This window comes from Megascapheus bottae, chromosome X (genome assembly GCF_031878675.1).
Source record: "Megascapheus bottae isolate mThoBot1 chromosome X, mThoBot2.hap1, whole genome shotgun sequence".
NCBI lineage: Eukaryota > Metazoa > Chordata > Mammalia > Rodentia > Geomyidae > Megascapheus > Megascapheus bottae.
Window position 1 is genome coordinate 90,188,370 of NC_143547.1, and position 72,089 is coordinate 90,260,458.

At 36.9% G+C, this 72,089-nt stretch overlaps 1 protein-coding gene across 3 annotated transcripts; it reads right to left on the bottom strand.

Moving 5' to 3' along the window:
- Positions 1–9,947: 9,947 nt before the first annotated feature.
- Mbnl3 (muscleblind like splicing regulator 3) lies at positions 9,948–48,336 on the bottom strand. Of its 3 annotated transcripts, XM_090326390.1 has the most exons (9): positions 48,294–48,336; positions 39,491–39,655; positions 24,375–24,566; positions 22,690–22,926; positions 19,029–19,179; positions 16,336–16,371; positions 13,643–13,737; positions 12,646–12,719; positions 9,948–10,698 (listed from the first exon to the last, which is right to left on the bottom strand). In XM_090326390.1, the coding sequence occupies exons 2-8, from the start codon at positions 39,542–39,544 to the stop codon at positions 12,663–12,665; spliced, it is 822 nt and encodes a 273-aa protein (XP_090182516.1). In that variant the 5' UTR covers positions 39,545–39,655; positions 48,294–48,336; the 3' UTR covers positions 9,948–10,698; positions 12,646–12,662. The 3 variants fall into 3 exon arrangements, with proteins under 3 accessions (XP_090182516.1, XP_090182514.1, XP_090182515.1); XM_090326388.1 differs by lacking the exons at positions 16,336–16,371; positions 48,294–48,336 and having other exon boundaries at positions 39,491–39,643; XM_090326389.1 differs by lacking the exons at positions 12,646–12,719; positions 48,294–48,336 and having other exon boundaries at positions 39,491–39,643.
- Positions 48,337–72,089: the final 23,753 nt, after the last annotated feature.

The window sequence follows — 72,089 nt, forward strand, 5'->3', positions numbered from 1 at the left end:
TGAGAGCTTCATTGATCCATGATGGGTTTGAGCATCTTCTGCAGTATGCCAGTTGCTCACACTCCTCACATTCCTTCTGCATTCCCTCAAGTTTGGTTATTCATGAACACATCACTGCTTTAGCAGGCAGTATCACCCAATTACTCTATGTGTTTGCACTTAACTCTCTTTGCATTTGTACATGAGTGCAGTACATCATGTCACTTTTGGTATGATACGTCACTTCCTCTAATCAGGGAAGTCTGCCATGTCTCTCCCTTTCTCTCCACTACCCTCTCCCACTCTTGTGTGCCTGTTCTGGGGCTTGAACTCAGGGCCTGAGTGTTGTCCCTTAGATTATTTTCTTCATGGCTGGTTCTCTACCACTTGAGCTCACCTTCACTTCCAGCTTCTTTTGGGTATTTTATTGGAAATAAGAGTCTCATGGACTTTCCTGGCCAAGCTAGTGTCAACTCTCAGTCCTCACATCTCTGTCTCATGAGTAGCTAGATTACAAGTATGAATCAATGGTCCCTGGCAGAATGTCTTTTCTATACTAATTTCTGCACCTATTGTACTTTTGCCTTGGGCATTTGTCTACTTGGATAAGAATCCACCTTTCAGTATCTCTTACAATCCTTGCCCTATGTCCTGTGGCTGTCCCTTCCTGTGGCTGTCCCTTCTGTCTTAAGTACCCTACACAGGAGCGTTCAGCTTTATCCCCCCCATATACCTACTGCATATAAGAAGTATAAATTTAGTACTAAAAGGGAAATCTGGACTGTCTCAGTTTTTCAGGATTTCTAGGGCAGGAAAGAGCTAAGTAAAGAAAAAAAAAGAAGAATATGTGTGTTCAGCTGTTGAATATTAACTAGTATTAAATACTAGATTACCACAGAAATATAATTACACTTCAGGCTTGTCAGTGTGTGAAGCTCTTTATAGATGGTCACTCCCTGGGATTGTATATTAGCAGTATATATACTAGTCAGCATATTAGCTTCACCACTATGTCAGAACTATCTTAACAACTACAACAGTACATGCATTTTTGCATTTTGGTTTTGTTGAGGTGGTAAAATGACCACAACACTGCTGTGCTATAATTTGATGGTTGCTTCTAAACGCTGAAATCCAAGGGCTAAAATGTGATTCAGTGTATCTCCTTTGTCTATGCAAGTGGAGGTTTGATCCCAGGCCAATGGAGTGTCAAGTCTTTTTTTAAATAGAAACATTTCCAGGAGATATTGAGCATATTCAGGACTACCATTCTTCTACACTAATGCATAATTTTTCTCTTAGATGTCAGTTATGACACTCTTATCTATATCTGGAGATGCTCAACAGAGACCTTCTAAAGAGGAACATTCCAGATCTATCTGAGGATGCATGTCTGATAAGTTGTTGCCATGGGGCTCTAAGAAGTCTGGAAATCACCATGAAGAATGAAGGCCTTCGAAAGGCAATGATTAAATAAACTGAAAAGTACCCAAGGAAAACTTGATTGACATCTAGTTTTGTGTGGGGGTCAACTTCCTTCTGATTGATGAAAACATCAACGCTTCATTTTGGTCAGAGTTAGGAATACGTGACCTGAATTATTACCTAACATGCAACTGCTTCAAAGAGAAAGAATAAACTGGATTCTGACCTCTGGTCAATATACTGAATTGGTTTTAGTGTTGGGATTAACAGACTCACAAAACACATACAACACATCAAAGGGCTTAAAGTTGGCTTATCAAGAAAAGCCAAAGTGGGAATCGTCTTAGAAATACTAAGGTAGGGCACAAAAAGCTAGGGAGATTTCCATGGTACAGCTGATACCAAAGAGGAACCTCCATTACACACATGTGAATAATACTTTGTCACATAACTTCTTTGTCAAACTTGGTGCATCTCAGTTTTCTATCAGCTTATGTATGAAAGGATGATCAAAGTCAACAAGGTCCAGTTTGTTGTTTTTGTGGTGTTCAGAAATCTGGCAGAATAAAGTTTTATTAAGTCATTTGTTTTCTTAGTGAACAAAAAGGTTTCCCAGCTTAGCACTGGTGCCTCATGCATGTAATCCTAGCTACTAAGAAGGCTGAGATCAGAGTGAGGATCCCAGTTCAAAGCCTGAGAGGGCAGGGAAGTGTGAGACTCTTATCTACAATTAATCACCAGAAAATCAGAAGTGGTGCTATGGCTGAAAGGGGTATAGCACTAGCTTTGAGCACAAAGAGGCTCAAGGACAGGGCCCAGGTCCTGAGTTCAAGCCCCACAACCAGGGAGGCATGGGATGGGGGGAGGGAAATGATCCACTTCATTCCTGTGCTACTTTTGGAGATAAGCAAGTTTGAGTGACAGAAAGCATTCAACTGGGAAAATCCATACACTTCATTGTCTTGAAACCACTTATGTCCATCTAAAGAAAGAAATGAATAGCTCCAGTTTCATGAATTATACTAAAGGTACAGGATGGAAATGGAAATGAATAACTGGCACAAACTTCTAAAAATTTGTCCCTGACTACACCTTAGGGTTTCTTAGGCTTGAAGAGCAAGCATGATCTTAAAAACTTTCCTTTCCATTTGCTATGTGTCTTTCTTGTGTTGGTCACTCCAATCTTACAGGACTAATATAGCTAAGACAAAGGATATGTTATCTGTAGAATTCAGAATACTGAAGATACTTGGAAATAAATTTCCTCTGTGTATGAAATGTGGCATTGAGCCAAATCACAAATTTAAATTTTATATTAGCATTATCATTAGAACAGATAATCTAGAACATAAATAGATGCTCTCTGAAATGTCTGTGTGAATATGGAGTCATAAAAAATAAGACATTGGGTGGGGGGGAGGGAAATGGGGACCAAGACATGAGAAAGGGCATCAATGTATGTGAATTAATTCACCTTCTATCTGGTGAATATAATGTAACCCTTCTATTAATTACAATAAAAATATATGAAAAAATAAGACATAACCAAGGAATTTTCATGCTTTATTTAAAAGAACAAAAAATAAAAGAAGTAGCATACTAAAATGGATTACAGGATGCACATTTCTAAACATAAACAAGCAAGATAGTACTACAACAGCAAAAAACAAAAAGGCAATGATCTGTAGTTGAGGGAATGAGCTATTACATTTTGAAGGCAAAATACTATAAGCATAGTTTTTATTCATAAGTATTTTGATTCTTCAAATATATATTGTAACAGGGTAATCGTTTTCTAACTTTAGGTATTTTTTCATGGTTATTACTGGTTTTATATTAAACTTTAGATATTTTCCTTTGTCCTTTTTTTTCTTTCACTGAGAATTGGAACTCAGGACTTCACACATACTAGCAGGTACTCTACCATTGAGCCACTCTTCCAGACCAATTTTAGGTATTTTTCAATTACCATTTTCTACCCATTTTCCATTTTCTATATTCAAAATTGTTGTAAACTGATTTCACAAAGTTAACCCTTTAAAAATGTACACACAGATGTAATCTTTTTAATTAAAAATAATTTACTACATGGTTTATACCAACATGTACCACTTACTTGAGGTGAGAGGATTAGATTGTTTGAGCCCATGAGTTCAAGTCCATCCTGGGGAATACAAAAAGACACTTCCTCCAAACAAAACATGCCTAAATTCTCCAAAACCTACTTTGTTGAAATGACTATAATTTGACACGCTCTTAAGTACTGGCTCATTTTCTAATAATTAAATCAGCAACCATAATAAGAAAAGGAAACAGAAATGATGTGATGGTGGATTTTCATTCTCTCAAATGCTAGACACAAAAGACACAGCAGCAAAATAATTTGGTTTCTATCAACAAATAGCATTTACATAAAGAATAAAGCTTCAAAACCATGCAGTTCTATTACAGATACATTTTTAGACTGTGTGTTTGGGAGGAAAATCTACTTAGTAGTAGGCTTTTTATGTCTTATTACAGAGGTATTTTTAAAATAGTATGATGTAAGTGACTAGTGAGAATTCTTTCAGTATCTACAAAGAGTAGTAACTAACTTTGGAGTGGTATATATTTTTTCTTTTTAGTTATAACAAAATTGAGGATGGTTTCTACATACACATAAAAGTTCTCAGGGAGAATCCACTTGTTGAGTATTAATGACCAATTTTCTCATAGGCCCGAACAAATAGAGAGGCTGGAAACAGAAATAATCAACCTACATTCTAATAAATGTTTCTTGTGGCCTCAGCTAAACACATTGTTTACATTTCATTAGGCAACTTGTTTTGCTTATTGAAACATAGTTGCTGCATTTTATCTCTAAAGAGTATGCCACAGTGGTGTCAGCATGGACATCAATGCCACAAATTCCTTGAAGTTCTTTTGTGATGCTTTGGGGTCTTCTCTAATGTTTTACAAACGATTCTTTCTGACTTGAACTCTATCTCAGTGGTAGAGTGTATGTCTACCAAATGCAAGGACCTAGGTTCCATCCCTGATACCAATCACATATACACATGCAAAAAAGTCTCATCTCTCTCTCTCTATTGACCTTATGAAAATTTTATGTGGCTTACAGAGTCACGAGGAAATGGCAACACAAAATTAGGTCAATGATAAGGCTGAAGATGGTAGCTTCTCACTACAAATACATATATGCTGTGTGTGTGTGTGTGTGTGTGTGTGTGTGTGTGTGTGTGTGTGTGTGTGTGTGTGTTTGTGATACTGAGGTCTGAACTCTGGGTCTTGCCAGGCAAGTGCTCTATTACTTGAACCACACCCGCACCCCACTTCTATTTTATGTCAATGGAACAGCTAGTCAGCTTGTCAGAATGAGTCTAAATGATTATGAACTAAAGGGAGAACAAAATTTCTAGCCCATTGGTCCTGAGCTATTGGAAAACTATAAGGCTTGAATTGCATTCTAGCTTTGGCTTATTTTTCTGTTTCTTTTCTTGTTTTGGTACTAGGGCTGAAACCCAGGTTCTTGTGAGGGAGAGCTGCAGGCCCAGTTTTCTGACTCTGGAGGGAAAGCTAACAAAACTGTGTAGCAATGTCTCATTACCACGTCCCCTAGTCCCAGCATGGGTTTCTACAGGGCCAGAGCGACTGATATGAATGACTCAAAGTACCAACAGTGATCCACTGTTAATGTTTCTAACTTACACTTTTCCTAGGTCTCATTGTCTGGGAATGAAAAGAAAGTTCTATGGCTATCAGTTGGTGGACTGAAGCTAAAACTGGCTAAGATGGTCAGACTGAAGTATTTGCTTCTAGCTCCTTTGTTATCAAGATGTTGGCTGGTTCTGCTTCCTTCATACAAAACACTGGGAGGCTGAAGTGGCACAATGAAGAGCTTTGTAATCTGTTAAAGGTAGGTTAGAAAGGTATAATGTACATAATGCCATTTTAAGATTATGTGAGGAGTATTATTTCTTTGTAGAAGGGGATAAACTACCCTGGACTGGCCATACTAAATGGTAAGTGAAATCTTCCAATACATGCTAATTGACATTCCTTATGAGTTGATGCATATAGTACTACATTTTTTTGAAAGGGGAAATGTGATTGATTTTAATGAGAACTAGTATCTTGCAATTTGAATGATATTTCACTAGTTTGTAATCATTAATACAAAGCCTTTGCCAAAAATCTACAAGTTGTGTGTGTGTGTGTGTGTGTGTGTGTGTGTGTTGTATGTGTGTTTATATAGTAGGGATTAATTGTCAAAACAAACAATCTTTGCTAGTGGTCTTGCTAAAAGTCATGTACTCTTATTCCATGTTGTTACCTGATGGTGATCTGTCTCCTGTTCCCAGACTTTTGGTGAGCTACAGCCAACAGGAAACCATTCATAATAGCAATGCAACTCCATGCTTCAGTTAAGTCTTGGGTAAAATTGCCTCCTTTTCTTAATCCTTAGAAATCATTCTCTCATTTACTTTTCCACTATTATCACAGAGTTCTTATGTTTAAAAACAAGCTCCAAGGATTGCTTACATGGACTATGTACATAAGTGCAAAAAAGGTGTGTCTCACACATTCGCACCCTAACTGAGACAATCAGGTAACTGCAGCATATGTCTCATAAACACTGTTAAGGGATAATTCCACAGTATCCATGTGTGGTTTCACAAATACAAGAGATCATTTTAGAACATTTTAGTCATATGTTGATCCTTACTTACATTTGTGGGTGTAATTATACAAAATATACTTTTACAACTGTACATACACCATCGGAATAGGTAATTTTGAACAAAGTTATGAGAAAAGGGTCAGGTAATATCTATGCTACAGGTGTGTTCAAAATACTGTGGAACATCCCGGTTTAAACAACAAATTCTATAAACTATAAGGCCTGACTTTATAATCCATACAATATAAAAATTTTGACCAAAAAGTCACATTAGGACACAAATTTAGCTTTCATATGAGGCCTTGCAATCTATTCTTTTAAATCACTGTATTTGTTTTCTGAGTTTTGAGCTGTTTCTTCTACATTTTCATACTGTCACAAACCATATATACAGTTTACAGATAAAAATTTCACACAGACACACAAATATCTAAAGGTAGCCATGTTGTGATTTTGTTGCCAAAGCAACAGCTAAATATAATTACTTGACAATTATTATTTGTATAACATTAAATGTGCTCTTAAACTATGAGTTTTAGATAGTAGTTATGAACTATAACCTGTATGATGCATGCTTTAGTGTCTAAGTGATCTGAAAACATGTAGTAGAACTAAAATTTCTGTAAATCTACTTCAGACTTAAATCCACTGGTTAGCGATATAAAATTAATAAAACAAAATCTTAAAACTAACAAGAAAAAGGAACATATGACATCAAATAAGCTGGTGCTCAGAGTTTATATTTCATAATATTTACAGTTTGATTAGGCTATCAATTAAACTTGCAGGGGAAAAAGCAACTATACTCTTCTATATGATATATATTCTATTACTGCCAACAGGCACTGATCAAATTAGGCCACTATCTCATGGTATCTATTAGTCAGAAATTGGAAAGCAGAGTTCCCTCATAATTGTATTTATTTCTGTTTCACTGTATGTGAAATGTCTGAGAAAAAGGAGAAAGCAGTTTCTAATGATTGTGTGCACCAGAGCCTATCCTCTAAGCTCTCAGAAAAGCTTTGTCTGAGCTTTACCTAAGAGCATCATTAAAGATACTCTCCCAAGAGGGAAGAAAAGAAGCAAATAGCATTCTAAGTAGTTATTGAGCCTTCTCTTTTATTTCATCAGATGTAATGTAAATTTTGTTTCTTATCCAGACATCATTTTGCTTACTGGTCATGACATAAAAATGTTGCTTCTACTTGTAAAAATTAACTTCATTTGGTTACTGCTGATAGCAGAGAGGTGGTAGTGACTTTCTCCTAAACCAGAAAACAGGTAAACTGAGGCTTTCCATTAGCAGATACAGCTTAGTGATATAGGACAAGACTGAATGACATGTTCAGAAACAGATGAAGATGGATGGAGGACAGAGAAAATGGATTCCATCATTAACTACAAATTAAAGAATAATCTAGAAAAGTGAAATGAAATACAACAGCTGGTTGTAGAATCATTTTCCAATTGCAAAACTAAATACTGTATTTAAATAGAAATTTTACGAATTCGTTTGTTTCAAATGAAATCCCTCTTTAAAATATACTTATGTTAGGGTTATATAAGTGTTTTTGTAAAAAATTGAAACTACTAAATTCTTCTTAAAAGATATCGCTCAGTTATTTTTTTACTGTATAACTAGCTTTGTCAAAATTTTAACTCTTTCATATTTTTGCAAAATGCTGAAATAAATGGATAACCACAATAATTTTTGGTTACTGAAAACAGAGGCCCTAGTAAAATATAAAGATTATAAAGTATTAACTAAGAATCACAAGTGATTAGAATTTTAATATATACAGTTCATTAAGTATATTTTAATTTAGAGTCACTGATTAGATTGGTGACTTGTCTTTTTAACTGGAATTTTATAGTCTAATGACTTATTGGTCTTGTCTTTTCTTGAATAAAGGTGACTTGAACAAGTCATTGCACAACTAGTTTAAAGAGTGCTATTTTAGAATTATATTTTCCTCAAAATTCTTGAATTCAGTCAAAACTTTAGGGCTTTGAGCTTGCTGTTTCTTTATATTCATCTACACAACAACTTTCCAAATGTCAACAATCTATAAAATTGTGGCACCTAAATTACAACTACCCTGAATGTCCCTCAGAGAATCTCTCCCTAAAAATAAGTCATTATCAATGTGTTCCAGTGCTTAGAGCACTAAGGTATACTCTTGGTTTATCATCTATCTACATCTTTGCCAAAGGTTTACAAAGTTAAATGAGATAGTACGTTGCTTCAAAATATCATTTGCACCAAAAAACCCATCCCCATCTCTAGTAAGGAATGGATCCAGACTAGTTCACGTAAATCCCCCTTGGACTCACATGATCAAATCTGCCCTTCTGGAAAGGCAGTGGCACAGATTACGCAAAACTCAGTTCCATACACAAGGCATGTTTAAAAGGCATACTCTACTTCTCTAGAAATGTTAAGATTATAGGAAACAGAAAAGAAGTGGTTCAAGAAGTCTACAGGAACAAGGATAACTCCTTAATGCCAGGAAACACTGAACCCACTGAGGACAGTGTGGCTCAATACAAACAAGACTGTTCACAAATCATTGATAGAGCAAGACTTACTTTGATAGTTAAGATCAGTAGGATACCAACCATCAGAGGGAATTCTGCTCTTTTGTATTCTAAGCCAGACTGATCTATATTCATCAGCACAGTACAGTCCCTCAATGGCTACTGGAGCCTTCCAGGTCTCAGGTTTATCAGTGAAAAATCTTTGCCAACACCACTGTTCATAAATTCAAACCTGCCAGTTGGCTTAAGGTATCCTAAAGATTTTCTCTGATCATTTTTTATGAATAAGAAAATCAACTCTTCATACATGTTCATATGCAGGTGTACATATATACATATATCTCCATGAATCTCAATTTTGATGATTATATACTTTCCAGTGGGAGAATACATTTTTAGAAGACAATATTACATTGATCTAACTTGGTGCAAACTAAAGGCTTCTTACCGCTGTAATAATAATTTTAATAACTGAGTAGACTGGAGGAGGTATGCTATATGCTATAGAAATTGTTTGCTGTTTAACACAGGAAAGATTATTTCATAAGAATTAGTCATAAGAATTAAGCTCACCTTGGTGGTGAAACTGTTTATATAAAGACAAATGAATCCAAACAAAAAATATGAGGCTTTTAGAAGCCTGTGGACATTAGAGTCTGTGCAGGGAGGCACCTGCTCCATCACTGATGTGCATAACAAAATTGGAAACTCAGGTAAACTAAAGCTAAAGACAACTGCAGGAATTTCTTCTAGTTCTTTTCCATAAATCAAAGAGGAATTTTAAATGCATCCCTGCCCCCCTCAGCCCTACCATTTCTCAAACCCATGTTCAGACTCCCTCAGTGATCAACAGAGAAGATTGTCCATTTGCAGTGGAAGGGCCTTATTTGGAATCAATTCTCTTTCACCTGGACTGACTTTTGCTAGATTGCATCTTACTTATGATTCAAAAGAGTATTCTAAAGAGCATGAGCCATTCACATTTGGAAAATGTCACTTGTACAGAAGGTTACATTGCAATGATTTTACACACTTTAAAAACGATCTCTATGTCCCCATCTCTCTGTTTGATTTTTTAACCTGTAATTAGCATACCTTTAAGTTACCAACTGCCAGTTTTTCAGCTGAAGATGACAAATGGCTTGATTTTAGACACTCAACTTAGGAAATAGGATTCTTGGGACATACAAAAAGGGTAACAAGTATATAATTTTTAGTAAAAACAGAGAAATTCATTAAAAAGTGGATATTCAATTTTCAAGTTATCTAAGAAGGGTAATTAGAGGTTATTGTTTTAATAAGTTTCCTACTTTCTATAGGTAATCATTTCTCCCTTACCAAACATTTAGTAACTTTATGGAACTCTGTAAAGTTAGATCTGAGAGTACAATTATTCACACAAATGTTCATGCACACTCAAAATGAAGCCTTTTAAATGTATGTCCCAAGTAACCTACAGAAATATTCTAAAAAAAGTATATTAACATGAACCTGCCATGTTTTTCAGGCACATATACTCCTTTCTTTACTAGTAACATTTTAGTTGAATTCAAACACTACAATATACAGTAAAACACTATGATATGTAAAAACTAAACACATTCCAAGCCAATACATTGCAATAATAAAGAAAATGGTACTGATATATTTGTTATTTCTAGATCAACCCAATAGACTATGCTGTAAACAAAATACTAAGATAACACTTCAAAAACAGCCATCACGAATATACAGTAAGCCTACTGTGGAAATTCTCTTAGCATAATGGTAATTGGAAAATCACAAAATTTTAGGATTGAATTCTATCTGCTAATTCAAATATGATAGCTAATTCAGATAAGAGAACTCATAGTTACTGAGTTTGTATTGGTATTTTGTTATAATATCTCCATTGATTGTTAATGATTTCTTTTTATATGAAATTTTTTGGCTGGCTGGGATGTTTCTTTAATATATTGACTGCACCATGTTTATTGTATTGGTGGAAGAAGACATATGAGAATATATATAGAAAGGCCATATGGATGTTCTCATGGAAAGATTCCGATACTCCATAACTCTGCTGTTCAGAATTTCAACTGAAAGGGAAAAAAGAAAGAATGAGTGAAACATAAATTTAAGGGTTTTTGAACTAAGTGGCAGGAGAGTGATACTTATTCCACTTCTGTGAGTGAACTATGCCAAGGTATTTTCCACTCTGAATTTCTGATTCTACATCTGTGAAAACTGAGCTGTTGTAAATAATCTCTCGAGCCACATAGCTGCTGACGGTAGGAAGGAAATTCTCATTGAGGGCTAATGTGGAGAAGTACTCTATGGTGACAGAGATGCCCTTCACCGTTAATGGCATTATCATAATACTTCAACTTCCTCCAGAGCATCCAACATCATGACAGTATCAAATATAACATAATGGCAGTATCACACATAACATAGTGGCAGTATCATAATACTTCAACTTTCTCCAGAGCACCCAACATCAATGTTCATCTTCTTCAACAGACATATATTGAGAACATGTGTTTGATACCAAACAGTTTGAAAAATGCCAGTGTTAAATAAATATTACACTCTTTTTTCTTTGTGGGTCGTGGGGTTTGATCTCTGGGCCTGAGCGCTGTCTCTGAGCCCTTTAGCTCAAGGCTAGCACTTTACCACTTGAGCCCTAACACCACTGGTTTGCTGGTAGTTAATTCAAGAATCTCAGACTTTCATGCGTGGGCTGGTTTTGAACCCGGATCCTCAGATCACAGCCCCCTGAGTAGCTAGGATTACAGGCATGAGCCACCAGCACCCGACTGTTACACTTTTATTTTTTTTCTATTGCTTTACAGTCATGTTTAAGTGGCCCAAATAAGGTATAGAGAATTGTACAAAAATCACGTCTTTTGACCTTCTGAGAAATTTCCAATGCCTGTTACATATCAGTAACATATACTCTGCCAAACATTACCCAAACATGCTTTGCAGAAAAGTTAATTATATTTGATTTTTGTTTACCTTGATATGTAGCAGCCTATGTTTGGTACATTTTCCCAAGATGCCACTAGCCCAAATACCACCACTAAACATGATTATATAATTTCAGTTATTCTGTGTCCTCGAAAGAAATTCCTTATGATAGAGTGTGGGCCTATTTATTTACTGTACAGTCAAAGGGCTTTCTTGAAAAGTTAGTGGTCCAGGACTGGACATCCTGACAGCTTACGAAGATGGAGCTGGGAATTGGGGAACTAGTCCAGTAGAGAGCATGCTTGGTCAACCAAATGACACTACAGGTGAGAGAACTTCAACATTTCCAAGATAAATGAACAACTGCAATGCAGAGCTGGTATGCTTGCTAAGTCCCTACGATCCCAAAAGCTAGGATTCTTAAGTGCCTTCCAAAATCAAGTTCCAAGTGAATAGTTGTTAAAAGTGTATGCTATTATGAGCTAAAAGGAGATTGAGGGTAAAAGAGGGTGGGGAGGGGAATCCATGAACAACACAAATTAAAAAAAAACAGGATTGAAAGGAAAAATAATGATACAATTACTAAATGATGTTGCTCAAAATCCAAAACTGCTGGAGCAATTCTTGGTTTTCATGGGAAGCATAGTATAATTCTATAATGTTATAGGAGAAGCACACTACAAACTGTCATTAAGATAATCATGTTACTCAAATGCTGACAACATTTCTTTGTTTTCCTGCAACAATAGCAAGAAGAACAACAAAATGAAGCTAGGAAAGAATGTTAGAGAATTCAAACAAAAGTGACCTGTGCCTTTGGCTAACAAATCCGATCCCTTGAAAACCAGGAAAACATTTCTGGGTTTGTAACCTCATTGGGAAAATACAGTACCAGCTGTCATTTCCATATTAAGAAATTTTCATATTTATTTTCACTTGAAAATGTTGGAATGTTTAGCTCTGAGGTCTTTTAATGACAATATTTACTGAAAGCTTTAGCAAATGCAATTCTGGATTTAAATAAAAGATTTAACCTACAAATACTACTTATATTAATACTTAAAGAAACTTACTGTTCTACTGGTAACTTCTACATCTGTGAAACAAACATGCTGCTATTCAGTTCATCTAGTGATAATTGGGGCATCTATAGTAGTAAAAAAGATTTTAGATTAACATACTTTCTTGAAAAAATTCTTCAATTCCGTTTCCTGCTTGGGCACAGGAACCAATAACTGTTATCAATTTCACAGAAAATTTTAGGTATCTTAACTATTGTCACCAATAGCTAATTTTTAAGGCACAGATTAGAATATGGTTTGCAGCCCAATGAATGAATGGTATGTGTTACACTGTTATCTTGGTTATAGTTTATAATTTAAATAGCAGCTGAACGTACATTCTATGGACATAGTTAGTGCTGTAATAAGGCAGAACTCTCATAATATTATCCAATAACTATTGTGTGTATTGCCTTACAATATCAAGCCTCATTCCTGACTTATAATTTACCAGTCACTCTTGCCTGATAAGCAACATAAACACATCTTATGTCTGCATGTGAAGAAATATCTGATGTAATAATCACTGTGCCTTTGAAAGAAATCTGATATCTTTGCTTTCATTTTAGGGGATCTGAAAGAAAAATGATGATTGCACTAAGTTACAAGTTCAAACATAATAATTGAAGATGGTAAGCCAAAAAAAGAAACAACCATAAACAAATTGTCTTAACCGATGAGAAAACATTTAAGAAATCTTTTGTATAATACATACATTTGAGGATTGGTGTGGTAGCAAATAATTGGATAGAGAATAACAGGAGGGAACATAATAGTCACCAAATAAAAAATTGCTACAATGCCACTGATTACAGTGTCAGATTGAACAACAAAGCACATAGAGTACTCTGTGTATATGTGCACAAAAGGAAATTTGCAATATAATGACTGCTTATAAAATATGTAAGTATATGAACCACTGTTTTCCATCAATCCACAAAGTATATATCATGCCTGATTAATGGGTTGTAGCTCTCTAGGTCTGAACAGGTGAAATAAATGAGCAAACCTGATTGCCTGTAGTTGTTGCAACGTAGGGCACGTTGGTGGCAGATGATGTTGCTGCAGACACAGTGGTAGGTGTAGCACTGTGCATCATGGGCACTTCAGGAGGAAACCATGGAAGCAACACACAGGCGGGTGTTCGTGCATTTACACAACCATGACACGTAGGATGGAATGGGACGTGGTAGGTATCAAGCCACAAGCCAAGAGACATCATGATGGATACATCGGAGCGCAACATGCAATCAGAGTCATCACCAAGCAACCCAGCATGGAATGGGGAGAAAAGGGGAAATTGCATTATAGTTGTCATTAAGGAAAAGGGAGCCATTGTTAATATTTTGCTATATTTTTAAACAGAATCACACCATTGACTCAAAAGGCCAGGTTTTTACAAGGGTCTGTAAAGAGTGCACATAACAATTTTTTTGCTTTACCAGTGCTATTATTTTTTCTAAATAAGATAAATGGACAATTAATTGGGGTGCACATTTGGATAGGCAATAGGGAACTGTGAATTGGTGTTTGGGGTCTCTGACTTATGGGTATGAGTGCTGTCAGTACATTTGCAGGTGTAAAAGGGCAAGTTCTATATAGACTTACCTCAACTGCATGCAAAAGAATGGTTGGTTCTTTGGTGGGTTTGGGGCAGGGCAACAGTTAGGAAGATTATGGATAGGACTACATGAATGGATTTTGGAGTATACCTGTAGTAAGCTTCTTGGAAACTTTGGCTCTTACCAAACAAATATATGAGGTACTGCATGGATAATCTAGTCTTCACAGCCACCATTACAGCTACAATGACTAGTATCTGCAAAATCTCTTTGAGGTCTTTTAACTTTACTACTTTCTATCTCATTTTCAAGACTTTGGATACTGTCCAGCCTACTAGAGAATTCATGTGGGGATGGCAAATATATGCATACATATATTACATATGTATATATCTATACACACAATATATATATAATATATAGGTATATACATATACTTATTTATCCAGTCTGTATCAAGTAACTTCATATTGTCTGAAAGTCTACTGAGAAAGAAAGGAAGCCAAAGGGAAGAATATAAAAATAGACAAATTCATAGAAATAAAAAAATACATCCCAAAGGGGGATGAAGAGAAATTCAATAGTTACCCTTTCTTCACATCTCTGGTTACCTATTATCTATAGTTATTCCTTATTGCCTCATGTGCCAATTTCCAAACCACTTGTTTCCCCCTTTGAGAGTACAGCAACTGTGCAAGAAGCAATGCTAAAGCATGCAATTGCATTCCTAAGCAAAGGAAAAGGACATTGGAAGCATCTCCAAGAAAACAAGTCACAGAATGTGAACACAGAGACATGTTTCTCAAGCTTGAAGAAGTCTGTTCTCCTAATTATATACATAAAATGTTCTTACTGGTATCAACAGAAATGCTGTTCATTCCTACAGGGGACAGCTAATCCCTCAGAAACAGAGGTCAGAGTTCAGATCTTGTTGTGCTTAGGAGTACTGCTTGTGTTTTGATATTTCGGGGCTTGTTTTTTGTTTTTCGATAAGCCTGTCAGTGTCTTTTGGCTCTGTAACTACTCTAATCCACCAGGGGAGTGGAGGTCAAGGTGTTGCATGGCCTCAAAAGGATATGGAAATAACTGGATTGATGTGATATGGTAGGGTAGTATAGTATGATATTACCTCTCTCTATAATGAGCAAAGCTATCTTCTCCTGATCTGTTCCTGATGCCCAAGAGGACTACAGGAATTATGGATACCTCTGGTTACCATCTCGTCCTCTTCAGTATCAGTGATGTAAATAATGGTTTATGGGTGGCTACCATATTGTATTGGTGGCCAATTATAAGATATGTATATAATTAGTGGTTAGAATCTATATAACCATCAGTCATTTTGAAATAACCTTGTTGCCTCAGATGCTGCTTTATCCAAGAACATTACAGAATTCATTCCAGAACACTGCAGAATGCTATAGTTCTTACTTCAGTCATCTATGTACTTAATGGTTTAGATCATAAAGTTAATTTTGGGGCCACATGCTGGTGTATAATACCTGTAATCATACTTTACTTAGGAAGATAAACTCTAAGGATTATAGTTTTTTAGCCAGCCTCTGCATTAATGTCTGTAAGACTGTTATCTCCAACTAACTTCCAAAAACCGGAATTGAAGCTGTGGCTCACGTGGTAGGGCACTAACCTTCACCAAAAAAAGCTCAGGGACAGTGTCTAGGTTCTGAGTTCAAGCCCCAGTACCAGCATAAAAAAAGATAATTTTGGAGCGGGGATTATTTCACTGTACTATATAAGTTGTACATTTGATATACATTACCTAGACAATAAAATAAAATAAAAAGTGTACATTTGAAATGTTTCTGCTTGAAAAATTATATATTTTACAAAACTGCCCAGTTTTATTATATAAAGAAAAATTTAAACATGTTAACTGCTAATTTGGGGTAACAGAATTGACAGAGTTAGTATTTGTTCACAGTGGCAACCAACTAGGATTTGAGAGAGTTGGACTATTTTGTTTCCACAAAGACATAGAACATAAGACACCATATTAAACCTTAAATACATAGCAAATGCCCAGTCACATCATTCAGTCATTCATCTCTTTCATAGTCACAGCAGGAAAACACATTTTTTTAGATTAGAAAAAAGTTAAGAATTTTTGTAGAAAACCTACCAAAACTTGAAGCGGGTGCCATGCACAGTATTGGCCCTGTACACCATGCAGAAAAGCGTGGAAGGTAAAGAAAAGAAAGATTTCATTATTAAGGCTTTACAGACAGAAGTTAATTTTAACTAGATAGATTTTTTTGCAATATCAATTAATTAGCACATGCGATCCCAGTAATCTCTCATGATAATTACAGATGAGTTTTGAGATCATAGGCTGAGGTAATCAAAGTAATTCTTGGATTCTTAGGCACAGAAAAGATAAACTTCAATCTTTAAAAGAATTGCTTCACTTAGATCACTATTTATTCTGGAAAAAGAAATACATTATCAATAATTCTTGTCATAACAGGGAGAAGGTAGTTTTTTCACATATTCTTTTCAAAGTATGCTCCAAGATCTGACAATATGTGCCCATTTTTCTATTTCTTGAATTAATCTACTAATACCATTTCACTATGAGTATATTTCGATGGACTTTCTACTTTTAAAAAAGAACTAGGCTGGGAGTGGTGGCTCACACATGTAATCCTAGCTTCTTAGGAGGCAGAGATCTGAGGATCAAGGTTCAAAGCCAGCCCAGGCACAAAAGGATCTGAGAATATTATCTCCATTAATCTCTAGACAACAGGAAGTGGATCTTGGCTCAAGGGGTAGGGCAGTAGCCTTCAGCTGAAGCGCTCAGGGACAATGCTCAGGCCCACAAAAAAAAATCCCTCTCAGACAGGTTATTTTGCTATTAATATTAAAGGAGGAAGGATTTTTTGTGGGACCATTCTGCTTGTAAAGCTCAATTTCTTTTTTTCTGTGTTTTTTTTTTTGGTTGGTCGTGGGGCTTGAACTCTGGGCCTGAGTGCTGTCCCTGAGCTCTTCAGATCAAGGTTAGCCCTCTATCACTTGATCCACAGCACCACATCCGGTTTTCTGGTGGTTAATTGGAGATAAGAGTCTCATGGACTTTGGTGCCCAGGCTGGCTTTGAACTGCGATTCTCAGATCTCAGCCTCCTGAGTAGCAAGGATTACAGGCGTGAGCCAGTATCACCTAGCCAAATCTCTTATTGGCCAAATCTGGCAAAAACATAGTGTCTCAGTTCTAATTACTAATCAGGACTAATCTATAGTTTCAAATAAGGTCTAGAAGAAGTAGAATGAATAATGCAAATTTTCACATTTGATCTCTTTGACTACATTCTAGACCACCAGATTCATTTTATACCTATTCGACGAACAGGAAGTAGCCTATGCAGGCTATGTAAATATATTATCATTGTTATCTTAATGTGAAAAAAGCCAGAAATAGTCATTTTAACACATCCTGGTTTTCTATTTTACTCTGTGGACATTACATAGCTTCTCCTAGGTCTAGCTAAAATGGTCAAATTATTAGGTAAAAGTGGTTCTTTTTTTTGCCAGTCCTGGGCTTGAGCTCAGGGCCTGAACACTGTCCTTGGACTTTCTCAAGGCTAGAGCTCTACCACTTGAGCCTCAGCACCACTTCCAGGTTTGCATGCTAGACAAGGACTCTACCATTAGGCCAAACTCCCGGCCCAAGAGTGGTTATTTCTTATAAGAGATGTGATCATGTACAAAAGAACTCTTCCTCCTCAGAAAGTGTTATTCAAGTGTATAAAAATTGTAGAACTGACATGATGTCCTGAAAAATTGTTATACTCGGTAATTAAAGACTTACTTTAATGGCTTCCTTCAAGACTAATTATCTGTTCAATTTATTAATTACAGCAATCACTGTTTTCCCAAGTCTTAGTATACAATATTAGGCCTCTAGAATTTTTATATAGTTAATGATGCTTTGTAAATTTATTTTCAAAGTAGATGTTATTTTCATTTAATAATGGTTTCTAAACTAAGACATTTAAGAGTCCAGCAAAAAAATACTTCCAGTGGTTAGTATTTTCAGTTTGTTTAGAAGGCATTATTGAATGTCTCATGCTTTTGCTTTTTTTGGTAGTACTGGGGTTTGAGCTCAGGGCTTCTCACTTACTAGGTATCTGTTCTATTAGTTGAATTATTCTAGAAATCTTTACACTTGTTCTTAAAGTATTAAACCACTGGAAGGCTTCCCTTATATGTAATATTTATTTGATCAAAAATGGCATACATTTTTCAATTCCACTTGCTGCAAAACTGTTATGCTATTAAATTTAGGGGAATGGAAGAGGTAATATCAAATATGTTGAAATAGATTAAAAAGATAATAATAAAGTGCCGTATCTTTATATGAACTGGTTCTAGAAGTAGGGGCTAAACTATTTCTTTTATATTATCTTTACAATAAGTTTAGGGTAGTTTGATACTACCTTGTCTATATCATAATTATGTAGCCTATGGAGTTTGCCGCGCTGATTCTTTTTCTTTTTTTAGCTAGGTGATCTTTTAGATAGGTGCCTATGAAAGCCTAAGAGTCAAGGAATTAGTTGAGACCAAATTAAGTAAATCAATCATAAGAAGCAAAAAAGAAATGTTGAAAAAATCATTAATACTTTAACCGTTGGAGTTCATAACCTTAATTTTTAGAATTTTAGAATAGGGTTTCCAGAGACTAGAGATCAAATATATTTGTCTCTTTTTTATTTCTGCTCAAAATATATGCAGAATGTCTTCCATAAAGGCCTGTGGAAGCTGCTTTACAGTATATGCATGCACAGAAGTAAATTTAAGAGTGGCCAGATTGTCCTGACCTGTGGGGATAAAGGCCGGCTGTGGGAACTGCATGTTAGTCAGAGTCTGCTGGCAGTGATAAACATTGGGATTAAACACCGTGGTGGCACCATTGGTCTTCTCAAGGGCTGATCTCTTTGGCATCATTTGAAGTGTACCATTCTGCAGGGCCTGTAGAAGAGGAATATATTCATCATTAGTACCCGAAAATGACAAAAAAGGGAAAAAAAACACCCAGTGTATATGAACCAAGCAAAAGCAAGCTATGGAAGGCACAGGCCCTGTCATTCTCCACATTCAGTAAGCTGTGGCCAGCCATTAAGCTTACCAGCTGCACAAGCTAGGAGCTAGCTTCACTGGATGAATAGTTCAAAATAGAAAATAGAAATCCAAAGGAAACAAGCATTTCAACATCACTAATTTAGATCTCACTTTGAATAGGACGTGACAGGAAATGAATTATCATTTATAATGGACATCTCAGAAAATGGTCACCTATTAATCTACAGAAATGAGATTAGCAGAAGCAGGAAAGATTTTTGTTTTGCTAGTTAAAATTCCAATATGGATCTAGGAGATATTATAGAGATGATAAACCAGTATATAGCTGAGAAAACAGATGTTGGCAGTCTGGCATTGTAGCCTCATAAAACAGAATCTAATTTATACAAAGACCTCAAGTTCAAATCTTACAGCTGTTTATCTCCTAATGCACATGTAAGGAAAAAGCAAATAAATCAGTCCTTTCCCACTCTCTACCTTACCCAATTAGGCAAAATGTATGTAGCTCTTATTTATAGAGGCTTGCTCTGCATTTCAGTATATACTCTTTGCTTTGTTAAATTCCTGTGATGTTTAATCCTAGAACATATCAGCATTTTTGAAACTGTCCTTTCATGTCTGCTGCCCCTTCAAAATCTCACTGTTTTTACTATTTAAACCTGCCCCATGATTGGATTTGTTGAAGAAGTTTAACATTACTTCCTTTTTCCTCTCAGCAAATTGTACATCACTTTAAAAACATGTTCCAACAAAAACAATTCGACATGCTCCAAATTCTTGAATTGAGCAACTAACCTTGCATGTGCTAAAAATGGCCATACTATGACCTCCTTATCCGCATGAATAATAAAAGTCCAAAGATATCACTATGTCATTTGGAGAATTCTGCTGTTGGTGTCCAAGTGGGACATGTCAGCTTTTTTTTTATTATTTTTTTTAAAAATCTCTTAAAAAGTCAGAAAAAAATAAACCAAGTAACTTTAGAGATGTATGATTTCCAAATGTATGTGAGAGAACCAGGTCAGGAATAAAAATCATAAGCTGGAAAATATAATTTATTATTTTGAATGCCTTTTCTCACTATTAAGAGAAAATAGATTTTCTGAAGACTTTAACAGAGTGGGCCAGGAGACTATATTTGTGCTTATAGAAAAGATTTTCCTTATGGTGTAAGGAGAGATGTCCCTTGCTGTAGAAATTGAGGACAATGGTATGATCAGCTGACTCGAAGTTGTATCACTAAGCAATCTACCAATCGAGGAAAGACCATGGTGGACATTTGTCTGGTAGAGCCACATAAAGTAGTACTATTTATTTTATTACATTGCTGTGGCCTATTTGGATAGATTAGTAGCCAGTTCTGAACGGGTGATGCTTGCATTGGTACTAAATATTTGTTTCATTAACATTGGTTAGGTCATGAAACTCTCATCACAGACACTCTAACTTTCAAGAATAAAAAATAAGGTACAAGGGATTAGATGAAATGTGTCAGTTCTCTACATCTTCTTTTGTTTACTGCCTACAAGCTTTTCTCTGCAAAGTCAATCAGAGCTACAGTAAAAATGTGTTTTAAAAAGCATGTGTACACTGAATCCTTAAAATTGCCAAAAGATTAAACTTCTTGATGGATCACTCTTTCACTTAGTCTAACTTTCACCTTTTTCCCCATAGGTCAACTTGACCTTCCAGCACTTAGGCTCTGTTACTCAAGAAGAAATTTTATATCAACACTCATATATATCAATCAAAGGCTATTGAGCTCTCTTAATAGAAACTGGAGGCGTAAATGCAACATACTCATTTTATGAAATGCACTAAAATAATAAGAAATGGGCCAGTACATTAGTTGTGATGAGTCACATCTCTAATCCTAGCTCCTCAGGTGCTTAGAGATTGGGAAGTTTGTAGTTTGACCCCAGCCACAGCAAAAATGTTGATGAGAACCAATCTTAAAGGAAAAAAGCTTGGCACACTGGTAAATAACCTACCATCCCAGCCATGTGAGGTGGAAAGCTGGAGAATCACAGTCTAATTCAGTTCCAGAAAATAAGTGTTTAACCTTAAAAATAACTAAAGTGGAAAACCTAGAATGTTTTGAACTTTTTTGGCTTAGAGAAAAAAGACATGAGCAGTGGATTTTTTTTTTTTGCCAGTCGTGGGGCTTGCACTCAAGGCATGAGCACTGTCCTTGGGCTTTCTCAAAGCTAGAGCTCTACAATTTGAGCCACAGAACCACTTCCACCTTTTTCTGTGTATGTGGTATTGAGGAATTGAACTCGGGTAGGCAAGCAAGCACTCTACTACTACTTCAAACTCCTGGCCGACCGGTACATTTTTTATGGGAAAGGACTGACTTATTCTGTGAAGTTCCAGTGGCAGCAAGCTGAAGTTCACCTAAGTATGAGAAAAATTCTCTCAGTCGGGACCTTTTCAAAGAAATTTCCCTTTCTTGTACAAAGGCAAGGGCTGCCTCATGGAAGTCACAATGACATATAGATGTGAGACTTGACTGCAATTTTCTGGGCTCTGGAGTTATGTAGGTGCTTTTATTTCCATAGTTAGGAACCATGTAGTTTCATTGTTGTTGTTGTTGTTGTTTGCCTTCATTAGATTCTGTATATTTTCTGACATGAAATAAGTTCAAAACAGCAAAAGACACAGGCAGCAAACAGCACATGAAAATAATTCACAACTGTGACCCACTTGAGTAACCTTAATGGGGATTTCTCAATCTACCACATGACAATGCTAGACAAATATTTTTTCCTGCTTTCTACCTTCTAACGTTATTAAGCAGGACTATCTTCCCCCCCAAATGGAATTGCTACAGCAACTCAAAAGCCAGATATCTTCTTTTAGTCACGTCAAAAATCTCCCTCCAGCTATGACCCAGGCTTCTGTCTTGGTCCTCCTGTTGGCTGACACCATGCCTCCAGAAAGGAAAGATAACCCTGACCTTTGAGAAATGGGAAATGCCTAAGCCTCATCTTTTGTGTTTTGAAAGCACTGAGGACGTGAGCAGCAGAATGCTCATATCTGTGGTCCTGGAGCTAAGAAGCAACTTTCTGCTTTTCTCTGTTATTAAAGCCTAGATTGCAAAAAGCACTCAAAATAATTCACTGCTCAAATGGTATCATTTACCTTACCTCTGAAAATGGGAGAAAGAGTACAGTTGGTTAAAACCATTAGTAAAGCTTTTAAAGAATTATCTTTAGAAAAATCTTAGTAAATAAACAGTTGTTTCTCTTTTTTAGCTTAGGACCTGGACTATTCATATTTAAGATCCAATAAAGGCTATCTAACATTATGGGTACAGAAGATTAGAAACATTGGAGAATATATTAATAATTCCCCCTCCCCCTCCAGAAAGTGCCCACAGGCCTGGCCTGCTCGTACCATTGCGCTGGCAACGGAATGGTTCATCTGGTAGTGAGCTGCCTTGAGTCTGGCTTGCAAGTGTGGAGGAGGATGAAAGTACTTGCACTTCTCGCGAGAGCATCGACCTTTAATGTAATCCATGCAGATTGTCACAGTGTTATCGGTCACTTCAATCATGGAAACATCTGTGGGGTGTGCATAGCGACACTCACTCTCCCCACGAGTACAATTTCCACGCTGAAATTCACGGCAAACCTTAAAGAGGAAGCAACACCCACATATATCACAATGATTAATACAAGGTGGCTTTTATTTATTTTGCTTACTTTTATTTTATATATACATTTAGATATTTACTCAAGAAACTTGTATAAAAGTGGAAGAATAATGCACAAAGCCATGATCACTGTAGGATTGGATTAGATGCTGTCCTTTAGCTTTTTTTTCCCCCAAGGCTTCTGCTCTACCACTTCAGCCACAGCTCCACTCCTGGCTTTTTTGGTGATCAACTGTAAATAAGAGTCTCATGCATTTTCTGTCCAAGGCTTGGGCTGGTGTTGAAACTCAATCTTACATCTCAACCTCCTAAATAGCTAGGATTACAGGTGTGAGCCAGTGGCACATAGCAACATGTCTATTCCAAGATGCAAACTTCCAGTCTTACCTGGTGTCAGTGGCTCATACTTGTAATTCTAGCTACCAAGGAGACTGAGATCTGATGGCTGCGGTTCAAAGCCAGCCTGGGAAGAAAAGACTCAGACTCTTTTCTCCAGTGAACCACTCAAAAACCAGAAGTGATGCTGTGGCTCAAATGGTAGAGTGTTACCCTTGAGTACTAAGAGGCTCAGGGATAGTACCCAGGCCCCAAGTTTAAATCCCAGGACCAGAAAAAAAATCAAAAATCAAAAACAAAAAACAGTAACAACAAACAAGAAACTCCATTCTTTGCAAAGTCTGTTAGTTTGCTTTCCATTGACATAAAGTACTTAAAAGTGATGTTGAAAACCAATTTTAACTTTCAGTTAATACACAGACTCAGATGTGAATAGGTATTTGAAAGGGCTAAAGTGAGTCTTTATCACAAGGTAAGGCAATGGTGGGTTTGTATTGCCAACTGTGAACCATGAATGAGCAACAAGTACAATCAGATTCCATTGCAATTAATAACCAGGAATTTAATGGGCTGACAATGGAATTGACTTCCTAAGAAATGAATTCGTTGTTTCTTTCAAAGAATAACAATTAGGGAAAACATGGAAGGATTTTTTTAACAAATCCTCCAATAAATGAAATTTCTTTTAGGTTCTTTAAGTATCATGGGATATTCACTCTGCAGCATATTTTAGCCACTAGGATATTCATGTTAAATTCTGTAATCAGTGCAGAGTTCGATTCAAAGATGTCTTTTAAGTTTACTATTCTATCAAGTAGAGAGGCACATTAAAAAATACAATACTCTTACTCTGTATAGCTGGAGCCTGAGCAGGGTAGCATTTCTACCCACACACACTGTGCTATTGCAAAGTTTATGGAGAAGTGCACTTAAAATATTCACAAGCCTACTGTGTCGCTGAATCTGTGTATTTTCTAACAAGGTGTAACTGCAATAGGAAAAAAATTAGGTGTACTTAAACATTCAACACTTTAGGCTCTGCAAATGGTACTTTTTCCATACAGGTATTTACAAAGTTTTTTACAATTACCTCCAATTTATCTGAACGTATTGGTTTGTGGGCAGTAACTCCTGACAATGCAAGAGCTGGATTTCCAGAAATCAGAACAGGTGTATTTGGTAACAGTTCAGCAGGAACCAGGCTCATCCCATGATGAGTTATGTAAGGACTGAAAGCCATTGATGGATTTCCTGCAAGTGATGGATTAATAGGAAAAGAAGTCTGCATGTATAAAATAGAGAGAGAGAGAAAGAGAAAGAGAGAGAGAGAGAGAGAGAGAGAATCCATGTTAGAGATTAACACATTCTAAAAATTTGACACAAGAAACCATCCTTGTAGAAATATTAGAATTGTGAAGCCTCAACTATATCATTTCTTTTGCATGATTTATTTGGAGTCATTTATTATTACTGTTATTATTTATCTTTATCTAATTGTACAAGGGAGTTGCCATTTAACAAAGCAGTTTATGAAGAATGCATCTTGATCAATGTCATTAATTTCAACGTTCTTATCCATCCATTCCAACCTTATCTTTCTCCCCATTTTTTGTGGGTCATGGGGCTTGAACTCAGCTTGGGCATTGTCCCTGAGCTCTTCATCCCTGAGCTCTTCAGCTCAAGGCTACCACCCTACCCTTGAGCTAAGCCCCACTTCCCATTTTCTAGAGGTTGATTGGAGGTTAGACTCTCAGGTCCTTTTGTGCCTCCTGTGTAGCAAGGATTACAGGTGTGAGCCACCACACCTGGCATCTTTCCCTTCTTTATTTTGCAGGCTATCCACTGAATTCTCCCCTCTCTTCTGCTCTTCAGTCAGTTATTTCTCTCCTCTTGAGACTTATCCCACTCTTAAAAGTATCCATTACCTGATGCTAATTTGTTGGGCTTTGATTTTGCCTTTCTAAGGAATTACACGATTGAAGGCACTATTAAAATTGATCTTTTTAGGTAATTTATTGATGAGATGATAAAATAAGACACATGAGTTTTATCTTTTATGAATTAGCCAAATTAAATCTCATTCCTTCTGATGTGCCTTTTCTAGTGTTTGCCCCTTTTGCCTACAAAAAAAAAATTTTCACCAATGACGGCACCAAAATGGACCATCTCTCCTGTTTCCTCATACAGGCATGGAGTTGCAAGCAGACTTTAAGAGAGTCCCCATCCCCCTGCTTCCTTTCTCTTCTCCCTCACCAGTAATGCTACACTCTAAAGCTGCTAAAATCCCACCAAATTCTGGTCTTGCAAGTTCTCTTGGTCTACTGATATTTAAGGCAGCAGCAGGGAGATGAGGAAGAAAAGAGTACTTTAACATCATCTTACCTTTTACCTTAAGAGCGATTGGCATGGTCATTGTATCATCTTTGTTTTAACTAGAGGTCCTATTTCACAAGAGAACCTGACTTGTCTAGCCTCGTCTTTATCTAGGGACCAGATGAAGCAGTTCAAAAGGAGGCCCTAGAAATGCCAGAGGGATCCCGGTTGGGCAAGAAAAGATAAGATAACAGGATTGTATGGTTCACAATCTAGAAAATAGCTTGTAAATAAAAGCCGTAGAAATTCAAAGGGCTATTATGGATTTATCTGTCTTTAAAAATCCAAGATTCAAAGAATTTGATATGTGAGTAGTCTTTATTATCTGTTACCACATAACTTTACCCTGCTGGTTTCCAGTTCATTCCATTGGAACATGTTTTCTTCTCTGTGTGGCAATTATCATTTTTTGAGAGCTCTCTTGTCTTCTCCAGATCACCCAAGTTTTAGTGAATGACTTTGTAAATATGCTTGGTAAGTTTTAAAAATATATTTTAACAGGTTAATGAATGATGAATGACTATTTTGGTAGTGATTCAATAAGGTTAGTGTTTCACTGTATATTACTGATCTTACATGTTCTCTTTCATTTTCTGTATCTTTCACTAGAAATACTATGAGTTCTCTGCATTGCTAGGCTGAGCTCATACATGGAAAATCATAGTAACAGGTATTGCTCTAAATACAGAAAGAATAGGAAGCTGTGGAGCCTGGAAGGAGCAACACATAGACCCTTCTCCAACCTCCACATTGACTTGAAATTTTCACCAGTATAGAATTTTGCAAAAGACTATTGTTATAAGCTAAACTTGGCTTACATGGAAGTGCTTCTCTATTCCCATTCTATCTTAGGAGGATTTATCAAATAATTTCATTCATATGGTAGAAAGGACAGAAAGAGCCTGAGCCCAAAGAATTCACAAAATTCACCAAAGGCAAACTGGAAAACACCATAGCCAAGAGCTTGAGAGGGAAGAACACCATTAGTGCCACAGAATTCTCCAGGAAGGGGAATTAGGTGTGAGGACAAGTAGTTCAGGGTTTATCCAACCAAGTAGGATTTCTGATATAAAAGGAACTTGTCAAAGTTCACATGAAATGAGATGCAAAACCCTGGGAATTAGCTGATGTGACATTATTTGATTTAGTAAGAAAGAAATCTCTTGGAAACAGCTAGCCAGGCATGCTTCAACAACAGGAGGACTTTACTAATGCGGTGATTCACAGTCATTTTCAAAATCAAGAATTTCGGATGGTAAAAACACGTGTGAACCACACAGTCATCTGTATTTTTTATTTGCTCTCAAACTTTAGTGGTCATTTTCTCATTAAAGTCTCTATTTGCATTCTACTGGATTCTTTTGGTTTTTTTTTTCTCCATAAAACTAGGTAAAAATGTTATTCCATTAATCATTAAAGTGAAACAAAGATCAGAACATGGGTGGATTTTCTAGAATGAAAAATATTAATAATCACTAAAATTCACTTTAATTTATTTAATTAATAATTAATATTTAAGGCTAAGAAACCTATAAGGAAAAGCTCTTTTTATGATAATTCTGAACTTCTATACTTTTTTCTTTTTATTTTAGGGGTGATTCTATAAGGAAAATTTTCTGGACAACTTTGCTTTCTTTGGAAAATACATCTATTTAAGTCTTTTATGCGTTCCAAGTTTATCAACAAAAGTTGTAAATAATCACTCTACAAAATTGTGAGCGACTTCTTGAAAATGTTTAGAACTTTTTATACAGTGCTGTCTTTCAATTTTAAAATTATTACTGTACCTTTATAACTTTTTTCCATGAGTATAAATTTCAGTATATGATACTATTTAGTAGGGAGTAAAATTTTTTTGCTCAGAGCCTGGGGCAGAGGGAGGAACTCCTGAGCTCCTTACTTAGTTTCAAATAGACATTTCTGTTTTCTTACCGTCACCTCTGCCCCAGGGTAAGTACTCCATTTTGTGATTTTGAACACTCAGAGGCTTAGCTTTGACTAACAGCTACGGGTTAAGTCAAGCAGCCTGCAAATTTATACATTTGGCTTCAATAAACAATTTAATCCCACTTCTATCTATATCACAGCTCTTCATGTCAATTGAGCTAACATGAGCCTATCTGTGGGTTAATCCTTGTTTGAAAGAAGAATGTTGTTTTTATGGTGCTGGGGATAGAACCCAGGGCCTCATGCATGCAAAATACAAGCTGTACTGCTGCGTTACACCATTGAGCCTTAAAAAATATTCTTAGTACATTGAATCTCCTATCTCTTTATAGCCTGAAGTAGTTAGCATATTTAATATTCAAATGTCTTAGATATTTAAATATAAATATTTAGAATTTGACAAAGATTATCCTGCCCAAATCACAGATGTAGATTCTCCACTTTCTGAGTTTTACACAACATTAAGAATGGTGAAGAGCACTGACTGTACTAAAGAAGATGATCACATGATAATTACTTTCCTTCAGTTTCTCTAGTAGTAGTACCTCTTAAGATAGGAAACCCAGCAAGTTTTTGGTGGTTTACACAGGCCTGGGAACTATTTGCACTTAGGCTATGCTTCCTAAAAATTTCTTAAATATCTTGAGAACAGTGGCTGCAAACTTTTTGGGGGGGCTTGAAACTCTTCTGAGAAGCAGGTGAATATTTATGCCCACAGAAAAACCTCATAAATACACAAAATATTATACATGATCTTAAGATATTCAAGGAGCCCTGGACATTCACTCCCAGATGAGGGCTCAGAACTAATTATTGGTTAAGAAGCTAAATGCTCTAGGGTAAGTATTCATAAGCCATGGCCCCTAGGCCAATTTTGACATAACTAGGAATCTATTTTTGTTTTGTTTTGTTTTTAATTTTAAGTAGTTAAAAAATAAAAGAATAATATTTGTAACATCTCATATTCTTTTTTTTGCCTCATTCACAATTTATTGAGCCATATGTTATAAAAATCAAATTTAATAGTCTCTATATAGTGTTTCACATTTCATATTTATAAGTAATCAATTTTAGTTCTAGGATCTATAAAAGTTGATGGCCTTTCCTTTGTTTTTAAATTTTACAAAATGTGTGGGAGTGGGGTGGGTGGGGCCATGTGCGCAGGCAGAAGTCAGGGTAAAGAGGAAGAAAGTAAAGCAAATAAAGAAACCCCAAGGATATTTTCCATGCTTAAATTATCCCACAGGAATTCTTACCCTCTTGTAATTTTGCTTTTCCTTTGTTAAGTACAAAAATAATGAAAAAATCTTTTAAGAAACAAACCTCACAATATATATCAATTTGGTAGCTGCCTCTGTATATTCTGAAAAGGCTATTTTTTCTCTCCACATGTAAAAATTATTTTATTTTATTTTTTAAAATATTTTTCTTGTAATTAATAAAAGGGTTACATGATATTTGCCAGATAGAAGGTGCATTAATTCACATACATTGATACCCTTTCACATGTCTTGGTCCCCATTACCCTCCCCCCACGCCCCCTCTAAAAATTATTTTAATACTTAAGGTTTTTTACTTAGCCTTATGGAATAGAAAATATTGTGGATTGTAAAATTTGACTTCAGGGGTACTTAAAAATTTTTTTGAAGAATAAACTTCTTTGCACCCAGAGGAAAGAAAAACTGGTGTAGTAATGTGTGTGTGTGTGTGTGTGTGTGTGTGTGTGTGTGTAACATTAATTAATATCTTTTGTCTTCTGGTTTATTTTTTAGCTCTTCTGTGAAGTGAGGAAAATAATGAAAAAAATTAATCATTTCTACAAGTAAATAATAATACTTTTGCATTAGTTAAAAAATAACTAGGCACAAGACTGGAGCATATGTTGCTACCTTCAGAGCTCAGCATCTGCACAATGCACACTTAAAACATACACAAAGGGGAAAAAAGATTGGGTTATCAGACATAATAAAATGTTTTTCATATTCTATGCCAGTCAACCTTCAGTTATATCCAACAAAATGAACCGACTTGTAGTTACCTCAATGATACTCAACATTGGTTTCAATTACTGATGGATAAATACAAAGTATTTTGTTAATTAAATGCTGTCCTGGCCTGAAAGCCAATAAATAATTGAGGCCTTTCCTTTTCTGAATTCCTGTCTAAAGGTAAACAAACCGAAGGATAAACATTTGATAACAATTCATTGACTCACTTTTAATACTAAAAATGTCTCTCTTAAAATATACTAGCCTTTGTAAAACCTTTCTTTTACTGTTCACTTGCAAGCATTTATACAATATTTGCTGTGATTATTTCTGTGCTTAGAAAATTCTAAAGCACTAAAATACCAAATTTTAGTTTCCATTACATTTCACTGTCCATATAGAGAAGTTAATGAATAATAAATATTTCACTGATTTTACTTGATCATTTCCATACTTTTTGAATAAAGTTGCCAAAGCCAGGCTGTAGAAGGCCCACGTAACCTCTAGACCAGTTAGCTGGTTCCCTCAATAATTGAGAGTTAACTTTATAAACAGATACAAACTGATAGTGATGTTTATGTAGTAATCATACTTGTTAATGAATAATAAGTCACCATGGCCCTTGAGAGAACTAAGAAAAAAAGATCAAGGGTCGAAGTGAATAAATGAACTCATCTACAACAGACTTTTCTGACCTTAATATCGCTTGTTTCAAGAAAGAAGCATTAAAGATAGGCAGAGAGGCACATGACCAATCGATTATTGTGTGTACACATGGTGTGAAGAATGGTAGTGAGAGTATAAACCATGGTTGTCCTTTATTGAATAGAAGGAAAATCTGCCACAGAAGGCCAGGAATAATAATGGAGCACCTAAACACAGATCAGTGTAGGAAAAGAACGAATGTCTTTTTTTTTTTGTGGTTCATGGGGCTTGAACTAGGCCTGGGTGCTGTCCCTGAGCTCTTCAGCTCAAGGCTGCCACCCTACTCCTGAGCCAAGCCCCACTACCCTTTACAAGAGTTTAATTGGAGATAAAGGGTCTCAGGTCCTTTTGTGCCCTGGCTGGCTTTGAACCTTGATCCTCATATCTCAGCCTCCTGAGTAGCTAGGATTACAGGCGTGAGCCACCCCACCCTGCTCAGAACAAATGTCTTCTGAGGCATTAAGAGGAACTAATTTAAAATCATTTGTGCGGTATTGACAATGTGACATTTGTGGGGTATTGACAATGACAATTCAATTAACTTTAGTATTCTAGTAGGAAAAGAAAAACTATTTAAAAAAACAGGCATGGATTATGGCATAGATTGTGGTGATTTCACAAATGTACCCTCTTCTCCAAACTCTCTAAAACTTACGCATATTAAATATGTATAGCTTTTTAAAGACATCTTTAAAAAAAAGAATCAAGTTGTTTCTTAACATTTTTTGTTTTAGTACTGGCCCTGAGACTTGATCTCTGGGCTTGGATGCTGTTGCCTGAGCTTCTCTGGCTGAAGGGAGACTTAGATTTTCCTGCTTACAGATGTGAGCCTAGCTTCAAGCCACAATCCTCCAATCTCAGCCTCTTGAACAGCGAGGCTTACAGATGTGAGCCTAGCAAGTACAGGTTTGGACATGCATCTCCTAGGTGGCTCTCCTACTGAGAAACTTCTGGATCATACCTATGTACCCAAGAGGATTTTTTTTAATAGTAGAAAAAAACTCAGTCATTACCAATAAGTTTGTCAGGTCTTGATTTTACTATTTCATTTGTCCTCTGTCAGGGACCAAGATTTTTTAGAGAGCCTTCCCAAATCCTAGCTTTCATTTCATTTGTAATCAACAGCAAGTAATTCTAAGGTAGCTGGCTGACAGCTGGGACTGTGACTATGAACAGGGTAGCCAACAGGACCACGTGTTCTTCCTGAAACCACCCACACTCCCATTAACTGAGATAACCAGCCCCCAAGGAAGAAGACACAGAATGGGCCAAGAGGAGATTCTACTTATCTCAGGAGAAAATATAAGAGAGAAAAAAAGGGACAATGCTGAGATTGCTTCTCTGAAAAACACTGAACAATGTAAAGGATACCATGCACAAATACCTTCCTTTTCTCTGCAAATATACAGTATTTTCATTTGCCTTTTTGTTGTTGTTTTTCTGGTAAAGGCTTAAACTCAGGGCCTGTGAACTGTTGCTTAGGTTTTTTTTTTTTGCTTGAGGTTGGTGATCTAGCACAGCTCCACTTCCGGGTTTTTTTTTGGGTGGTTATTTGGAGATAACAGTCTTATCGACTTTCCTGTCTGAGCTGGCTTCAACTACCGTCCTCAGATCTCAGCCTCCTGAGTAGTTGGGATGGGAATTAGGAGACACTAGTGCCTAGCTTGCATGCCACTTTTTAAAGACTTTGTTAGGAACTTGTTCAGAAATTGAGACATCGTACAAATAAGGGGGTCCTGAACCTTCAGTCTACCTCTGGGAGCAAAGTTTGTTTAACAAAGAAAAAACATAAGCTTCAGTTGTTGTATCTAAAAGTAAAACTTTATCTTTAAAAAATGCATTAAAATGCATTTTATTGATTGAGCAAAGTTCTGATTTTCTTAGTTTAATTGCAGGGCTCAGGCCCTGAGTTCAAGCCCCACAACTGGCAACAAAAATTGCAATAAAGAAATTTTGAGCTCATACCATAGTAGCACTCCAGGGATATGATTTGGTCAAATTCAACCAATGTGGAACTTCATATAACAATGACAATTATCATTATAATAACAGCACATTAACCTTATAATCACATAATGCCTGCCTTCTACTGACTTGAACATTCTGTATAAAAATCACTTTACAAAACAGTTAAAGTCAACACATCAAGATAACAAACCTAAATGCCATCATTTCTCATTCCATGCCTAGATAAGCCATCAAGTCTGCTTCACAACATTCATTAAAATGTTTTGTAATGTCTCAACTGCAACTGAGCATGAAACTATGGATGTTTCTGTCTTCAGTCTTCTGGTAACTTAGAGCTCGTCCCTAGGGTTGCAGGAGCATGCTGTTCTGGAACAATGGATATAATTTTCTTTCCCAGTCAGTCTACAAAATGTCTGGTTCATTTTTTCAGTTTTTTTTCCTGGTCCTAGGGTTTAAACCCAGGTCCTGGGTATTGTCCCTGAGCCTCTTTGTGCTCAAGGATAGCACATTACCACTTGACCCACAGTGCCACTTCTGTCTTTTTCTGAGCAGTTATTGGAGACACAAGTTTTCAGGAACTTCCCTGCCCAGGCTAGCTTCGAACTGTGGCAACGTGTGGAATAGCTAGGATTACAGGCATGAGCCACTGGTGCCTGGCTTACAGTACTTTTTTTTCCAGTCCTGGGCTTGAGCTCATGGCCTGAGGACTGTCCTTGGACTTTCTCAAGACTAGAGCTGCTTGAGCCTCAGCACCACTTCTGGCTTTTTTTTTTCTTACGAATGTAGTACCGAGGAATAGAACCCAGCCTTCATGCATGCTATGCAATCACTCTACCACTAGGCCAAACTCCTGGCCCCTCACAGTAATTTTTATAAAATGACCTTAATTTTATCTTGTTTTCAATCATTTAACTACTTATTTTCCAAAATTAAAAAGAAAGTATGTATTTTCCAATTTTATACGTCATCACTAAAAGCTGTTTCATAGAATACCACGTCATCTCTCTTCTACTTAAGTAAAGTATAGGATTAAGCCAGATGCTGGTGGCCACGCCTGTGATCCTGGTTACTCAGGAGACTTGAGATCTGAGAATCATGGTTCAAAGCCAGCCCAGGCATCCAAGTCTACGAGACTCTTATCTCCATTTAATCACCAGAAAACTGGAAATGGCACTGTGGCTCAAATGGTAGAGCACTAGACTTGAGCTGAAGAGTTCAGGAACAGCACCCAAGCAGAGTTCAAGCCACATGACCAACCGACAAAAAAAAAAAGAATAAGGTTAAAACTTAGGGTCTCATGCTTGCAATCCTAACTTCTGGAGAGGCTAAGAGTGAAAAAGTTCAAGATTCTTGAGACCTTATCTTGTAAATGAACAGTGAAAAGCAGAGTGTGGCTAAAAGATATAGCACCAACCTACAAGAATGAAGCTCTGAATTCAAACCCCAATAATGTAAAAACGGAAGTCTGAAATTGAATATAGAAGTTAGTATTACTTCCCTTCTTATCTACATGATCTTATTAATTTCCTTTGAAGTGTTACATCATCTTCATATCTTACTCTATTAATGTTTGATAAACATATAATCCTGGTACTTCAAAATATATTTGGTAAACAGAATTACAAAAATGATGTAAAAAGGCAGGCAGGGATCCAGACAGTCTTCAGATGATTCATTCAGACTGAGATAAAGGAAATTCATGGAGTGTGTCCTTGTTTATCATCTTTGTGGTTTGGACTTTATAACTTGTGCATAATGGAAGACCTAAAAAGCATACAGCAAAACTAGAGGGTAATAGGCTGAGACATTTCCTATGTATAAGTCGTCAGATGAATAAACTACAATGGGTCAAGTAAGTCAGAATCTCCTTCCGTGTGTATCTTTAAATTCACAGAGAGAAACTAAAGGGTTTTCCCTGATATAAATAAGTCTAGATATGCAAAAATACCTAAAGAAACCTATTTTACTATCTAGTTTTTACAGACACAGATCACATCCCATAGTATTGTATTTCATTAACCTTCCTAATCATAAAGCTGGAATTAATATTTTCTTTCTTTTTTTTAATTTGCTGGAGAGTAAACCAGTGTTTTTTACAGTGCTCTTAGTAGTCACTTGATTATGCAAAAGCAAGTTCTTGGACAAGACATGGACACACAGACACACGGACACACACACATACACACACACTGTAAACATCAGAAACAGTTTCTTAAAATGTACTGAAAAATACTGGAGAGGCACACCCTTTTTTCCACTTGTTATACTGCCTTAATAAAGCCATGAAAACCTTTCAGTGGTGGGATTTTATAGCAGTGAATATCAATGAAGACCTGTTAAACACAGTGAACAAACTTGCCTGCTACAGCAAGCATTCCTCCCAAATTGACTAGGTGTGGCATTCATTCATTGTTCAGCCACACTGAACACAATCTGTTCTTCAGCTCCAGTTCCATTTAAGTTGACATTCCCTTTATCTAGAGGCTTAATGATAAGCAAACTACATTCAGTTTTGCAAAGGCAGATGTGCTCTTCTGGTATCCTAGAAACAAATCAAAGTATGCTTTGTAGAAAGACCTGAAGTTCAAGCCAGTGATACAAATGGGTCTCAATGTGCAATCACACAAATACAAGGTCTGGCATTTAAAAAAATTAAATGTTAGGGATATTTGTAAGGGAAGTGATCAAAAAACATACAGAGTTGTTTGGGGGTGACTAGGTACCAGGGAAATTAAATACAATTAGCCAGTATTTCTGTTATTAAATAAGAATTTTATAATAAAGAGCTCTTTTCCAGCCACTTAAAAGTAGTAACACTAGATTAATTATGACACACCTACAAAGCAGCTTCCAAGGCCATAGGGGAGGACCATATCGACCACACAGAGTTAGATTTTTGTACACATAATAGCTGCAGTTTCTCACATAGTAATAGCTATCACTAAATAATCTGAAAGGCTGAAAAGTAATTTCTAGTTGTTCCAAAAGATTAAATTATATTCCTGTGAGTTGTATCAGTCATCTTTTTTTTTTCAGTCTGTAAACCAAAATTACATTCCTTGAGGAAAAAAGAGAAATGTATCCTATTATCAAAAATATGAGCCAGGTGATCATACCTATATTCCAAGCTACTCAATAGGCTGAGATATGAAGATGGAGGTTCAAAGTCAATAGGGGCTGAAAAGTCTGTGAGACTCTAATTTCCAATTAACCTACCAAAAAGCCATAGTTAGAAGTATGACTCAAGTGGTAGATCACCAGCCTTGGGCAAAAAAGCAAAGGGACAGCAACAGGCCCTGAGTTCAAGATCCAGTTTACACATACATACACACACACACACACACACTCACACACACTCACACACACACACACACACACACACACACACACACACACACCCCCCACACACAGCATGGAACATCAAACTAGGAAGCACAAGTCAAGAGGCCTTAAATGACTCAAAGAATTTCTTACTGGATTCCTTTTCTTGTTCTTTTTTTTTAATTAAAGAAAAATCCTCATTTCTATTTCCTGGAATTCATTTTGATAAATCTTATTTTATATATTTAAATTATACATTAATTGTATATTATTAATTACATATTACATGTATTTATAGATTTTCAAAGGCACAGAAGCATTATGCGTTTTTTTGTGGGCCATGGAACTTGAAATCTGGGCACTGTCCCTGAGCTCTTCAGCTCAAGTCTACTGCCCTATCCCTGGGCCTGGGTGCTGTCCCTGAGTTCCTCAGCTCAAGGCTTCCACCATACCACTGAGTCAAGGCACACTTTCCATTTTCTAGAGGTTAATTGGAGATAAAAGTCTCACGTCCTATTGTGCCTAGGCTGGCCTCGAACCTTGATCCTCAGATCTCAGCCTCCTGAGTAGCTAGGATTATAGGAGTGAGCCATCATGCCTGGCTAAGAGTATACTCTTACTGGATTTTTCCCCCTTTCTTTCTTTTGTTGGTTCCTTTAGGGTTTTATTTATTTAGATTTTTAATTGTTATTACAAAGGTGATGGACACAGGGGTTAAGTTTTCTTACTGGAGGGTTTTTTTTTTTTTGCCAGTCCTGGGCTTGAGCTCAGGGCCTGAGCATTGTCCTTGGACTGTCTCAAGGCTAGAGCTCTACCACTTGAGCCACAGCACCACTTCTGGCTTTTTTCTATGTATGTGGTACCGAGGAATTAAACCCGGGTCTCTATCACTCGGCCAAGCACTCTACCACTAGGCCAAACTCCCAGCCCTTCTTACTGGAGTTTTAAAAATCACTTTTTCAGTGTGATCCACTATAATCAATCATTCCTGAAGGACTAAGAATGGAGACTTCCAGAAGCTGAGTAGAGGGCACATGGTGACTTCCCTCTTTACCCTGCTTTACCTTATATCTTGCTATCTGATTCCCTGAAACAGGGCTCTTAATTCGTGCCCTGAAATTTTCTTCTGACCTTTGAAAAGATAATGTTTTCTGGTGCTATAGGATATGCAAGGCTCTATTCTTGTTCAGTTTGCAACTAAGACAGCCCATGAGGGGCTGGGTATAGCAACAATGAGTTCATTGCTTTTTTGAAATCATCAACCTTAAACTAGTATCCCCCATTATCCCATCCTCATCCCTAGCATGTGAATTCAACTCTGTGTGTGTGTGTGTGTGTGCGTGTGTGTGTGTGTGTGTGTGTGTGTGTGTGTGTGTGTGTGTATGTGTGTGCACGCTTATCTTAGGGCTTGAACTCAGGGCTTGAGAGCTGTCCCTGAGCTTTTTTGTTACAGGCACTCACTCTATCACTTAAGCCACAACTCCACTTCCATCTTTTCTGGTGATTAATTGGAGATACAAATCTCATGAATATCCAACCTGGGCTGGCTCTTAATGGTGACCCACCAATCTCAGCCTCTTGAGCAGCACCTATGATTACAGGTGTGCCTTGGATGAGTCCAGCTTTTTAAAAGTTTCCCAAATAAGCGATATGTACTATTTGTATTTCTCTATCTGGCCTATTTCAGTTAGAATTATGATCTGTACATGAATCCATGTTGCATCATTTTACTATATACTTTAAATATATATACTCTTGTCAATATACCTCAATAAAGTGTGGAAATGTAAATTTTCCCCTCATTTTATTCCTTATATACTCACATTTTCTAGGTGCATGAAGCATATTCATATTTCTGTGGTTTGGTCATTTTATTTTCAATATCTAAATGCTTTTTTTTCTATTTTTCCCATGGAAGTATGGAGGAACTGAGATCCTTTGCTGTACAAAACCCCAGGCAAGAGTTTCAACATGGAATTTGACCATGCAAGTATCTCTGAAGGTCAAAAAGGAGCTTAAAAATGACTACGGATGGCCCGACCACTAATGTACCAGTATAATTAATCACTGTTGAGTTTCAAGGAAAGTCTTTTTTTTTATTTTGGTTTGGTCAGACTAACAATACAGGATATGAAGTCAATTTATTTCACCTAAATCTATTTAGACATTTTGTAAAGAGGACCATGGAACAAAGCTTCAGTGACTCCTCAATTACCACACCACTGGTTGTTGAATTTATGTACACAGATAATGCAAGGTAAAAGGTGCTAGATCTACACTGAGTTCCTGAGATTTTGAGAAGCAACTTTCTAATGAGTGAGGCTTGCTGGGAGCAGATGGTCTGACTTTGACATTTTCAATTCACTGAACTATTATATACATTTTTCAACTTTCAGTGAGCTATTATAGTGACTTTAAATGTATAACAAATAAAGATAATTTAGACCTTTCACAGTTATCTTGTTAATGGTCTAAAGGAAAGGAAGCTAGTTAAAATTAGACTGAGATACCATGCAGATAAATTTGAGACTAGAAAAACTGCAAAAAGAAATGGAACAGATTTCAATTGCCCCTGAAAGGTGCCAGACAAAATGCAATTTTGTATTTTAAGGTATGTAGATGAGGTTAATTTTCAGTAGGACAATATGAACAGATACAGCTTAATTTATAAACTAGTCATCTGAACTCACTGATCCACAAAATCACTACACCCTTGTCTATGATACCACAGTCTTTAAAATAATTTTTTCCAAGGGAATCTCTGTAGGTAGGTTGAGATATGGTCACAGATCACAAGAGAGAGTTGAGACTGAATTGAAATAAATGCAGCATGGTAGCCTAGACTGGATATTGGAATTATTTTTTTTGCCAGTCCTGGGCTTGAGCTCAGGGCCTGAGCACTGTCCTTGGACTTTCTCAAAGCTAGAGCTCTACCACTTGAGCCTCAGCACCACTTCCAGCTTTTTTTTCTATGTATGTGGTACCGAGGAATTGAACCCGGGTCTTCGTGCATGCTAAGCAAGCACTCTACCACTAGGTCAAACTACTGGCCCCTGGATATTGGAATTATTAATGAAAAACCTGGTAAAACTAGAACAAAGCTGAGAAGCTTAGATAAAAGTAATCTGGGAATACCAGTGTCTTGGTTCTGGTACATCTACCATGGAAATAAAAAAAATGTTAACATTAGAGGACTGAGGTGTAGTTGTTGAGGTAGAATGCTTCCTTAGTATACATAAACCCATGGGGTTCCATCTTGTAAAGGACAGTTTAGACCTGGGTCTGTAGCCCAGGGGTAGACCTTTCCCTACCATGTGTCAGGCATTGAGTTCAGTCTCCATGATCACAGAAAAGGTGGGAAAGTCAAGTGAGATTATTACTGACATTCTATACTGTATTTGAACTGTTCCTAATAAGTCTAAAATTATTTTAAAATACATCTTATTAAAAAGCAGTGGCAACCAAGTATTCAAAGAAATTTGAATCAATAGCCCAGAGTTCCAAAATTTCCATGTAATAATAATCAAATAACCTCCTCATCTAGAAATGTTCTTGCTCTCATAGTAATATTCTCCTAAAAACTGAACTTGTACATAAATACAACCAAGTTTTCAATCCTCCGCACCTGACTACTCTCTTCTCATGCACAGAAGCTCCAAAGTATGAATGAACTATATCAGTGCATTCTAAAGTACATAGCTGTGTCGTTATTCCTATAGCTATAATGACCCAGAGAACCTGCAAGGATATTCCAAAAACAACAAAAAATAGACATGGAATTGAGAGTATACCAAGGCAATAATACAGTTGCCTAGTGTTAGGCTCTTAGTCTGGTTCTCAAGCAGAATAAAAACAGACTGAAACCAAAAGCCCCAGTACACACTGGCAATTTTCAGAGACTTACAAGAGATGACATTTGAGCGTTCTGGAGCATGAGCTGCATCTGTTGGGCAAACATGGCGGCGGCTGTCTTCTGTTGAATCAGATTGTTTCTTCCATTAATTTCTAGCTGTGTTTTTAAGTGGGGAGGAGGGTGAAGGTACTTGCAGTTCTCTCGAGTGCAACGACCCTATTAGAAAAGAATTAAATTATTTTCATTTAGTATTATCTAAAATCCAATATTGTTAAGAGAACATTTAAAGCTTACTTTTTTTTTGCCAGTCCTGGGGCTCGAACTCAGAAAGGTCATTATCCTTGAGCTTACTCAAGGCTAGCACTCTACCACTTGAGCCACAGCACCATTCCAGCCTTTTCTGTATGTGGTACCAAGGAATCAAACCTGGGGCTTCATGCAGGACCACAGTCCTGGCAGATAAGAGCTTACTTATGAAGCTTTTTTCATGTGCTAATAACTGCCAAGCATTTTCTGTGAATTGACTCATTTAATCTTCACCTGTAAAATTAATAGTCTTACAATTTTCATCTTCCAGGTGAGGAAACTCACACTAAAAAAGGCTAAATGATTTGTCTATGGACACACTAGAAATACAACCAAAACCTAGTTAGTCCAATTGTAGAAATCTTTCTTTTAGCTACTCTGCTCTACTCTACTTTTTTATATATCAAATTATAGTTTAAACATTGCACATCGTTAGGTTGAAATAAAAGTACAAATTTAAATTTAAAAATATTCCAATATGAGATGCAAACTATATGTTTGAATTAAATAAAACTCACTTTAAATTAATTAAGACTCAAGATTGGGATCTCCAGGTTGAAGCAATTAAGAAAAAGTCAGAAACTTAAATAATGTGAGAACTTTTTGAAATCCATTGATAATTGTTTACTCAACAAATCAATTTACTATACTTGACAGCCATGTTGTTCTTTTAGTTCTGGAAACAATGGCCTTGGGCTACTTTAATAATTGAGAACAAAGTGTATTTTGGATTCTCAGATCTTTCAATGTTTTACTGATGATTTAGGCACTTTCAAGACAGGATAACATGTCAGTTTCATGGAATCAAACATGCTTGTGTTGTCATGTAAATGCTGACATGGTTACAGATTATGGTTCATATATGGTAGCAAAATGTTACTGACAAGTTGTTTATCACACTGTCATCATGTGACCTACTGTCATGTTAAACTCCTGAGCATCACATGCAGAAACTCATGATTATTTCATTTGGATTGTTTGGCCCACCATAATTCCTTTAAGACAAGAACAACTGCAACCAATCCATTTTCCCACAGATGCTAACATTCATTACTATACATGAGGTTATGTGGTGGGGGGGAACGATAGGGAGAGAAAAAAGGCAACTCCTTTTTCTTTTTTAATTGTCTCCACTTTTTGCTAATCCTGGGGCTTGAACTCAGCACCTAAGCACTGTCCTTGGGCTTTTTCAAGCCTAGAGTTCTACCACTTGAGCCACAGTACCACTCCTGGCTTTTTCTATGTATGTGGTACTGAGGAATCGAACCTGAGTCTTTGTGCATGCTAGGCAAGCACTCTACCACTAGGCCAAACTCCTGGCCCCTAATTGTCTCCTTTTTTTTTCTTTTTTCAAGTTTCCAGGCTACCTGGATTCTCAGTAGAAAAACAAATTTCCCAAGTTTTTTTTTCATTCAATTCCAGCTATACATTTTCCTATTTATGATTCTAAGTGGCTTTTGAAACCATTCCTCTATATTTAGTTATCATTCTATGAAATCATTCCTATGATTTCACTGAGTCTAGGTATATCTTTTAAGACTTTTATAAATCTACATATTATGAAAATTCTTGTTTGAGGGAGAGGTTCCATATTAATTTCAATGTATTTTTAAAAATAGTTTTATTATTATTAATTGCCAATTCTGAGGCCTAAATTCGGGGCCTGGGTGCTGTACCATGCCCAGATTCTTTGTGCCTTGAGCACAACAGTTCTACCACTTGAGCCCCTGCTCCAATTCTGGATGTTTGTGGTTAATTCAGTGAGATGAGCCTCATCAGATTTTCTTGCGCAGACTGGCTTTGAACCATGGGTTGTGAGGGTTACAAGTGTGTACAAGCTAGTGCCTGACTAAAATAGTTTTGACCTGATAATTGTATATACTCATGAAGTACAAGTGTTTTTGTTCTTTACTGTTTCTGTGTGATATTTCAACACATATATACAATGTATATTGATTAGAACAGGATAATTGATCTGTCACCTTAGTTGTTTATCATTTCTTTGTGTTGAATACATTCAAAATAATCTTTGCTACCTATTTTGAAAGTTACAATTAATTTTTATTAACTAGAAGACTACTGTGCTATAGAATAATAAAATTTATCCCTGCTGTCAAGCTGAAAAAATACTGAGTATAACTTAAAACCTAGTGTGAAAAATTAAAGGCTCTATTGTTTTCTATCAAGTTTGCCTTTTAGTTTCTCCCATTTCAATTTCTTCATCAGATTTAGACAATTTATAAGATGTAATAACATCTTCATTTCAAATGTTACTCTGCAAATCCTGTGGAAAGAAGTATTTATAGGTAGTGAGAGCTGAAAATGATATGTTCCAAATTCTCCTGAATTTCTACATGTAAGCTTAGGAGTAGCTATAAAATTTTAATACCTATAAGAAGAGACTAAAGAAATCTTCATATGTGCAATCAGTCCCAATAATGGGAATCTTTGCCCATGAATATACCCTAAAGGGAAATGGTAAGCCTTGTTTTCCATCTGGTAGATCTTTCCTAACATCAAAAAGTCACAGGGATACTAGTGCCAGGATCTATCGTCTGCCTTCTACCCACCTGAGTCTATCTGCCTCAAAATCCACAGCCTGAAGGAGGCATCGCACTTGAGTTCCACCATCAGCCATTCTAGTTTATGCTTCTAAGTTTGAGTTTTACCCTCCTCTTCTCTCATCGTCCTCTTTCTCTTCTTCCTCTTCCTCCTACTTCTCTCACATCCTTAACAGTAAACACTCAGACCAAAATTCTTGGCTCTCTTGTCTCATTTTCCTCCTCTACCCCAGTCCAAGAGAGATGGAATTGTTCCAAAATTTCAGGCAACCCTACAGTTGTTAAGATCTTAAATCTCTATTTCTGACCTCTCTTCTATATTTCAGTCTTTTTCATCCTCACCAGCAGCTGCATTTGGATATACTGTCCCATAACTAGGTCTAAATACCTCACTCCTGACCTTCTTTCTCCTTTTGCTTATCTTTCATCTTGAGGCATAGTCACATTCAGGACCATTGCATCAATCCTTAAGCTTGGGGGCAATTGCATAGCAGTGATGAGAAAAAAAAACCCTGACCAGTTGCTGAGCAGGATTGCCTTTAGATTGCAAAGCCTAGTTAGCTAAAACAATTCACACAAACAACTCCAGATACAATTTGTAATCCTTTTGGAAAAAAAAGAAGATATAAAGATTCCAAAATAGCATAAAAGAATAATTGAGATCACACAGTTTTGTTACAATTATGAAATGCTCTGTATCATTTAAAGTTAATCGGGGACAGCAAAAGAAGGGAGGAGGAACACGATGTGTTTGCGTTTTTTCATGAGTTAAAACTTGAATATGCCCTTGTGTTTTATTGTTTTTCTCATCATAGTCCATTACATACAGTAACTTTTCTTAAGCTTTTTCTTGGAAAATAGATGACATTTTTACAAAGCTAAATAATATACACAAATAGGAAAAGGAAAAATTTGACTTTAAAAATTATATCAAGTTAGGCTATAAAACTAAAGTATGGGATATGAGGCAGTATGAGATTTAAAGAAACTTATACATCTTAGTTATGAGATTTTACTTGATTTATAAAGCATTCTTTTGGGAATGACAGAATTCATAATTTAATTCTATAACCATGCAAATGCATAGCAATTCCACCTTACAGGAGACTGCTGTTTATGTTAAAGAAAGCTTATAAGCTAAACAAAAAAAATCTTCATTTTCTATCAAAACGATAGATGAGAAGACCAAGTAATTTAATATCGATGTGATCTGTGGGATACAATATTACAAAAGAAAATCAGTCTCCTCATGGTTTTTGTTTGTTTGTTTTCAAACTGACTTCAGAAGTCAGGATAATGTATTTATACACCGAATACTTGGTGATAATAAACCTTCTCCACATAGCATTCATTCCTTGAGAGGCCCAAATTTCATTATAGGCCAAAATACTTTAACTGGTATTGAAGTGGGTTGCAAATGTTATTTCTGACATTTCTTAAACTTGCATTTTATTCTGTGGAGGGGATAAAGATGAAGGGAAGCATGGATAGATGGGAAAAGATTGCTCCCACAGAGGATGTCTTTTTGTCAATCATGGAGCCTGGATGCTGTCCTTGAGCTCTTCAGCTCAAGGCCAGCACTCTACTACTTTGAGCCACAGCACCACTTCCAGTTTTCTAGTGGTTAATTGGAGATAATTGTCTCACAGTCTTTCATGCCCAGGCTGCCTTTGAATCGTGATCCACAGATCTCAGCCTTCTGAGTAGCTAGGATTACAGACGTGAGCCATGAATGCCTGGTTTAGCTATTATGTTCTTTGGAAAACAAATGGCTATGGACTAGAAAGGTTTTAATGAGCAAAGTGTTTCTTGAGATGCCCTAACACAGTTTCTGTAATAGTCCTGAAACTGTATCTTGGGTCAGATAAAACCCCACAAATATCCCTCAGATTTCTCTAAGTCAATGTTGTTAGAAGTCCTCCTTTTTCCGATGTGGACTCATTGGATCAAAGTCACCATATAGAAAGTAATGAGAAGTATTAGAGAATGTCATAAAAGACTCTATCAATATATGTTTTGACAAAGCAGGCAGTAGCCTAAGAAAAGCAGCTAAGTGCAGCCACAACATGTCAATCAATTTCTCCATCTCCCAAATAGACCTATCAATGAAAGAAATATTAAAGAAATTAAAAAAACACTCATTCATACTTGCCTCGGTTTCCCTCCTTTTTCATTTCCTTCCGACCTTAAAAAACACGCCATTCTCAGTGTTCACTATGTTATTGAGTTAAGAAAACCAGCAATGTGATTCAATGGGAAAGCAGTTCTCTGTTGAAATAAGTGCTCTTACATAGCTGGAGTCTCCAGCTCCTGTTTCCCACCTACTGTCTGAAAATGCAGCCAAAGAATAGCAAGCAGGGAGAGGGAATGGTCCATGACATTTCTGAACTACATTTGCATCAAAAAGTTGATAATAGACAAAGGAGCAAGTTGCTGAGCATTTATATAGAAAAAAAAATCTCCTAAATTCAATCTATTGCCTTTTTCCTGCCTTCAAGCTTTGTGAAAAATGAATACAAAGCCTTTGACTGAGACAGAAAAGTAGCACTGTAATGATTCAAATCTTACCTAAGTCTTGGGCAGTTATGAAGAGTCAGTCTGTCAGATAACAAGACTTCTCATGTACTTGGTGGTAGAAAAATCCTGTGAAAAGTACTTTCTTTTTTAACTTTCAGGAGAAAGCTCTACCATCCATCCATCAAAATAAGAAAAGAACCTCAGGAAGCTGCAAACTGCCCTTGGTCAGTCAGTCTCTTCACAAAACCAGCTGTTTGCAGAATGACATGCTCCTTCAAATACATTTGGAATTATGGGGGTGGGGGGTGAAGTCCAAATACCTTCTTTCACAAGTAATTATAACTAGATTATGTTTTCAAAGACAGAATCACACTAATCTGTGAGACTATCAAAAGGTAAGAGTGAAATACTAAACCCAACACAGAGATGATTTGTTCCCATTTTAATGATGACATGTGTGTTCAATGGAAACTCTGCTTGATGAACGTTGGCCCGCTGTACCATTGTTCTGCTCATGAACATGGCTTCTCAGCAGAATTACCTGAGTTTATAATTGCAAATCCTAGGCACCAACCAGGTTGTCTGATTCCTGCAACCTTCACAGACCTGTTGGAATCTAAGGCTAAAAGTAAGTCAACAGCAACAAACTTCCCACTTTCCCTTAGAATTCTGTATTTATAATACTGGATCTGACCGTCATCATTTTTGCTTTCAAGTATTATATCGTGAATAAATAGCAATATTCTACACATAGTGTTCATAAAATTTTCCATTATATCTTTATTTTAACTTTGAAATTCAGGTAAGCAATCTGAAAGAAAGTTTTAACTAACCACATCCTGACTATATTGAAGGCAAAAGGAATAAGGTCTGGCATAAACTTCCACAAATGGGACATCATACCCACACTGCAGTCAACACTCTCTCCTCCCTTCCTCATGAAGATGGATCCATTTTCTTGATACAACTCATAAACACTCAAGACAGGACAATGATGATTTCAGACTCTAATAATGGAGTCTGAGAGGCAAGGAGGTGGGAGACAATCACAAGAATTTCCCTGCCTATCTGCTTCAAGCCAGTTTAAAAAATATGTGACTGCCAAAGAACGAAGGGAGGATTAGGTTCAACAACCGATCTGTTGTTCTGAACTAGCCCTTCTCACGTCATTTGATTTGAAGAATTGAAACATTTGCGGCCTTAACTGCATTTGAAGACACATCTTGTATACTTCTATCTGGTGGGAAAAAAGTGAAGGACAAAGGTGTAGCACAACATGTCCAAACTCACAAGCAGCTTTAGTAAGCACAAAAGCCAAGTTTGCAGGCCCTCAATACCCAACATGGATTCAGTGCAGATGACTCTTCCTCTGTAAAGATTTTCTTCAAGCCATCTCCCCACCCACATAAGCCCTTATCTCTCTCCTTTGTGCCTCCAACTGTACAGTGTGGATTGCTAGAACACTTATCATTGCATGCATCAATAAATTCTTTGCATGCCTATCTATGTCTCCTATTAGACTTTGAGTCCACCTCAAGGTAGAACTCTATCTTTCTCATCTTTCAGTCTCCAGGGATGTGTCTGTGCCTGGTGACCAGTACAAAAGTTCTTGAGCCTTGTGAGAAAATTTTTACAGAACTGAACATAAAAGCCTAGTTGTTTCTCTTTGCTACTCCCATGCAGGAGATTTCCATCCCCCCCACCCAAAGAGAACAATAGTCAACCCATGACTGAAGCTCTTCTTTTTTTTGGGGGGGTGAAGGATGGTGTCAATTATTGTATTCTAATCTTCTAGTAGGGGTTTCAATTCAACATGTCCATTTACATCAGTGTCACCCCTTCTCTAGTGTCTTGTAAAACAAACCGTTATTCTATTCAGATCTAGCAAGTAGTTAATAGATAACTTTTCAGCACTGACCATAAACTCTGAAGATTGCGTGACTATGGTGGCTGAAACATGCTCGAAACTTAGTGTACGTGAACCACAAGTGACATGAATGCATGTGGTATACAGACACAAACCCCAGTCCAATTCTGAGGGGGCTCTTTTCTTAAAAGTCCAGATAATATAGAGCCCCACTGGCTGAACAAAAAACTAGCAGCCAATCCATATCTAATCAGCACCTGGACCCACCCAACGGGAGCTTACCATTTCCAGCTTCAGTTTCCAACAAACTGCTTCTCTCACTGCCCCACCTCTACCCAGAATTTCACACAACAAGCTATAGGTCAAATTCCCTGAAGCTACTGAGACAAAGGTAGAAAGCAAGGCTAGACTAGAAGGTTTTAGGAAAAATCACAGCAGGTGGAGCCCTTCTTGTGGATCCCTATGCACATTGACTTAAACAAACATTCTACCCATATTTCGCTTCATTCATACTGAACATTCATTGTTGTTCAGATAAAATCATGAGCTTGAAATTTTTTCTTGGACATTTTACGCAGAGCAACTCCCTCTACATGTGGTCTTAGTTGTTCACAGAGGGAGGGGGCGGGGCAAAGCAGACTGAGCAACATCCCAAATCTGCTTCCGCCCCTCTCCACTCCACATGCAGACTTTCTACCTCTACTCTGACCAGATACCTTTTATCCCTTTAGAAAAATATTAACTGAGTGGTTGGTCAATAATAAGCTCATCGAGAATGCACCATCTCCGTTTACAAAACAGTCAGGCATCCAACAAAAACCCCACAGACAACAAAATACTTGCTGGTACCAAGTTACCAAATGTCAGAAGGCATTTTGGATGAGAAGAATTCTCATCGGAAGCTAGCTGTCTTCTCGGCAGCTGATGGCAGCTAACATGAAATATCATTACATACAGAAAAATAAGAAAAGGAACGACATTCAATTCATGACTCAAAAAAAAAAAAAACCCGCAACGTACAGAAAACCTTACACTCTCTTACAAGCTACTTACTACCAAGCTTTGCTATGAAATAGTATACACGGGTATGGCACTTTAGGTCATTCTCTCTCTCTCTCTCTCTCTCTCTCTCTCTCTCTCTCTCTCTCTCTTTCTCTCTCTCTCTCTCTCTCTCTCTCTCCCCCCCCCTCTGTGGCCCATAAGTGAAATTTACGCCAGAGTTCAGTCACCTCCTTTGTCTGGACACCCCATCCAGCCATCTACCATATCAGTGAGGAAGCCAGGACAAAAAGGACACCAGCTGTTTGCACATGTCCTTCCCGGGCTGTCAGATTTATCAAATAAAAACATAAAACTCCCAATGAAACCTGATTTTCAGATAAACAACAAATAACTTTTTAAAGGATGCCCCAAACAGTATTTTATCTAGCAATGTGCTTCCTTGTTCTACACTGGTGACTTGAGCTAAATGAAGTCATAGCCTATAAAACACATTTTATCCCCTTTACCCATGATTTCCTGACAGCCCCTGCCGTGGGAACAACCCAGAAACGATAGATCAATTGCCCACAGTAAAACAGAAGGCACTTTAGCCCTAGCTTACCTGACCAGCTCCAGGAACTGAAAGAAGTTGACTGTTGGGGAAGGCATTTTTTTACTCTGTAACTCCTCCCACCAAAGGCTTCACACCAATCACTGACCATCTCAACCATTGCACCTCCCCACCCACAGTGGCAAAACTGTGTTCTTATTTATTTATTTAACTGTCTATCTATTTAAATGACTTTGATGCCTGCTGGAGCGCCCCCATTAGGTTAGGATAAGGAGGAGCATGAAACATGACGGACCTCTACTTTTTCTTGCCTCTGCGTTCGTTAGTTGCTGGGAATGGAATCTAGAGCCTTGTGTGTGCTATGCATGTGCTATACTCCTAAGCTATCTTCTCGGCCCGACTCTAAATTTATATGACAGGCATTTTTTTATCATATGAAATTTTTCTTGAATACGAATCTTTTTGTGTTTTTCTATAGTTTTTATTTGGTGGGAAAGGTTAAGAGAGCATGTTAACTTGCTCTTTTTCTTTACCCCTATCTGTGGAATACTCAAATTTGAGCAGAAGTCATCCATTAACCCCCAAGGACAATAGTTTTTCATATTATGTTTCTATATGTACACATAAGAGCCATGCAGGTACATATTCAAAACATGCAGATAAACGGTTATATTTCCATGGATATCGTTCAGTCAGTCCTAGATAACTTCTATCAAAAGAGAGGAAAACTCAAGTGGTAAACATGAACACTTAGGAATCTAGTATTAATACAGTTCTGAACTTATTTTTTTTTCATTAAGAATACAGACTGAGGGGAGTATGACCTAGTGGTCGAGTGCTTCTATAGCATGCCCTGGGTTTGATTCCTCAGTACCACATACACAGAAAAAAAAAGCCAGATGTGGCACTGTGGCTTAAGTGACAGAGCACTAGCCTTGAACAAAAAGTGTCCAAGGACAGTGCCCAAGCCCTGAGTACAAGCCCCCCCCCAAAAAAAGAATATAGACTATTTCATTAAATTTCTCAGTAATTCAGAACTGATAGGATCACAAAAAAATAAATTATACAATGCTGGGGAAGTTTATGCATTGATCATCATTTTGTTGAAACACTCAGTGATAAAACTGGCCCAGAGTGTGGTCTAGTGGTAGACTGCTTTCCTAGAATACCCCGTGTTCAATTTCTCGGTGCCACATACACAGAAAAAGCCAGAGGTGGAGCTGTGGCACTAGCATTGAGAAAGCCCAAGGACAGTGCTTAGGCCACGTGTTCAAGCCCTGGGATTGGTTAAAAAACATAAAAGCTGTAATAACTCTTGATGAATTTTTAGTTAAGCATTTTACCAAATTATTGGTAAAAAGGCCAGTAATTCCAAAACAGGATTCTCAGAAATTAGGTTTCCTAGCCAAAGGATTAGAAGAAATAGCATAGAGCACACTAATGTTACATGAGCTACAATGAAGAAACTTGTTACTCTTATTAACTCAGTATCTCTCATCATGATTTAATAGAAGAAATCACCCACTACACATAAAATGCTCATTAACACCTCATATAGAGTAACCTTATAAAAATACCAATTGAATTTATCTATATCATGCTGATGCTTAAAAGTAATTCTCACGATATTTTAACTACTGCTTTGTTGTTCTTCACAGTTTCAATTCTACCCAAGATAGAACAAACTCCAAAGAACAGGATCTTCCATAGCAAGGATACTTTGTCTATACTTCTATTGCTAAATAGCTAGGAAGATGGACATTTATCTACAAACTAACATCCCACAATCATCTTCCCACTATCCGTTCCCAAAAGCTGAAAACTTTATCAGCTCTTTCTTCACAGCTCCTGGGCTTACTTCTTTTGTTTGAAGGTTTTACTCAGGCAACTTCTGAAAAGAAAACATCAAGCCATCTCTGCTAAACAGGCTTTCCTACACTGTGACTTCATTACCAGTTACTTTAGGTTTTCCATGACTTAAGGGTCTCCAGTGAGTTCTAACTATACTAAAACTGAGGAAGCAGGAAGGGATTTGGCAATCTTTTTGACTCCTAAGGGTGTTCGTTATGCACTAAGCTTGAACTTCAGGGTTTCCACTTGGCAAAATGAAGTTTCCTGTCTCTAAATAAAAAGAAAGCTTCAAATGGGAATTTAGACAAATATCTTACAAACATGTAAATATAAGATGTAAAATATAAGATGATTAATGTTTGTATTTAAACCATTTATCACTGAAGGGCTTTGTGTATTGCTAAGAATACATACTTATGTACTCTTATGTCTCTATAGCCTCTACTCAAAGGTTATATAATACAAAATTATTGATTTAATTCTATTTTGAAATGAGAAACACAAAGATGAAAATCAGTCACCCTTAAGTTAAAAAATGAAACTTCTTTTACATAAAGAGATTTATACCACAATGATTATTTACAGGGTCTGACTAAATTCATAAGTTTGAGCTCATGTTACAAACTACATAAAGTCATCTGTATTAGTTTTAAAGTAAGTATGTTCCTCAAACATCTAACCTATTCATAAACTAATACCTTAATTTCCAAGCAGAAAGTTTGACTTGGTGATGTGCATTGCCAGTCCTGGGGTTTGAACTCGGGGCTTTGACACTATCCTTGGACACTTTTTGCTCAAGGTTAATACTGTGCCACTTGAGCCACAGTGACACTTCTGGCTTGTGTATGTGGTACTAAGGAATCGAACCCAGGGATTCATGCATGCTAGGCAAGCACTCTGCCATCAGGCCATGCTTCTAGCCCCCATTAAAATATTTTGAAGCATGTATGAAGTTCATGTCGTTTGTGATGATATATAATTTATTGTCAAAAGCCTTACTAAAATATTTATGTTTACTTGTTCCTAATATCGTGGGCAATTGAAGCTGGCTCATGCTTGCAATCCTAGCAACTCAGGAAGCTGAGATCTGAAGATCATGGTTCAAAGCCAGCCCAGGCAAGAAAGTCCATGAGGTTCTTATCACCAGTAAACTACCCCAAAAAAGCAGAAAGTAGCACTGTGGCTCAAATGATAGAGTGCTAGCCTTGACACAGACAGGCCCAGGAACAGCGTCCTGGGTCTAAAGCCCCAGAACCGGTAAAACAACAGGAACAACAATAACAAAGCTGTAGGCAGTTTAGCACATCTCACATATCCCAAGGAAAATGCAAGTGTATTGTGGATTTAAATACATTGCCATTTTTATTCACATGATTCTGCAGTGCATTTCAAAATTATGCCAACATACTATGCTTTGGTCCTATAGATATGAAAATGAGCAATTTAATCATATAAAGTGTTTTGTTTATTTAAAAAAAACAAAAAGTATATTGTGCCTGGCTAAACTTCCAGCAAGCACACTAAGTTTCATCCAAAAATGTATCTTGGGGCTATGAAATGAGTAGATAAAAAGTTCTTAATGAAACTATTGCAATTACTTTTTTTAAAAAATATATTACTGGGGCCGGGAGTTTGGCCTAGTGGTAGAGTGCTTGCCCAGCATGCACAAAGACCCTCAGTACCACATACATAGAAAAAAGCCAGAAGTGGTGCTGCAGCTCAAGTGGTAGAGATCTAGAGAAAGCCCAAGGCCAGTGCTCAGGCCCTGGGCTCAAGGCCAAGTACTGGCTATATATATATATATATATATATATATAAGGCCAAGTACTGGCTATATATATATATATATATATATATATATATGTATATATATATATATATATATTACAGTTTAAAAATGTGTTGTGTTGGTGCTGGTATCTGACGCCTGTAATTCTAACTACTCAGGAGGCTGAGATCTGAGGATCACAATTCAAAGCAAGCCCAGGGAAGAAAGCCCATGGGACTCATCTCCAATGAACCATAAAATAGATAGAAATGGAGATGTTGTTCAAATTGCAAAATGAAAAGGCTAAGGGACAGCCTCTAGGCCCTAAAATTTATACACAGATATTTTGTACTGTCAGGGTCCTTTGTCCCCAGTCCCTCTTGAGGAGGGATGGGGAAAAGCACACCCCAACCAGTCCAAGCCAGGAGAGGAGAGGGCTCACTGTCCTCCCGCACTCAGAGACGTGCGAGCACGAACAGAGACGCCACGCAGCTTAATCAAGGCAGGAATCTCTCTGTCTCTAAAACTCCCCTCCTTATATTGGGTGCGGGAGCCTATCAGCACAACAGGTGGGCAGGATAAAGAGGTCCACTTGTTTACCCCTACTACAGGTCTCAGCAGAAAGTTATTAGAATGGCGTTACTCGGCCCCCAACATGTACCACTTAGCTTACTTTATTGACTTTCTCAAGTATTTCATAGAATTGAATCTAATTTACCTTACATAAGTCATGTAAACAAACTCCTTTTATTTTTCCAAAGATATATATTTTAGTATTATTTTTATGTCCAGGAAAAGAACAATGGATTTCAAGTACATTTATTTTATTGCTTTTTAATTTTTCTGGGACAAAACAAGGATTTTACTAATTAAAATGAACAGATTCAATTATCACCATAGCCCCAATGACTCGAGAAACCTTGTTGAGTCTAATATAAATGATACAGAATTTTTACAAAATATCCCATTCTTCCATATGTACCCATCCTCTAATCCTAAGTATTGAACCACCTGTTTACATTGACATAGGGAATAAAGTTACAGCTGATCAATTTTAATTTTCTTTTGCTTGTTTGGGATGCAGAGATAGGTGTCCTTTGCAAGTGGCCATGTTTCAACATCTCTATTAATAGCATGCAACTGAGGGATTGATTTATCTTAAAACAGAAAATTTCCCCACATCACTTTATTTTACTTAAACTAATCACAGTTCAAATGGGCATTATTTGAACAGTGCCTTGTGTATTGCTTTGAGTACAAGAGGCAGTTTCATCATCACCAATATTAACTCCTCACTGAAAGAAAAAGGTGAGCTGAATCACATCCTTCTAGCTATTAAATCATAGTGGGATGGGATCAAACAGAGCTAGGCACAGTTCCTGAGCTTTTATGCTCAAGGATAATCCTCTACCAGTAAAATCACTGTTCTACCTCAAACCTTTTGAAGTTTATTGGAAATAAGAGTACCACGGACTTTCCTGTCTTGTTTGGCTTCAAACCACGATCCTCAGATTTCAGCCTCCCCAGTAGCTAGGATTACAGGCATGAGACATCAGCATCTGGCTTTGTTTTAAAATATTGGAGACAGGGTGCCTTTATGCAACCCAGGTTTACCACAAATTCACAATCCTCCTGCCTCAGTCTTGGTAGTGCTGTGAATCTATGCAGTTTTTCCAAGTTCACCTGAATATTAATGACTAACTTCATTGTGTATTACCATGTATCAGGGACCAGTCAAAGTGGTATAGGTATATTATCTTGTTTACTCTTCATAGCTGAGGAAATAGAGGAAACATACCCAAGCCGACAGCAGTTGGCAGCAGATCTTAGGCTTAAATATTGATTCTAGAGAGCCAGAGCTCACATTCTGAAGATCAAGGCATTTTATTGCACTATAATACTTTGATACAGCTCCGCTGACAAATTAATCAAAAGCTTTCTACTGTCGGAACTACTTTTTTCCTCCCCTCTGGCATAGACCATACAATAATGAACTGCAGCTCTTTAGTACGTAAATATAAGACTTTAGTAATTTTAGGAGATTTGAAAAGCAGTAGCTTCTATTTTTTTCTAAAGTAGAATAGGTCTCATAAACATATCCTGCCTTAACATAGCTTTTCAGTAAATGTTTGCTGAGTAAGATTTTGCTACTTAGTTTGGGAGAAGCCGGTACCAAATTATCAGGAGTTGGGTCATGGGAGCCTAAGCAAAAGCTAGCATGACCAGAACAGTCTCAGTTAATACCCTATGGGGATGGAGCAATAATGGGGAAGGAAGTGGGGCTTGAGCAACAAGCATGACTGGATACTTTGTGGCTATTATTACCACTCTAGGAGAAGAATCTTTTCAAAACACTGCAGTGGCCTTTTGGAGAGAGGATTAGTGAGACCATAGGTGCCTGAGTGTGGTGTGTTTGGCATAGTAACAAACTAGAGAAAGCCTTGAAATGACTGAGGACAAAAGATCACCTTTGATACAAAATGGTACAAAGCAATTCCCAGATGCCATTTATTCCTTCAGGAACATCAGCAAATAAGAACACACATAAAGGACACATACAAAAAATAAAACCTCACAAAAGACTACCCCACCCACAGTTCAGTTTCCCTTACTCATAGACTAGATATATTTGGAGATTTTCCAAATACAAGTGGGTAGGTGGCTGCATGAGGTCAACATGTCCAAAAATGTAAACATAATCGAATCAAGCCAATTAATTTATCATTCTTATTGATATGGAGGATTATAGAAACTGTTGGGAATCTGGCTTTTACCATAAGAAGTGATCGAGCAATTGAACATAAATCCTATCGTGTGTTTATACTTTTGAAGACAGTAATTATGAAAAGAATAACAAAAATGCTTTGTTCAATTTACTGATTACTGTTTCATGAATCAGTTGTTTGGAACAATGTTGTAGATTGAGATTGTATAGAACTACAAAATCCCCCAAAGGCAAGTATTGAAGCCAGATGATGTCACTATTGGGATGTAATGGAGACTTCAGGAGGTGGAACATGGAAGAGGTAGGTCATATAGCCCTGAAGGAGATATTACACTCTGAGTTCAAGTACTCTCAATCTCTGTCTCTGCCTCTGTCTGTCTGTCTGTCTGTCTGTTTGTCTCTGTCTGTCTCTGTCACACACACACACACACACACACACACACACACACACACACACACCACCTACCTGGCTGCCAAAAGGTAATTTTATTCCACCAATCTGGATTAGCTATGATGTACTGACTCCTCATAGGCATAAAAGCCCCAAAACAGTGAACTGAAACCTCTGAAACCATGAATCCCAAATAAACCTTTCTTTTGAGTTGATTCTCTCAGTTTTGTCACAGTAACAGGAAGCTAATACACAGGCTATATACTCTGAGGGTCACTATTGTAAGGCATCCCAGGCCAGAGACTCTTTGGGACTCTTATCTCCAATTAATCACAGAAAAAGCTGGAAATGGAGCTGTGGCTCGATGTGGTAGAGGGCTAACCTTGAGCTAACGGAGCTCAGGGACAGCACCCAGGCTCAGAGTTCAAGCCACAGTACTAGCAAAAAGAAAAAAAAATCAGTGTGGAAACAGGACTGCTACATGGCTGAAGTAGTAGAGCAAAGTGCTGAGTTTTAATCATAGCACTATAACAAAAAAATGAAAACAAAAAAAATGAACCAAAAAATTAGGATGGGGCTATTTGGAACAGAAATGAAGAAAGAAGTATTAGGTGAACAACAGAGTACTAAAAATTTTGGGCCTTTGAAATATCGTCTTCCGTGGATATCTTCCAGAATCATTCTGGTTTTCTCTGTACTAATAATTTGCAAATTTTAAAGTTCATCAAAGTCTTCAGGTGGCATTGTCGAAACTCAAAAGTCCACTGCTTTAGCAAGTGTGAGATGAGGTTTGAGAATTTATTTGGTTTGAGAATTTATTTATTTGTTTGCTAGTCCTGGGGCTTGAACTCAGGTCCTGGGCACTGTCCCTGAGCTTCTGTTGCTCAAGGTAAGCACTCTAAAACCTATACCACAGCACCACTTTGGCTTTTTCTGTGTATATGGTACTGAGGAATCAAATCCAGGGCTTCATGCATGCTAGGTGAGCACTCTACCACTAAGCCAGATTCCCAGCCCATAAATTAAGATTTTTGGGGACAGGAGTTTGGCCTAGTGGTAGAGTGCTTGCCTAGTATGCATGAAGACCGGAGTTCACCTCAGTACCACATACATAGAAAAAAGCTGAAAGTGGTGCTGTGTCTCAAGTGGTAAAGCTCTAGTGTTGAGAAACCCCAAGGACAGTGCTCAGGCCCTAAGTTCAAGCCAGGACTGGCAAAAAAAGAAGATTTCTAACAGGTACCCACATTGAAGCTGGTCTGTCACTACACTTTGGCAAACTTCTATATGAATCTCTACACTAGGGAATACTCATCTATTCTGCTATTTACTGAGCATTTTCTCATGTTACTGATAATTCAGTCTTTATTCCATGACTCTGATGCCAGTAATGGTGTTCATATTCATGTAAAAGAAGGCCAATCCAGAAGGATAATAAATAAAAATAAGAAAGATCGGGAGTCTCAGAATCTTTGCAACTATTCCTAGGAAACATTCATTTTCTGCTTGCAGACATAGGGCTATTAGTTGTAATTGCCCGTAAGTGTAGGAGAGATGTGTTTACCCACTGCTTACATTTGCTCTGTCTGCTTCATGTGTTTTTCTACATGTTTGCTATGGAACCAGATTTAAGTGAAGTCATTCCCTGAAGATCTCCCATAAAAAGCACTATACTTACTGAAGAAACCCTAATCATCTGTATTACCTCTTCACATCTGCTCCCAAAAATGTAGCTAGAAAAATACTAGCTACAAGGAAGAAACTACATTTCATATCAAATGAACAAACAATTCAATACTGACCACCCCATTTCCATCACCAACGTCAGAACCTAAATATCATAGGTTACTAACACTCAAAGCAAGTACTGAATACAAACGTCACCATTTGCACTCCACAGGAAGACAACAAGCAAAACTGTATTTTATACAGCACTGCTTTGTCTGTTTGTTTTTTTTTAATTCTCCCTACCATGGTAAGCATTGAACCCAGTCCTTTCTGCATGGTACCATCAAGTACATCCTTCACTCTCCTTTTTGTAGTGGAGAAAAATGAACATCCCATTTCCAAGTAGCTTTTATTCTTTCCTCTCTACATTAAGATTAGTCTCTTCTATACTTCGTTGATTTCTTTTTTTTCACTCTTATTTTAGACTGATACATAATCATATCAAATTAATGGGTTACAATTATATGTGATAATGATGATGCATATGTACATCGTATAATGATTAATTCTGAATATCACTGGGAGTTTACTTCTAAACTGTGACACCCAGTTTTCAATAGTGGACATATTAAGTTGTCTAGGTGGAAAACTTTTTGATAGCTTACTAGAATAAGAAATCCAGAAATAGAATTAGTCCCTTTCTTGGCTAACAGACTCTGCTACTAATTATACATTTATATTTTCCCAAAAGGCTTGGAAATGACTTATAACGAAGATAAAATTCCAATGAGATCATTACATTGAGCCTAAAGATCAAGACTGACAAATGGGAAGGAGGGATGATAAGACTAATTCTATTAAGAACTTCAATTTTAAGATGAAGGTTAATTGCTGAGCTGACTTTACAAACTGAAGACATAGCACAAAAGCTTAGAAACTCTTCCTTAAAATTAAGATCATTTAATTTTTTTCTATTTCTTTTAAAAGGAAATTGCTCAGACTAAATTGAAGGATTTGAGGTTTTGTTTAAGTGTCAGTGAATGGGTTATCTCTATTAATGTATTTCTTTGGCTTTCTGTGTTCAGACTCTAGGATTACCAACTATTACTGTACATTTAGGGCATGTTGAATGAACTTAATATATATGTTTTTATTTTCTAAAGTCCTATTTTGCAGAATATGACCTTGTGCTTGACTCAGAATGGTCTTGTTAGCACTAATCATGCTTTCCAAGAATACCTTGATTCACCAGCTACGCATCTGCTGTCAAATTCAATGTCCAACATTTTAAGGCCAAAACAATTCTTGAACATTACTTAGATTACCACACTACTTAAAAAATTATATTTAATGATAGCCACTCAGCAGACACTTGAAAATCTCTACAAAAGGTAAAAGCACACAAAATGCAACATTTGGAGAATATCCAATAACATTTGGACAAGGAACAGTTGTAAGATTCTCAGGGATGGAATTACTTTTGCAAAACCCAGCAATGTGTAGGCTATCAAATCTAGGTTAAAATGTGTGGTTGAATGAGGAAAGTTGGCACATAGGTATATAAAGTTTTCACCTACATTTAAATGGTAGAAACAGAGCAAATGGAGTCTCACGGACTTTCCTGCAGGGGCTGACTCTGAACCATGATCCTCGGATCTTAGCCTCCTGAGTAGCTAGGATTACATGCATGAAAACTGATGTATGGCTGCAATCGGCATATTGTTGTTGTTTTGTTCTAGAATGTATGAAATGGAAACTGCACTTTAAAAAAATTTTGTAACTGCAACTTGGTGCAAGCAACCTAATGTGACATCAAACACAAAAACTGGGGATTGCAGTAGACTATCAACTATCTCTTCATCTGAGCTTCAAAATGTCTGAATTTCTCAGAACTATAAGATAAATGTCCAAACTCTACACTGGCGCATAGCCCACTTTCCTGCAACTCAAGCTCCATGCTGCCCCCTGGAGGATTTAACACTCAACACGTCAGCTATCTCTGTCTTTGCTTACCTCTTTTTTTCCTTTGTCAAACAGTGCTTCTCCCATGGCTCCATTTTTTAAATCCCACAGTTATATGTAACCCCAGTCACTGCCCATTCCATTGGTCTTTTATTCATTGCAAGTTTATGTGGCCAGCTCCTGGCACTAAACAGAAGCAAGCTCATACTAAGATCAGACTTACACACCTTTATGTTCTATTGAGCCTTTTGTTTAACTGGCAATAGGTTTCAAGAAATGTGTGTTGAATGAATTGTTTCTTTGGGAAACTGAATGTTATGTGGAAGACATAATGGATTTAACAGGACTTGCAGTATTAAATAATCCCTGATATTTATTTTTTAAAATTAATGTAGCAACCACAACCAACAGTCTACAAATAGAGCATTGCTGTATGCTTTTGTATGAGGAGAAACACAGGCTATAAGATTTCCTTGACTTAAAGGCCACACAGGGAGCCTTTGTTACATCTGTTACACTAAGACCACATTTCATGTCTTTATGACACTCACTGATACCATGTTTCACAGCAAATATTTTAGTGGCTACATTTGTAATTTACCCAAGAAAGAGGTCATTATTAAGAATATTTCTCAGGCTATTTTGCTAAGACAATATTATAAAATGAAATCATTCCTCCACCAGTGTGATGTTGGAAGAATGAAGGTGGGCATGGTTTCAAATGTTTTCAGTTCCATTTAAAGTTGAGTTTGTTTCCATATAGCATGCCTTCCTACCCAATAAAAATGAAATAATCAGGAATTCGAAGTAACTGTAGATCTTATGTTTTTTTATGAAAGCTAGAGAAAATTTTTCACTAAAACCTGTGATTAAACACATACGTTATCAAGAGCAAAACACTTCTGAGATAGGTATTTGGTTAATCGTTAAAACAAGAACACAGAGTTTATAGAGATATCACATTCCTCAAATTATCTAGTTCAGTGTCACTATCTTTCACAAACAGTAACACAAAGTTTAAAAAAATGTAATATAGTCCTAAAACACTATGTTCTCTAAGAGGTTACCGATACTGCTACAATGGTATATGTGCAATGTATTACGAAGCATATAAAAGATGGGTAGATGATGCAACATTGTAGAGGGAAAAAAGGGGGAATACATGCCTGTAATACCCAATACAAGTGACCATTTAGAAAGTAAAAGGTAGAAAAACAAACATAATTAACTGTCTTGTTGGAAACCATCACCAAGAAAATATGAATTAAAAGCTTAATTACATCTAGCAGTAAAACGCAACCGGGGGTAAGAATGAAAGGTGTCAGAATAAAAGTTGGATTGTAAATCTGCATTAAATAGAGATAACAGAACACCAGTTGTTAAGAAATAGAACACTGATAATATAGTGGAAGAAACATAGATTAAAATGAAAGATTATTTACACATGAGAAAAGACCAGATGGCTAACATTCCTCTGAAATATATAACTCTATAGGTCAAGGATCAAATGACACACTGAGGTAGAAGATAAAAACAGGATTCCCTCAAGGATAATCCAAGAAGAAAGCCAATCTGTTTGGGCAAAATGAACAATAAGAAACGAAGTACTTAGAGCCATGTAGTGTTCTTAGAAAAACCAATTGCCATTTCCAGATATGCAGAAGTACTTTTACAGATTTTACAAAAAAACTCATATAGAAAGGACACTATTTGAAATGCCTTCACATAGTTATTCTACTAAGGAAAGAACTGTTTATGTAGTTCTCTAACAAGTCTCTTCAAACAAAAGGGTTAGCATAAAACTTGCAATTTTAAGTTTCAGATATTCAAATCTCTCCTATTTAATGGGCATGGTATTATCAAATTGGAATTGGGGGACATATTCCTAGCCTTAGCCTGAGTCTTTTCTCACCAGATGCCCAATTGCATACTTGGCTGTATGGAGAAGTGACCTTGAGCTACAATCCCATAAAAGAATATTTTTAAAAAGTGTAATTAGAATCCAAGTGTTTTTTATATTTGACTTGTTATGAGGCTGACCTGCTGCTGTAATATTTTCAGCTTATCTGTGACAGATGCCTCCCTAGCTAGCCAGGGCATTGAACTAATGAGCATACAACAAAATAAAACATCAGAGAGCACTATGCTATAATAACTCCCAATTTTGACCAGCTAGCCTGATAACACAGCGTTTGAGAAGAAGGATGGATAAGGGAGCAAAGATAATGCCACGTTTTGCCATTTAGTGATTAACCCCAAACCATCTCTCCCTTTATTTCCTTTTCAGAGTAAATTGTGCAAATGTTTATCAATTAATTTCCCATGAATCTTAATTTAATAGACATTGTCCAAAAAGAAATATTATCTGACTTATGTAACTGTAACCCTTTTATACATCACATTTATAATATCAATAAAAATAAGAATACAAAGAAAACTATTCATCTAAATAGATTATCATGACACAATAGAAAAGGAAGTGATTAAGAAAGGCACTGTTGCTGGGTATTGGTGGCTCACAACTGTAATCCTAACTACTCAGGAGACTGAGCTATGGGGATCATGGTTCAAAGCCAAAGGAATGTGAGATTCTGATCTCCAATTAACTATCAGAAAACTGGAAATGAAGCTATGGCTTAGAGTAGTACATTAGCCTTGAGCAAAAGAGCTCAGTGGGGGCCGGGAGCATGGTCTAGTAGTAGAGTGCTTGCCTAGCATACGTGAAGTCCTGGGTTCCAATCCTTGGTATCACATACACAGAAAAAGCCCAAAGTGGTGCTGTGGCTCAAGTGGTAGAACACTAGCCTTGAGCAAAAACTGCAAGGAAAGTGCCCAAGCCCAGTTTGGAATCCCAAGGAGTGGCCAAAAATATAATAAATACATAAATCAAAGAGCTCAGGGACAGCACCAGGTCATTAGTTCAAGCTCCACAACCAACCAACCAACCCCCCCCCCAAAAAAAAGAAAAAGAAAAACAGAAAGAAACAAAAAAAGAATGAAAAAGAAAGGAAATGTTAGTTTCTCCTTCAACTCCCCACCTTTTTAAGCACAAAAAGTGAAGGACTACCACATAACTCGACAGGCAATGAGTTCCAAGATCACGTGAAACAACCGGACATACCAGCAAATGGCGTATGGTAGTTTGGTTTAGTGAAAGAATAGCTACTTTTGATGCTTTCTTAATATCCTTCTTCTCCAAAACAGACTGAACTGAAAAGAACGGCATAGTCTCCAAGGTCCTTTGATAATTGCATATGTGACCTTGGGTAAGGGACTTTCCCTTACTAGTTCTTCAGTTTTCACATCTATAAATGAGAGGGGGAAAAAGCTTTGGATGGAATAGTATTTCTTCAAGAGTCACACTTTGTGATTGGCTCATTTTGTGGTGCTGCTAAAGGTGCTTTTAAAAATGAATTATCTAACCCACTGAGCTGCTGGGGACCATTGAGAATCAATCGTTATGTGGAAATCCATGCAATTAAGGCTTTATATGTTTGGGAAGGATGGAACCCAGGTTTCTGCACATAGTAGGGCAATTGTTCTACCATTAAGCTGTATCCTTACCCTACAGTTTTCTTATCACTCTACCGCAACTTCTTAAAAATAGAAAAAGAAACGTAATACCTTGAACATTTTTTGAGCTTTAAAGGACGGTATATATAAAATTAAAACTGGCAGTTTTAAAGAAGTATTTTATTTTGAAATAATTTTGGATTTATATTTTTAAAATTGTAAAAATAACACATGTGTCCCATTATACCCATATTTCCTTACTGTTATAAACCTACATAAGTATAGTGCAATAACAAAAGTCAGAAAATTAGCACACATACAAGAAGGACAAACTGGGAGCTTGCTTTGAATATTACCCATTTTCTCCCTAATATCTGTAACCAGCACATTTTTGTTCAGGACTTGTGAGTTCTTCTGTGGAATGCCCCTTGGTTTAGGTCATGATCGTAAAAAGCATGGAAAAGCTGAGCAATTGTCAAGGACTGCAGGTAACTAAGGTGCCATGATGGGAAGATGCAAAGGGAGTTCCTGGGTTGGATTGTAGAACAGAAAACAGACATTAAGGGGGAAATCTGGAGAAATCCAAATTCAGTTCCTAGTCGAGATACTTGTATAGTGTGAATTTCCTAAGTTAGATAACTGTGCTATAGATGATAGGTAAGTTGTTAACATCAGGGAAATCTAGGCAGAGAGTATGTTGGAATTGCCTGCTGTAAATTCTGTAGCTTTTCAAGAAATGAAACCAATTTAAAGAAAAAAATGTTAAATAGGTGAGGCTGAATGATTAATGTCTATTTATTTGAGTATTTGTTGAAATTCTATTTTCTTTCAAGAGATTGTGTAGGGGGGTGGGGGTGGAGGGTCATGGGGCTTGAACTTGACCTGGGCGCTGTCCCTGAGCTCTTCAGCTCAAGGCTACCACCCACCACCCTACCCTAGAGCCAAGCTCCACTTCCCGTCTTTTAGAGGTTAATAGGAGATAAGAGTTGCAGGTCCTTTTGTGCCTGGACTGGCTTTGAACATTAATCCTTAGATCTTAGCCTCATGAGTAGCTAGGATTACAGGTGTGCCCCCAAAGAACAATGGATTTTTTTTAAGTCAGTAAAGGCCAGTATCATACACAATAAAACATTTTAAGTAAGAAGTTATTTTCCTGGATGGTAAGGATGACAAAGGTTGTTTCTGTGTAGATCTTTCTGATGGAGTTTGTAAATAGTGCTAAGTCTTGTGCTGACCCTGCTGCTGACCCTATGAATTATGTTGCAAGGAGTCTACCTTCTATTAAGCTTTACCTTAGCAAACACAGATAAGTCAATATTCAAGGGATAAGTTAATATTCAGTGAAAAGTAGTTGATTATATTTTGAACAGTCCTAGGGATCAAACTCACAGCCATGCCTTACACATACCAGGCAAATGCTCTATTACTAGGATGAATCCTCAGTCAAAAAAAGTAACATTTTGAATTAGTGAAAACTGTTGTGACTAGTGGTACAAACACAGAAAATTCTGGAAATAGGGCCAGGTATTACCTTAAAGGATAGATTCATATGCATATAGCTATAGAACCGGGTTTTACTTGTGAATGTGTTACTATGTCTTTGATCATAGTGTTTGAAGGCATAACTTGGATTGCTTTTTGAAAAACACAATTTTATTGTTATTATTAAGGTGTATAGAGGTGACTCATTTCATAAGTCAGGTAATAAGTACATTTGTTTTTTGGACAGTGTCATCTCTTCCTTCACTTTCCTCTTCCCATCCCTGATCACAAGTTACCTTGATCATTTTCCACACAGTACCTACTGAAAAGCATGATTACACTTGTTCATGCATCTTCTGTTTCTGCACACTCCCATAAAAAGAAAGCTCCAAAGCATAAACACCACTACTACCAACAACAATAGTGATAATACCAACAAAAAGGTGAGTTGTTTATTTGTATGCATTAGTCTCCTATCTTTTTAGGAATATATAGGAGTTAATATGATTATTCTCTGATTATGCCCATTGCCATTGCCTTAACTAAGAAATAATTGTTACAAAACCACCAAAATTGGTGAGTATGCTGAGTTTTGATCTGTCATTTATATTCTCCCTAGATTACAGCTGGCTGATATCATACACTACCTAAAATATGGAATGGAAGGTTCAAGACAGGTTGAAGCTGAGTAAGTTGGCTATGAGAACAATCATGAAAAATTAATTTTATTTTAAAAGCAACTATCCTTTGTTTGAACTAAGAGCTATACACTAAAAAATGCCAACCTAGATCAATGGCAAACTGTAACTATTGAGAAATCAGCACAAAATGGATTCAATGATACTTTGAAAGAAATTTCTGAAATATATTAAGCCAAGCAGACAAGGGAATTGAGTCAAAAGCAGCTGCATATCAAAATGACATGGGACTCTCCTGTGTAGCTGGAAACAAATGTAGATATGGCTCATGGCTTCAATTTTCCTTCTGAAAATAGTGCACCCTTCATCACTAAATACTCCACATTGATACATTGATAAGGCTTAGCAGCTTAGCACAATGCACAATCAGCCATCCGGCTCACCCCTCTTATTTTTGCGACATTTCCTCATTATGAGATAAGTAAGAGACATTGTGCTTATTTTTATCTATTATGAAGGCAAAGAGCCATCATCTGGTAAAGTAGCTAGTGTTAATAGAATCTTTACAAAAATAAAACAGGAACAAACAAAAGCTACAGCCCAAAACTCATCAAATGATTGTCTCAGTTATTTAACCACTCATGGAGGCAAAAAATAGTACACGGATGAATCTCAATTATACAAACTCAGGAGGGCTAGTTAATGCTGCATATTGTAGATATGACATTAGTACAATCTACATAGATCAAGTACCCTCAACCTAGTATACCTTTCAAGCACATTGTGGCTAAACAAATGATATGAAGGAGAGATATGAAGCCTTTATGCAGACATGGAGCTCTGATGAGTTTGTTATCTAAATGACTAGTTCAATAATTGTTTGACAGGCTTTGCATATGTGAAATAATAGGGCTTTCAGGAAAACCCAGAGAATGTAGAGATTATGCAAATCATTTTATCCTGTATGACTGGTCTTCAACATATTAATATAATACACTAATTATTTAAAAACACTACATACAATGAGTATGACTGCTCAGTTAAATAATTTAAGTGGCTTATTTATATTCATTAGCCATTATCTATTTAGAGTCTGAATTAAACATTTCCAAGATTTCAAATACAATATGCATTTTGTAGACATCGATTTCCATTTTATTTTCCTCAAAGTGTTTTGAATTTATTTGTGCCAGTCCTGGGGCTTGAACTCAGTGCCTTAGCTTTCTTTCCTCCAAGTTGGCACTCCACACCACTTGAGATATTGCTCCACTTCTTGTTTTTTGTGGTTAACAGGAAATAAGAGTCTCATAGACTCTTCTGCCCAGGATGACTTCAAACTGTGATCCTCAGATCTCAGCCTGCTGAGTGGCTCATATTACAGGCATGAATCATGAGAGCCAGCTACTCTTTACTTTTTAAATGACAACATTGACCTGAAAGATATCAATTACTGGGAAGCTCATATATTGTCTCTCATTTTTCTATGATGCCTGGAAAGACAGAATCTACAATGTGCAACGAATTCTACCTTGGAGAATAAACTGTTTCACATAGAAATGGCTTAAAGAGGCCAGGAGTGTTGCCTAGTGATAGAGTGCTCACCTAGCATGCACAAAGCCCTGGGATTCAATTTGTCAGTACCACACACACAGAGTGGCACTCTGGCTCAGGTGGCAGAATGTTAGCCTTGAGCAAAAAGCATCCAAGGACAGTACCCAGGCCATGAGTTCAAGGCTCAGGACTGAGAAAGAGAGGGGGGGGAGGAGGGAGGGATGGGGAGAGAAAGGAAGAGGGAGGGAGAGGAGAGGAGAAAAGAAAAGGAAAAAGAAAAGGCCTGAAGAATTACCATCTCATACACAGGAATTAGCTTTGGCATGTTCATTTGTGTCATGAGGTTGTAGGTTGAAATCATAAGCTCTAACTAAACAGAACCTTTTTTTTTTTTACAGAATCTTTAAAGTAAATACTTTATGAAGATAACTTGTCCTTTAATTCACTCTGTGTTGCTACATAGCTTTTCATTCCTGTTATCTCTGGATTTTCAATAATAATCCTAGAAGTTAGGCAAAAGGGTAGATATTTCTATTGATTATAAATAATATGCCTTACAATATGTGAGATTAAGGAGACTGAGATCAGATGCAGTAGTGCTAGAATTATTTCAAAGACCTCTTGAAGCAACATATGCAAAAAGCCCAGTGTAGGATCTGATCCTCTGTACAGGCAAAATAAAAGATGTCATTTCTTCCCCCTCCCACTAGCTCAGTATTCATTTCCACTTTAACCCTCTGTCTAGTGTAGTAGATGGAACTAATGATCCAGAAAATAATTATACATGTACCATGAATGATTCCAAAATAAAGAAAACAAAATAAGCCTTTTTGACAGAATATCTGTTGCAAAGAAAACCAATTCAGAAAATTTTCCATGTTAGTAATTACCTTCATCTTTACCATAACAAATTTATATTATTGAACTGGAATGATTTGCAATAAAAGTAATGTATTAAGTATATCCTGAGAATTCCTAATCTGAAAATCCCAAATGCTCCAAAATCCACGGCTTCTGTAAGACCAGCACGACAGACATCACACGTAGACATGTCTGACCTCATGTGGTAGCTGCTGTTAAAATCCAAGTGCACTAAAGATATTGTATAAAACTATTCACAGTCTATGCACTTGTGTGAGGTATGAAGGACTATAAACTTCAGATTTAGACTCAGGTCATAGCCTCGTTAGTTCATGTATAAAAAAATATCCAAAATTCGAAATAACCCTGACATCTGAAATACTTCTAGTCCCAAGCATATCAGATAAGAGATATCCAATCCGTTGTACATCATTTGAGAAACCATAGGAGGGGGATACATCACCAGCAGGCAAGCAGCCATAAATAAAAATGATAATGAGGTAAAATTGGTCATGATGGGTAAAGCAATATGAAGAAATGCAAAAGGTTCTTGTTAAGCTTAATTGATTTTGATGTCTTTTGAAAAAAAGTCAAATGCATCATAGCAAGAAGCCAGTTCATGCTTATATGCTTGTATATGTACATTTTTTTTATAGTTCATTTGAGGGTAATTATGGATAAAACACAAAAATTATGTTCTCTTGTTTAAAAGTCATGTGTCCTGCTCTCCGTAATACTTCCTTTGACCTCATGTTTCTGTGTGTACTGACTATGTACTATTCAGCCTTGATGATCTTCCACACTGGGATCATCCTTACAAAGATACTTCTAAAGCTGAAGGTGGCCATTCACATATTCAAGATGAAAATTAAGGGAACAGAGTTTTGTAGCAGCAAAATCCGACGGGTTCCTACCAAATGTATCTTTGTATTATGGATAAAGAACTATATTACAATCCACTAAAAGTCTTCCCTGAGTAATGGGAGGATTTTGATTACTGTATTAAGAATTGTAAATCCCATACAAAAAAAAGCTCAAGGATAGTAAGGCTGCAATCTTTCCCTCCTACAAAAATTCTTGACTTTTTAAAACTGTTTTTTGGGGGAGGGGGTGTACCACCAATTGAACCCAGGATGCTGCACTTGCTAGGTAACGACCTTGCCACTAAGCTATATCACAGCCCCAAATCTTGAATTTTTATTCTTTAAAGGTATTTATCTCCCTAAGTAAGCTTTGGTGGATAGAGCTTTTAATTGGCTTAGTTGTGTAAATATGAAATCTATGTCTCCTCTTTAAAAAAAAACACTCCCCAGTTTCATGTTGTTATTAACTGTATTCATTATATCACATATTAGAAAGCATAGAAATCAACACATTTAAATAAGTATGTGCATTCAGATGACACTCACCTTGAGAGAATCAAAACAAGCCACCACACGGCCATTTTCCACGTGGCAAACTCTTGGCGGATGGGCAAACCTGCACTCAGTGTCAGCTCGAGAGCAAGTTCCTCTCTGAAATTCTCTACAGACTTCTAAAGTCAGCCACTTGGTATCACGAATCAGGGCAACATTGACAGCGGTCATATTGAAAGCAAAATTATAATTCAGTGTACCCTCTTTGGGTCAGTATGACTATGGATTGGTAAAGGAGTCAAAATGAACTCGAGTTAAATGTGAAAGACAGAACAGGTTGCTTTGCTGCAGTGTCGATTTGTTAGCACTTAGGTTTTTATTTGAGTCAAACCTGATCAAGTCAAACAAAAAAAAGTCACTTATGAAATCAAGGTTGTATCACAAGAACTAAAAAATCAAATTAGAGACCAACTCTTAAGAAGACAAACTGTAAAGGCTAAGATATAAAATGTTGGATTTTGTTCCTTTGCTGAATTTGTCTCAAATAACTGGCAGACTTTCAAAAGAATTCTGTGCTGTCTAGTTGATGTTTTCAATTATTCTTACAAAAAAAACATATGCTGCTGGCTGCCCTTCAATTTGTTGAATGGTCTCAGATCAAGGAATGAAAAAGTCTTTCTCCTTATTTCATAACTTTTAAGAATAACGTTGGGCAGGATGTTATCTAAAATTTAAAAAAAATTGGCTTCGAAGTCAAGGGGAGGGGAAATGACTAAGACAACTGAGAATCACAGGGAAAAAAATAAATGGACAAGTTGCTGAGAGTCAAGTACAAGAACACCAGTTTGGTAGGGGGCAAGGAGCAGGGAAGGGTGTGTGGAGGAGGGGTTTGAAAAGAGATAGCTCGAGAGTAGAATCCAAGCAGCAGAATTTTCAGAAAAGGCACTTTTCAGAACCTGCAAGAAAAAGATAAATGAAATTAGCTAAAACACTACAATGCTTCCATTTTAAACTCTAGATTTGGAAAGAAAAGCAACCATATCTTTTGTAAAGCAGGAAGCATCTACAGACAGACAGTATAGCACAGTATAGTTAAGCTATTGTCAATAAAAGAGCATTTCCCAGTGTAAAACTGCAGAACAGAAGGAAGCAAGTGCTTACAGATTAACTGCTGGAATACAAAACTGGGCAATGGCCCAATTATTTTAAGATGATTATTTATTTTGATGCTTTACTGAAAAAATTCCCTTTGGAGGCCAAGAGTTTGGCCTAGTGGTAGAGTTCTTGCCTAGCATGCACGAAGACCCAAGTTCTATTCTTTGGTACCACATACATAGAAAATCTGGAAGTGGTGTTGTGGCTCAAGTGGTAGAGCACTAGCCTTAAGACATCTCAAGGACAGTCCCAGGCCCTGAGTTCAAGTCCCAGGACTGACAACAAAAATTCTTGAGAAGATCCTATGTTGTTTTTGCTCAGTATACTTTTTACTTTATATGGAAGGAAATCTGAACAACTCAGAAGAATTTGGCCCACACAAATAAGGCACAAAGCATGGCTCAAAAATACATTAAATAGTGGAAAGCTTCACAGTTTGCACTTGAACTCTACGTCAACCAGCAACACCATCTGTCAACTCAGTAAGATACATAATACTAGCTACTCACAAGGCTGATATATGAGGATCACGGTTTGAAGCCAGTGTAGTTAAGAAAGTCTATGAGACTCTTATCTCCAATGAACCAGCAAAAAGCTACACGTGGAGGTATGGCTCAAGGGTGAGAGCACTAGCCTTGAGGGAGAAAGCTATGGGATAGTGCTCAGGCCAAGTTCAAACCCCAGTGCTGGCATCAAATCACAAAAACGTTGTGGAATGAGGTAGTGGCGATAACAGTCCTTAAATATACTAAAACACATTCTCTGAAGTGTATATTTTAAATGAATAAATTGGATAGTGTGTGAAATATTTCTCAGGATATATATTTTTGTTAATCTAAAGATACAAGACAATAAAAATGTCTGTTGTGCTATATGATTGGCTACCCCAAGCTTTCTTAGATTCTCCATAGACACAAAATCTTAGTAGTTTTAGTCAAATTTCAAGAGTAAAGCAGTTTACAGAATGTAGCTGTCTTAATATGTTAAGGAAAGGGCTCTGCCAAGAGCAAGTTCTAGGAGCTTGTAAGTTTACATTCAAGCTTAATCCCACAACTAAACACATGGGAAAGAAAAACAAGCAAAGAATATATATATATATATATATATATATATATATATATATATATATGTGAGTACAGAAGTCTTTCTCAGCACATAAACAGTGAGGATCTGGAGGGAAACTTTCTACCAAGGCCTGTCAAGGATAGAAACAAATAATAAATAATAAACTTGAATTTTGAACTTTTCCCAATGAAAAATGCAAGCAAGAACTGGCCTCTGGCCATGCATTTTATGTAACATAGGGGTGGGAGATGGATTTTTTTTGTCAGTGAGGAACCTTTAACCTTACGTGAGATACTAGCCGATTCCTCAGTGCAGTTCTAGCCAGCACACAGCTTCCTTCTGACTGGAAGTATTAGGGGGCACTGCTTCTGACAGAAATGAGATGCAGCAACAAAAGGAGCTGGTGTGAGGATGGGGAAAAATTCTCCTATGCAGCTCTACTTGTCTGACTTTAGAAAATAGGCTTATATTAGAAAATGATTAAGACTTCATTAACATCATGTGTGGTTATATAAATGAACACTGTCAATGTTCATAACTTGGGTATTTGGTCAAAATAATGCTTGGGGAACATGAAAAATGAACAAAAAACAGGGAGAGATTCCCCATTCCCCTGTATTCATAAGATCAATGTTATTTGGGGAACAGTGCAACTTGAGCTTCATAGCCTTTATTTAAGGAATAGGAATAATTTAGTCCCTCAATGTAGAACATGGAAAGTTACCATCACTTCTTGTATTTTTACTTTATTGTATTTGCAGTTTACCTATGCTTGAGTTGCATTCATTTTTGGAGCTCTCAAAAATACTCCAGTCCTTGTTTTGTCTCTTCAGTGCTGATCTTATGCATGATATCTCAAAAATATTCTAAAGTAAGCCTGGCACTGGTGGCACTCATGCCTGTAATCCAAGCTACATGGAACGTTAAGATCTGAGAACCAAGGTTCAAATCTAATCTGAGCAGAAAAGTTTGTGAGACTCTTATCTTCAATTAACCACCAAAAACAGTGGAAGTGGAAGTGTAGCTCAAGTGGTAGAGTGCCAGCCTTAAACAAAATAGCTACCCAAGAGAGACAGGCCCTGATTTCAGGCTCTAGTACCAATACCACCATCAGCGCATGCGCATACACACACACACACACACACACACACACACACACACACACACACACACACACACACTAAAGCATTAGTGATAATGTGAGCATGCTGAGGAGGAATAACCTTTAATGGTTGAGTCATGACTTTAGGCTAGAACCTTTGACCAAATCTCATGCATAAATCTCAAATAAGATATGTAGGAGACAGCATTTCTTATCTTCCAGAGAAGTTATAAACAAAGAAAAGCAATTACTGCCACAGAGTGCATATGTTTCCTTCTCCATATTGCTTCTTGCTGGGTATAACAATATTTTGTTATCATTCCTCAGTTGGGTTGGGCTAACACTAATCAACTGTGTAACAGGTGTGAGACATTCTTCTAAGGAGACATTAACCAAAATTGATCAAGCCTCTACTTCTGTGGATCTTCTTATGTTCACTGAAATAAAGAAGTGATGTCAAGTCCAATAAGTGGAATGATGATTAGGGTTTGTGAAGGGAAGGAAGTAAACACTAGGTATCTAGTTTACACACAAGCTTCTAATTGTGTGTAAATGGAAACCCAAGTATCTTAATCTTCTGAACTCAAACACGATTGCACAGAATTGAGTAATCAAGACAAATACTTCAGAATTACTCACACTGTTTTCTTGCTGTTTGAATTCCTATTGAAGAGATCCTACCATTCTCATTTTGTCATAGGAAAATGGAGGAGAAGAAAGCTGAAGATATTTTAACTTGCACAGCAGCTTCGTGTAGGTGGTA

Bases quoted from the DNA above. Each gene is read 5' to 3' on its own strand.
- Mbnl3 (XM_090326390.1), bottom strand. From the start codon at position 39,544: ATGTTTGCCCAACAGATGCAGCTCATGCTCCAGAACGCTCAAATGTCA. The intron at 13,738-16,335 runs GTAGGTTTTCTA...TTCCTCCTGAAG, and splicing joins GGCACCCGCTTCAAGTTTTG to TGCCCATGATGCACAGTGCT. The intron at 12,720-13,642 runs GTTTGCTCATTT...TTACTACTATAG, and splicing joins CAACAACTACAGGCAATCAG to ATGCCCCAATTATCACTAGA.